General features: G+C 49.1%; 2 protein-coding genes across 14 annotated transcripts; one reads left to right on the top strand and one right to left on the bottom strand.

Moving 5' to 3' along the window:
- Nucleotides 1-22,067: 22,067 nt before the first annotated feature.
- Nucleotides 22,068-32,488, bottom strand: LOC122372518 (fibroin heavy chain-like). 10 transcript variants are annotated; one of them, XM_043349763.1, is made up of 7 exons: nucleotides 32,336-32,488; nucleotides 29,486-29,573; nucleotides 29,082-29,171; nucleotides 26,407-26,539; nucleotides 25,844-26,179; nucleotides 25,362-25,477; nucleotides 22,068-23,665 (listed from the first exon to the last, which is right to left on the bottom strand). In XM_043349763.1, exons 2-7 carry the CDS (start codon nucleotides 29,570-29,572, stop codon nucleotides 22,742-22,744), a joined length of 1,686 nt encoding a protein of 561 aa, XP_043205698.1. In that variant the 5' UTR covers nucleotide 29,573; nucleotides 32,336-32,488; the 3' UTR covers nucleotides 22,068-22,741. The 10 variants fall into 10 exon arrangements, with proteins under 10 accessions (XP_043205698.1, XP_043205694.1, XP_043205695.1 ...); XM_043349759.1 differs by having other exon boundaries at nucleotides 29,082-29,174; nucleotides 32,336-32,485; XM_043349760.1 differs by having other exon boundaries at nucleotides 29,082-29,174; nucleotides 32,399-32,485.
- Nucleotides 32,489-32,791: 303 nt separating this feature from the next.
- LOC122372517 (neuropathy target esterase sws-like) lies at nucleotides 32,792-69,337 on the top strand. 4 transcript variants are annotated; one of them, XM_043349753.1, is made up of 27 exons: nucleotides 32,792-32,936; nucleotides 36,510-36,615; nucleotides 37,504-37,598; nucleotides 37,828-37,944; nucleotides 38,895-38,992; nucleotides 39,235-39,329; nucleotides 39,688-39,833; nucleotides 40,238-40,321; nucleotides 41,795-41,920; nucleotides 42,171-42,371; nucleotides 42,617-42,781; nucleotides 47,763-48,106; nucleotides 48,462-48,585; nucleotides 48,931-49,261; nucleotides 49,452-49,570; nucleotides 49,954-50,067; nucleotides 50,401-50,583; nucleotides 50,927-51,082; nucleotides 51,386-51,505; nucleotides 51,738-51,924; nucleotides 55,647-55,763; nucleotides 60,573-60,753; nucleotides 61,040-61,163; nucleotides 61,621-61,803; nucleotides 62,240-62,398; nucleotides 66,916-67,210; nucleotides 68,569-69,337. In XM_043349753.1, exons 1-26 carry the CDS (start codon nucleotides 32,805-32,807, stop codon nucleotides 67,012-67,014), a joined length of 3,906 nt encoding a protein of 1,301 aa, XP_043205688.1. In that variant the 5' UTR covers nucleotides 32,792-32,804; the 3' UTR covers nucleotides 67,015-67,210; nucleotides 68,569-69,337. The 4 variants fall into 4 exon arrangements, with proteins under 4 accessions (XP_043205688.1, XP_043205686.1, XP_043205687.1 ...); XM_043349751.1 differs by lacking the exon at nucleotides 55,647-55,763 and adding an exon at nucleotides 59,163-59,279 and having other exon boundaries at nucleotides 32,794-32,936; XM_043349752.1 differs by lacking the exon at nucleotides 55,647-55,763 and having other exon boundaries at nucleotides 32,794-32,936.
- The last annotated feature ends 1,638 nt before the right edge of the window (nucleotides 69,338-70,975 follow it).

Genomic DNA, 70,975 nt, shown 5'->3' with positions numbered 1-70,975 from the left:
GTGCTGGGCAGTGGCCGTGAGGCGTCGGGCTCGAGCTAGTCACTGGGAAGGGTCGGTCGGGGGCGGGCAGTCCCGGTCGGGTCACGCTGTCAGCGTTCCTCCCCGTCCGCTGCCGGTCATAAATATGCACGCGTGCTGCCTATTGCTCCGTGTCGCGGGCCCGGTCGGCGAGGGTGCCAGCCGGTGGGCGGCGCGCTGCGCTGGCAGGTCGCGGACACGTGACCCGGTCAACAGTCGGTGCCAGGACCGGCTGAGCCCGCCCCTTCCGGTAACGAGCCGACGCACGAGCTTCCGGCGAGCCGCGCCGCCATGGACCCCCGCCAGAGAGATGGTGTATTGATGCTGGCCATTCACCGGTGGAGCACAAAGGCCGCCAAGCGAGACCGCGACACCATGCTCACCATGACAATGACGGCCATTTTTATTTTGGTCCTAGAGCAATGTCTCTGTCAAGACATGGCCAACCTTGGAAATAGGAAACCATATCCTGAGCCCTCGCCGGAACAGTAACAAGCTCGATCAACTCTCTCTCTCTCTCTCTCTCTCTCTCTCTCTCTCTCTCTCTCTCTCTCTCTCTCTCTCTCTCTCTCTCTCTCTCTCTTTTTTTCTTTCTCTCTCCACACACAATAACACAATAAGATGAATAGTTGAACGTATTTACAATAACCTTCTTCTGATGCAAATCAATGACAGAGGCAGAGCTATTAGTTTAGGTTTATTTAGGCCATAATACCTACCCGTTTTCACGACGGCCATCTGATACACATTTGATGCAGATTAGGTGCAGATTTTGTCAAACCAGGTTCATTGTGTTTCTTAAAAGCTGTCAGTTTTGGGTTTCACATATACTTATAGACACCATTTTCAAATTATCAGACATTATTTTCGATTAAAACACAAATAACTTCATGATATGAAGATATTTGTTATAAAAGCGATTTGGTGCAGATTTGGTCAAATTAGGTGCATTCGCCAGCAAGCTCGTCGTGAAAACGGCTAATATTGTGTCCAGTGTTCACATTTTTGTTAACGCAAGGTAGGTGTAACTTAGGTATCTGGTTTTTATTTGACGCGACTGTACACCGCACAGTCAAAGCGTATGCAAAGTGATCAAATGCTGCTGAGATAATTTTGAATACTGCTCATCATTTCTGGGAAAAATGGCAGCCCCTTCTGAAAAGCTACCATTCCGTCTCCCGCAATTCAGTGCTTTTTGAAACTCTCCGTATTTCCCCGCGCTTTGTGTGCCGGCTGGTGAAATAACCAGACCGCGAGGCGCTATTTTCTCGGCCACAAAACGAGCACATTTTGCGTGACGAGCTGTCCGTTCAGGGAGGCCGCACGGGACAGCGAGCATCATCCCGGTGAGGGGCGGTCTGTCTTGGGCTGGCCAGCGCCGCGCGCTGGCGGCTGCGCTCCAAAGTAGCGCCCTGAGAGCAGTTGAACGCCTTTAGAGTGGCAGTGATGGGAGTGGTCGGGAAAAAATCTCGCCTTCCGAGCAGATGGGCTGTTTCGAACAGGTGGTGCGCCGCGGCCGACAGCAGAGCGAACATCTCCAAGGACGGTTTGAAATTCACAGCAACGTCAGTCGTGACAGTGGCAGTCAGTCTGACGGTCAAATATGTGAAAGTGGATGGGTGATGGTGGTCGCCGTGGGCTTTGTGTCGGAGGTTATGTCTGTAAAGATAACGCGTCCATTTTTACATGTGCATTTATTAGGTAAACGTTGCTGCTGTACCAAGTAATACGTGACACTTGCTGGACTCAATTGACTTAACGAACCTGCATGTGTTTCGTTAAGTGGTAACATCGATCATTACAATTCATCATGGTTGCTTGCAATATGTCTTTAAATTTGTCACAGAGAAACTATAGGTATACCTTCGCCTCAACTCCATCGCCTCAAAGGACTGTCGGCAAAATACTGCGTCATACGTGTGCTTGGTCATACCATACGTCATACGTAATTCACATTTTGTTGTCTAGTCATTGGAGACAATTACTGCCGGCCATGCTTGGTAGATCAGTTATGGTCCTTCACCTTGTCTTTTGAAATGAATCCAGAAATCTTCGAGATGAAGCATTTGCAGATCAAAGGACGGCGATGCTTTAATGACTTAAACGAGCAAGCCACTTTTTGAGATCAATCATGCCTAGCTCCGCCGTCATCTTTTGTGTCGGAATGCTAAACAACGTTGGGATGGACGCCGAAACCTTGTCAAAAGCTGAGTCATTAGTCAAACGTTAGTTTCTACCTTCTTCTTGGGTCTTCCAGACGGTGCTTTTGAAATACAGAGTGGAAATAAAAATATGTTCTGATTGTAACAGCCCGTCACTTCAAAGCGAGTAGTAATATCTGTAAATGAATAAGTGCTAAATGACAGCGGCGCTGATTTTTTTTAGTCATTTACTGCAGATACATGGGAAATTAAAGGTGCGTTTTAAACGGAGTTTTTTTTTTTTTTAGCTATTTGTTATTTATGGTAAAAGCTACATAAATATTTTTGGGTGCCACTACGTACTATACTGCTGCATCTTCTATAATTAACAATGTCGTATGCTATTTTTTATGAATTACTAACGATTTTACAATAAAAGCGTCATTTAGATCAACCTGTTTTATTTTAGCAGCCTGTACGCAGTTTCGTGCCTGACTGGGAGGACGAGACGGCCCACAAAACTCGGCGGCTAGGTAGGCTAACCCGCGCGGCTGGGATGTGCTGCGGGCTAGTCTACCCTGCCTCGAACCGCGCAGTCGGCACCCGGCGCGGCATCAGAAAGCGACGAACCTCGCTCTGTTTCAGCTTCAGTAACTCTTCACATGGCAGAATATGCGTTAGTGAATGAATAATCTTCTTATAATCTCCTCCTAATCTCCCTATATACCAAGTTTTGCAGCCTGTTGATCCATTAGCTTCTTACAGTCTGTGCCTCTGCTGCAGGATGGTGACCCCGGATGTGCCTCCATCCGGGCCGTATGGCCGAGGTCACCGGTCTGGCAGCGGGCTCTGATGAGGTCACGGTGCCTCATACACGGCCCTCCTTAATCAGTCGATGTCGTCGGAAGGGTCGTCAGAAGTGACGGATGATGAATGATGATGGCGCTACCACAATATGCCGACATATATTACCGCAAGTAGAAAAGGCCCATTCTGGACAGCGCCATATTTTTTTTTTTGCTCGAGATTATTTCGGCATCCACTAGGCCATACGCATGCGTGCAAGGACAGGGGCATGTGATGTTTTCATGGTTGACCGTGCATGCTGCTGAAAGGCGTTTTTGCGAGTTCCAAACATCTCCACAGCTTCTATTTTACCAGCTGGTTTTTCCGTGGTTCTAAATAATTTTTTTATATTTTCATTATATTTATTGATTTCATTCCAAACATTTAAAAAAGGAAACAAGAGAAGCACAAACTGTAGATTTTAGAGGTCATTACTATCAGCCGAAAAGGTTGCGGTGGGAAGCGTTAGGGCCACACCGGGCTGCGGACCGGGCCATTAGCGTACGCACGCGGTCGATAAGCTGCGTGATAGCGCAGGGCGGCCGCCAGCTGCCCTGTCGTCCGGCCGGTCCGGTAATGTGATTCTGACGACTCGGCAGAGGATCGATGGGTCCCAAATCAAACGGCCATTCCAAAGCCATCGATACGGCCAATCAATATAATAAACAAGTTGATTTGTAAAAAAAAAAATGTAAGGAGTGGTGTTTTAGTTACAGTTTAATGATTTGCCATTGGTATGCTGACAGAAGTAACATCTGTTAGACAGAAATGGAAAGCTAAGACGTTTCTGTCAAGCAGAACAGCTTTCTTCTATTGCTTTGATGGCTAGTTTTGAATTATCCAACGATTTATCACATATAAAACTACCCAGACTTACTTATGCTCAAAAGTACATACAATGTTCCTGCTTCAGTCTTCACTGAGGTTTCTACTGACTAACATTAGCCACGCTGGTCACAATGAGTCATTGTGATGGTAATAATACCAGCCCGTGATCATGACTTGCGCTGACAAAGCCCTGAACGTGTCAGAAAGTATGATGGCACGGTGTACCAAGAAGGCCCGCTTTTGAACGCTAGTGAACCGTGAAGTGGGATCAAGTTTGCGCGGCACTGAGCTGCGCTTCGTTTACTGGGAAGGCATTAGCGCCGGGCAGCTGATTTGTTCAGGGAACCGACCGGCTGCAGTCTCGCTGACCGGTGAGGCGGTAAGCCCGGCCTGTCATGATACGCAGCTACAATACCAAGAAACAGTGTTACTAATAGCGACTCCAATTTATTTCATTTATTCTTATATCCTTATTGGTAAATGACGTATACTTTTGATATACGTATATTTTTGGTGATTTTTTTTAAAATTTCTTATGCTTTTTATGCTTTTGGCAGCACTGGCGGATCCAGAAAGGCGGTCTTATACGCTGCGGGGGCATTTAAAAAACGTTTTTTTTTTCAATTTTGAAAAACTCAATTTCGATTTCTTACGAACTACTGTGCTAATAAATAACTTTTCTAATAGAAGCTTAGTTTTTGTATGAATCTCGCAGAACCACAAGTTTTCGTCGATTTCGGGCGCTGCAGGGGAATGAGAAATTTGCCTCGAATGACTCCCTCCTCCCCCCCCCCCCCGGGATCCGCCAGTGTTTGGTAGCGTATGCATTTATCATCATTCAGACTTTGAGACAAATCAAGAAGGAAGCAATCCAACTTTATGTAATTGGTGAAGGGTGTATCTGCTGCTGCTTTGCTGTATATCTGTCTCATCATAAAGAGGCAGCTATGAGATTAAGATAGGGAGATTGGGCCGAGACGATCACCGATTTTTGCACCGGCGTGCAACATTCCATACCGTTTGAACGGCAGTATATCCCGGCGGGACAGAACACCTAGCGGCCTCAACGGTCACTCCAAGGGTTAGGCATGCTCATGTCGGGGTCCGATCTGTCCTTCACCATAGCCAGCCGTATTGAAGGGTCAGCCCGGTCAGTCTTTGACCAGGGGTAGGTATGTACTATTGGGTTGATCACAGGGAAAGGAAAGTCAACGGATGGACGTTTTTTAAGGACGAATCAGACAAATGATTGATTTGCCTTATTCTTTCAACTGCCCTCTGTTTTTTTCAGTGCACGAATATCTACCAAAAATGCAAGCAACTAGTTGAACCATTTCCTTGTCTGCTCAAACTTTGAGCGGGTATAAGGATATCAAACAAACAAGGCAATGCCGATAGAGCGACGTCCTGTTGGTTGCATAACGAGCAGCAGATGACGTCGTTGGTTTATGACCAGTCAAGGTCGTCACTGGACGTCGGACAGGAGTGGCTGAGAACTGCCACCACGCTGCCACCTACTGGGCAGGCAGTGAGGCAGCTGGGGGCCGGTGCTGCTCCCTAGCGTCCGCCAAGTGCTGGTGGTGCGCCTGCGGTGCTGCTCTCTGGCGCCCGCCAGGCGCCAGGTGCCGCCACCATTCAGCACTCTCTGACTACTCCATGGTCTCTCGGAGGTGTCAAATGTTCACTGTATTGGTACTGGGTAGTTTGCTGTTATTCATCTTAGTTAGTTGCAGCAAAACACCTATCCGTGCTTCTATCCTCAGGATACTGAAATCCTTTTCCTCCACGCCACAACCCCCATCCGGGCTGGACAGGCAACTTTATCTCATGCGGGCTGCTCCCTTGGAGCGGCACCGCTGCTCCCGAGGGAGCTGCACCCCGTAGCCGGGTGCAGAGAGTGCTTGGGGGGCTGGTCGGCCTGTCCTATGGACGGGCTCAGCCCCGGCGACTCTCTAGGGTGCCTGCCCAGACCAATGTCTCCCCCTAATTCCTATCATCCTTCCGGCTCTGCAATGGTCTTGTCGACCGAAAGGGCCTAACCCAACAAAACAAACAAAACATTGCAGCAAAAACGCGCGTGGAGCTCATTTTCTACCAAAGAGCCAACAGGATTACTGCTACCAGCGACTCGCACTCATGACAGCTGAGCAGATCCGTTCCGCACTTAGAAGTGTAGGACTAGGGATAATGCCTATCCTAGGACGTCTTAATAACATTGGAACGTTCCGTGCTTTTATCCTCAGGATATTGTAATCCTTCTCCTCCACGCCGCAACCCTCTGCGGGCTGGACAGGCAACTTTATCTAATGCGGGCTGCTCCCTTGGAGCGGCACCGCTGCTCCCGCGGGAACGCACCCCGTAGCCGGGTGCGTACGTACCTTGGGGCTGGGTGGCCTGTCCTCTGGACGGGCTCAGCCCCGGTGACTCACTAGGGTGCCTGCCCAGACCAATGTATCCCCTTATATCCTATCATCCTCCCGGCTCTGAAATGGTCTCATTGGACCGAAAGGGCCAAACCCAACAAAACAAAAAACAATTGATAACATTGGTCTTTTTCATCCTAGGGCCTAGCCCACTTTTACCCTTTACTGCGCTCTCACGTTCCAGACTCACGGTCACCTCATCCAGGCGACCGGTGACAGCGTTTTCGATAGGAACATGTTCCTCTAGGGCGACCGTTTGAGCTGCTGGGCTGCCTTTTTCACTGGGACATGCCTGGCTCAACGAGACAAGCTCAGCTACCGAAAGGGCCGAACGCTCTAACCCCTCAAATATGTCAAAAAGGCTTAGATCAACATCTAGGTCATCGAGGTCGTCTGCGCTCTACATTTACCAGGAGTCATCGCAAACAAGTCTTTGCATAAAAACCTATTAACCCTCGCCCTGGCAGGGGGGGTCGATGCGACCCCCCCTAAGGTTTATCAAAGATAGCGTAAAAACGGCGGCGCGCAGCGCCGCCAAATTTGGCACAGCCTATGGGGCAACGCTTTTACATATGACCTGAAAATTTCAGGTCCGGGTGACCTTGGGTCAGGTCACCAGGTCAGAAAAACCGGTACAAGGTCATGGTCAAATTTCAATTTTCTTTTTGCACCTGTCCAGCTCACAGTTTTTGACTGATTTCATTCAAACTTTCAGGATGTGCTAAGTTCACCGATTTGTATAACATATAGTTCGGGTTTTTTGAGGTCACTGACCTGAGGTCAGTTAGAGCCTCATGACGTCGTAATGTTAAGCCTATGGGAGAATACTAAATTCGGAAAATACTGGAGATATCCGCTTTGTTCTATCACTTTTGTGCTTTGAAACGACAGTACTTAACAGCAGGTCACTTAGTGCTTCTTTGTTTGGTGTACCTATCCATGGGTCAGGTCATATGAGGTCAACTGAGGTCAAATGACGTTTTTGCCAATAACTTGGCACACAATGACCTTAGAGCTTCAAAAATGGTGTCATTGTGTTCCTGGTGATCAGCCGAATCGAATGATATGCAATATGATGCAATTTGGTTAGTTTGAACTTAATTAATTAATTGAAGTTTACTTAAAAATTAAGCAAAAAAGTACACTTAAGCAAGCTAAAAAGTATATCATTCGACGCGCCTTGAAGTGCTGAGGTCACTGAAGCTTTTCTTTTTGCTCTAGCTTAATTAGATCAAAAGTTATAAGCGAAAAACTTTTGACCTGTTTTTAGCGAAATTTTTACATTTATACCCCCCAAACCCCCCTAAATATTGACCTAGAGCAACCAAATTTGCACAGGGGCGAGAACTCCAGGGGGCCCACCTACCTACCAAATTTGGTGTTTCTAGGTGCCAATTTGGTGTTTCTAGGAGCCAATCGCGAGGGGGGGTCGCATCGACCCCCCCCCCTGCCAGGCCGTGTTATGAAAAATGCCCTGCAAGGGCGAGGGTTAAGATAATCGTGTGCTCCGTGGGCCACTTTGCGGATAAGATGCAATTATCACGTTCCCGTTTCGGAGCCTCATTCAACTGCCGTAGTGGGGTCAAAATGGTCTGTCCTGATAATCTTAGACGAGTAGGAAAATAGACGTCGAAAAGTCGTCCGACAGCTCTTCGTGTGTATGTACAGCCCTCATCTCACTGCTTCGTAGGTAGGGGAGAGTGGGGTGGGTTGTATCAGTTTTTACTCCGAGACCCATAACCTCGTAACTATCCGTGATAAACTCATTATTTCCATACTATCCCCTTCCTTGATTCTTCTGCTTTTTTTGTGCAAAGTAACTTTTCCGCTACCTCTACCAGTTTTTCTTCTACGGTCTCCCGAATAGAACAATGTTTTTGATACAACTTGCCCCATGGCTTGGGTGAGTTGTATCACATGGTGGGGTAATTTGTATCACTATTTCACGTTTCAGGGAGTGTGCTTGCTACTGGTTTTGAACATAACAACAACATTAAATGGGGTTAATACAATGTATAGGTCTGCTCAAAGGCTTCACTTTATTAGACCAAACTTAGGTCAATGCAATCCGAACGAAACATCAACAGACTAGACGCAAAAGTGGCCCGTTAAGAGCAAAGAAGCCAACACATTGTGCCGAAATGGAACGAGCATTGACTAGCTACCTACAAACGCGAGCCAGGGCTTAGCTTTCGCGATCAAAAGCAGCATACCCATACATATGTACATACATACATACATGTTACATTGTTACAACATACCACACCCGGCTCTGATACAACATGTAGGGGAGAGCGGGGAGAGTTGTATCATGTCCAAGTTGTATCAGGGTGAATTGTGGCAAACTTATCCAATAGATGGCGCTCGTGACACGACCAGCCGATGAGGTTTTCCGGGCGCCATCTTTCCCTGTTCTGTCGTGTGGCTGGGTGGACGCATCTCGAGGTGAGAGCAGATTTTATGTTTTTTAATGTCATTCTAAAAAAATAAGTTGCAAGAAAATTTGTGTTTTGGGCATTTAGATGTGCACGAATTTGAAAGATCTCCGTAGCGGTGGTGAGGGTAGGTTCTAAGGCTGCGTGAATGAAAATGGATTTTTCCAGCTGTCCGCGCTGTTTTTGAGCACGAAGATGTTTTTTCCAAGATGGCGGCGAGGTACATGTTGTATCAGAGCCGGGTGGGGTATGTTGTAACATGTAGGGGAAGTTGGGGCAATGCCGGAGTTGGGGCAAAGCCGAAATTCGAGATATTTCGAAAACCGTAAGACATGGATGCCACCTGTCAGTGATGCTCTGAAGCTTAACCCTCGCATGTGTGCGGCGTTTGCCAGCTTCTAATGTGTAGGGGGGGTCGGTTGGACCCCCCCCCCTTGCCGTTTGGCCCCTGATCGAGCTAGAGCTTCGCGGAAAAAACGAGCGTGTTGCCCGTGACGAGAGGAAGCCGATGATACCCAATTTTAAGGTCCTAGGTCATTGGTTGACCTTCCAGGTCAGGTCAATGACCCAAAGTCGGGAAAATCGGGACCTGTTATAAAGTCGTAAAGTGTGGCTGCTAAGGGGTTTTTCGGGGTGCTGATCACGAATATCGTGTTAGTTTTGATCACAGATGATGTCTTGAAGCATTTAGACCAGGTCGGGTCAGGTCAGGTCAGGTCAACCGGTAGGCGTCGTGACGGGTATTCGTAGTACGTGTCAACCGCCTCTGACAGCTTCGTAACATGTTACGAAGTCACCAAAACTACTTCGTAAATGTTCAAATGGTTGCTAAATTCGAATTCAGCTCCAAAAACTAGCCTAGAAACATGTAAAACTCGAAAAAGTGACCCGAGGTCACCCGAGGTCACCAAAGGTCAATGACCTGACCTGACCTTCAGGTGACCTTGACACACACGGGAGTAACATCAAATCACATGTTTGAACGTTTGAAACCACGAAAAGCTTGCAAACACGCGGCTAGTGCGAGCCGACATACGCGAAATCGCGATTCCGGCCAAACATGGTCTCGGAAAAGAGGTCACAGGTCAGAGGTCATTTGGGTCAGGGTCATGAAATTTTCAGGGTAGGTGTAAAATTGATCAATGCGAGGGTACTGAAAGTTTCGTCGCGATCGGCCGCTTTTTACGCGAGTTATTCGCGAAAAACCATGGGGGGGGGGTCCATCCGACCCCCCCCTACACATGCGAGGGTTAAGTGACTACAATTATCGCATGTTTGTTACGAGTCGTCATTCGGAATACTTCGGCTGTGAGGGCGCCAAGAGCGTTTTCAAGGTACGCGTTCCTTGTACTACATGCGCCTTTGAAGCTGCATTTCTTACTCATTATGGTGTGCTGCCTATTTGAAATTTATACGGCACGTTGAAAAGTTATGGGCCTGCAAATGAAAGTATGGCTGGCTGGGGTAATGCCGAAAACGTGCAATTACGCACGTTAAAACACGCTACGTGGACTTTACTGCTGTAGAATAGCAACGCGAATTTTTAGTCACACAAATTACACTTTCAATTCCGACACAACGGCCTGTTACCTATAAGGAATTATTTACCTGGCATTTTCTTATTAGGGGAGAGTGGGGCAAAGCGGCCACCTTAACGCTTCTTACGATGCAGACGCTTGATTTTTAAACTTGGAATGATTCTTTTTATACCAATGTGATCCCTATTAAATTGCCTTTTATTTGAACTGCGTTTCATTTCCAAAGGCATTCACATATGGAAGATATTGACAAAACTTTGAACCTATGCAAATTGGCCGCTTTGCCCCATACCCTGGGGCAAAGCGGCCACCGGCAAAGTTTCTCAAGTCCCGATATGAGAAACAGAATGGTTGCCTCATGCACGACTAGGATATTTGATAGTGACAAGGTTTAAGCGAGGATGGATGCTTACTTTGCCAGCATCCCACCTGTAGGTAAACAAAGAAAGGATTTTCATAGAAAAACATTTAAGTACATTATTTGGTAACTCATGTAGCCGGAAAGTGGCCAAGATGAATGCATGACGACATATTTGAACATAAATCATGTTTTTTATCCAGATGAAAACAACTTATGGCCAATTGGGGGCTGGCCACTTTGCCCCGGCCACTTTGCCCCGCGCATACCGTCCGAGACAAAAATATTCCAGCTCAGCTATTAGTGGGGTAAAAAGCATTAAAATTGGTGGAAGGCATGTGCGATAACCACGCAATGCATGGACAAGAACGCTTATAAAAATTCCAAACGGTTATGGAATAAAATAACATTTAAAAATTGTTAACATAGTTGGTAACCTGGCAAAAAAATGCTTTTTCGTGTTTCACTAAACAATGGCGATGGGCCTGAAACCCCGGTCTGGCTCATTCGAACGACCGCGAAGAGAAGCATAATTGGAAACCATAAATTGGAACTGACGCCAGCTGTGGAGGGCTAAAACGATGGGTGGCCGCTTTGCCCCGGGTGGCCGCTTTGCCCCACTCTCCCCTACATCACACAATTATAACTTCCAGTGTGCACCAAGCGTCCTCAAGCTCTTAAAACGCGTGTCAGCTTTGATAAATTCTGGATAAAGTTTGAAATAAAGTGGCAAAACATCAATGTCGGCATTCCCCGTAGATCATTTCTCCCATTTTCGGCTTTCCCCGCAGTCCGGGGCAACGCCGAAAAAGTCACTTCTTTGATATTTTTAGTTTGTGCGCTTAACGGTATGCGAATTCATCAAATGCGCCTGGTATGTTTGAAAGGCAAAAGACTGGCCTCTCGAATGACGCCAACAAGAATAGCTTATGTTGTCTACCTTGCGTGCTACGGGCGTCAGAAAAAAAGTATTCGGCGTTCCCCCAACTTCCCCTATGTATGTATGGGTATGCTGCTTTTGATCGCGAAAGCTAAGCCCTGGATCGCGTTTGTGGGTAGCTAGTCAACGCTCGTTCCATTTCGGCACAATGTGTTGGCTTCTTTGCTCTTAACGGGTCACCTTTGCGTCTAGTCTGTTGATGTTTCGTTCGTTTTGATGCTTCGTTCGGATTGACCTAAGTTTGGTTTAATAAAAGTGAAGCCTTTGGGCATATACATTGTATTAACCCCATTTAATGTTGTTGTTATGTTCAAAACCAATAGCAAGCACACTCCCTGAAACGTGAAATAGTGATACAAATTACCCCACCATGTGATACAACTCACCCAAGCCATGGGGCGAGTTGTATCAAAAACATTGTTCTATTCGGCAGACCGTAGAATAAAAACTGGTAGAGGTAGCGGAAAAGTTACTTGGCACAAAAAAGCAGAAGAATCAAGGAAGGAGATAGTATGGAAATAATGAGTTTATCACGGATAGTTACGAGGTTATGGGTCTCGGAGTAAAAACTGATACAACCCACCCCACTCTCCCCTACCTAGCCGCCATCTTGGAAAAAACATCCTCGTGCTCAAAAAACAGCGGACAGCTGGAGAAATCCGTTTTCATTCACGCAGCCTTAGAACCTACCCTCACCACCGCTACGGAGATCTTTCAAATTCGTGCACATCTAAATGCCCAGAACACACATTTTCTTGCAACTTATTTTTTTTAGAATGACATTAAAAAAGCATAAAATCGGCTCTCACCTCGAGCCGCGTCCACTCAGCCACAAGACAGAACAGGGAAAGATGGCGCCCGGAAAACCTCGTCGGCTGGTCGTGTCGCGAGCGCCATCCATTGGATAAGTTTGGCACAATTCGCCCTGATACAACTTGGACATGATACAACTCTCCCCGCTCTCCCCTATTCTTTTTCCAACAAAGCCGATCATAACTCGAAGACCATGTTATCAGTCGAACATAACTCATTGCACAGATAACAAAATGCTAATGGAACATGCTTATAGAATCCTCTTTATTATTTGGTCTTCGAGAAAAAAAAGTTTTTTTGGAGGTTTTTTTCAGGTTTATCCAAAAAGTTGCATTTATATAAGCCAAATTAAACAATTGCGTGGGCGATCAAATAATACATCCCACTTTGTCGTTTCATGGCTCCTAGGGCGTTCGCTTTTCGCACCTCAACTCTGCGCGAAATTTCCATATGATAACGACAAGATTGGATAGACGGCTCATTTTCTTTTCTGAGAAAAACGACAGGAAGCTGCTCTGTCTCTCCTGAGTCACAATTCAACTGCTTCTCTTGTTCACTTATCTCTGGTGCGCTGATGAAATTAAACCTGGTTTAATGAAGACTGTGCTTCTGGATTCCTTTGGAAGCAGCTCTTTCGAATCTCTTCCATCCAATCTAAGATTAAAAGGCTTGTGTTTGACTTTGAGTTTAACGATAACTAGATGGAGAGAGGTCAAGACTCTGTCTCGCCGATAGCATCTGACATATGTCGCCCGTTAAATCTCGCTCAAGTTTCATTCTTTTGACTTTCATCGATGGAATGGAAAGGACTCCTGAACGTGATTTGTGGCTGAAGTTAAAGAGTATCATCATCGTCTCCGGACCGAACCGGACAGACATCAACAGTAGCCGACGGCAGTGCATAAGCGAACGACCGATCCCTGCGGCTTTGTTGAACTGGCCAGATCAGACGGACACCGGAGGGGGCAGCCCCATCAACTGATGACCGTCCGTCTGTCGGTGTCGGCACCCGCAGAAGGATGTCCGAGGCCAGAGGGCGGCGTCCATCGCCGGCCATCCGTCAGGGCTATGATCCGGGAGGGCGGGGGGCGCGACTGTCGGTCGGCCTTCGGGCCAGCGCGGCAGCCGCCGTCGGCCGGTTATGAGCGCTCCGACGAGGGGTTAGATGACGGCCCGGCGCGCCCCGGCCGGCTGAGTGGCCATCACCACTCGGCTCTGATCGGCACTGATCGCCCCTCCCTCCTCGTCCCCCTCCCATTCCTCCCACATGGTAAGACGGGGGCTGAGCTGGAGCTGATGACCCCGGGGTCGTAAGTCGTGGTCAGAAACGATGGGCTTCGTTGAAATTGGCATCTCCTGTCTTCACCGCTAGCGGAAAGCTGTATCGACAGGCCGGCGGTTTGGTGAACGTCTCTTACTATGGAAATGCCACAATCGAGTATCCTTCATCATCTGAATAGACTCGCGTCCCTAAATTCGGCCTGTTCTGTGCTGAACAATGGCGTGTGCGCCGACCGTATCCGTGGCAATGTCCCCACCCTTTACCGTTCACCGCACCGTGTCAAATGGTAGCCCGGCAACCGCCCTGACACAGACTTCGCAACGGCCTGCGGTCCGTTTGTAAGACGGCAGCTGCTGCCTCTCACAGTGGCTGTCAACTGTAGCTGGTCCCAGCTTTGGCCATTTACAATGACTGTCAACTGATAAGGAAGTAAACTGTTGTCTGTTAACTTGAATTCATTTATATTCCTTAAAATGGCCTGATAACACTGAGCCTGTGGGTCGGGAACGTGGTAATGAGGAATGCTAAGCGTATCTCCAAAGGACTAAGAAACCTAACGTCATACACGGAAATTCGGCGGCTTAAATACAACTTTTACCCTTTGTCTTTTGTGTCTGTTTAAGCGTCTATGCTTTGAGCAGTACGTCGTTATATTTATCAGATCAGACCATTGCATTGTATCAGATAGACCTTTGGTAGTAGTTAATTATCGGAAGCGAGGATGTTTTTTTTACGATTCTATGGAGACATTTGCGAAATGTCATGATATGTATAAGAGATGACTTGGATCTCCGATCAAGGCAACTACTAAGACTTGAGAGGCACGTAAATATTGACCAACAAAAGCAAAGCTCAAGTTTTTGATAATTTATGGCTAGTTAAGAGGCCAAGTCAGGTCAAATGCGTAAAAGTAAACTCTTGTGAAATATTGACACTGAAGCTATAAACGGTGATGACAACGGTAAATTGATATGCCGACATTTACATATGTGTCGTTGATGCCTTATAAGCCGTACGTTCAAACGGTGACCTACAAGGTAGCGGGTTAGTTTCAAGTGCGTAACTTGGCTGAGAAAAGTCGCATAGTCACGATTTTGGCAGCATCGTATTTGACATGTTTGGTCAGACACTTCGAATAATGGGCATTGGGCATGCTTTTTGATTTGGTGAGGTCAGCTTTGAGTGTTGACCTAAGGTCAAGGTCAGGTCAAAACCATTCATAATATAAAGTTAAGCTCTATGAATATGGAGTCTTCGGAGCAAGCGATGCTGCATATTATTTGATCTAACTGATCTTTCTGGGTCTATTCTCGACTTGCTAGCTCAATGTGATCGGAAGATATTGACAAAAAACTCCAATGGCCAAGTGTCGTCACTCGTTATCATGACGTCACGCAAGGTCGATGTTGCAAAACTTTAAACTTTACTTTAACTTTAAAACTTTACCGTATAACCTTGCAATGAGTATGAAACCACGATTCCTGTGGTTGAGATATAGTCAATTGGATTATTTCAAATGCCAAAAAATTAGTTTCCATTATTTCCAAAATTGACTTGTGATGGTGAGATCACGTGGCCGACGCAACCTCAGGCAACATTTCTTTTGGTAAAATCTGAGCTATACAAGTTATGAGGGTGGCCTTTGGCCTTTGGAGGTTACCAAGTCCTATACCTAAGTTTCTGGGTTCATTTCCCTGCGAAAAGCCATCTGGCACTAAAGTTGTTTCAAACTTACAACATTTCAGGACCGTGCTGAGGTTCTTTTATGACGTCATTTGAATGACCTGACCTGGAAGTGAGGTTGCTGTTACAATGTGAATCAAGGGTCAGGTGTGCCAACTTCCAGTTCTCTGTTGCTAGCGTGTTCCGAGCTATTGATTCTCCCCTCTCCCCCAGAAAAGAATCCATCCTCGGTCGGGGCGAGTCAAGGGATAATTACATGCCATGCTTTTTTAATTCGGATTCTTTCGCTGTTTTGTTCTTTAGAACATCGCTGTTGTTTCGCATAAAATTGATGCAGAATGTCACTTTTGGGAAATTTCGGAATTGGTGGTATCTCGGGTCAGGTCAGATCTGTCAGTGTCTTCATTCAGTTTCAAGGCGGGTAATTGCCATTGAGATTGGAATATGATAATTCTACTGATTAGCTGCTTACCGCTACTGAAAGCTACACCACAAAGAGCTGGAAAAGAAGTTAAAGGGACTATCCCACCTTCAAAAAAGTACCATTTACGATTCGGAAATGTTACTCATGATATTGTGACGAATTCTGCAAGTTTTTACGCGTTTCATTGTATACTTTTTGAGATATTGCGACTTTTATATTTCATCGTGACGTCATTTAGATCGGATCTTTGACGTACCTAATGAAGGATTTACTTCATGTCAATGTGGGGGAAATTTGGCAGCAAATATAGGTATTGGCTCTCAAATATGACGCGGCTCATACAATAACAAGTGTCTCTGATTAGCTTATACGTAAATCAAGTGAAACTTCACATGCGTGACAGGCGTTCAAAATGCAAATGACGTCATCAAAAGGCCGTTAACCCGCGAGTTGCTGGGGGGGGGGGGCGTTAAACACCCCCACTTTTTTCGCCGGGCCACCTGTAGGGAATTGATTGAAGTTTATTGTGACAAAGTTTCAAAAAAATCGGTCGGAAAATTTTTGAGATATCGAGGTTTTAGTGACGTCATGATTTCTGAGTTTTCGACAAAAAACGGCATATGTTCAAAAAAATCATATAAAATCACAGAATAGACATATAGACATGCCGTAAACGCCATTAGACTGCCAATACCATGAAGAATCAAATGGCTATCTTCGATTATTGATTATCGTTCCGCATTTTCCAAAATCGTGAACGGAATCTTGGCAATTTCTCGTGACTACTTCACGACCATGATACATGAATTTCTTAAATTGAACTTTTTTAGCCTAACACGTACACATATGATAAAATGAATGTCACCATCGTGTTCTACGCCCCAAATTACCCATAAAACATGTGTCACATGCTGCGAATATCAGTTTTTATTTTCGGGGATATGTGCCTGCCCGGTTGACCTGACCTTGACCCTGACCTATGCTTGACTGACCCCTACATGGAGCTGACACTCTTGTAGGCCTTATATGATGGATTGTGCACCGTTTTGAGTTGACAGAGTTTATGACGAGAGGCGCCCATTGCAAAGTCCTGAAGTCCATGCTACTGAAAGCCCGATTTCAGGTGTTTGACCTGATCTTGACTTGACCTGTGACCTCAAAATTCAACTTTAAAGTACTCATCTGAAGCGTCTCGTCGCGTTCTTTCGTTTGCCGCCTCGTGCGTTTCGCTGCGCCTATTGGTTCTCGAGTTAGCGGCTGGGGGCGTTTAACGCCCCCCCCCCCCCAGCAAACGGTGGGTGGCGAAATACCCCAGCAACTGCCGGGTTAATTTAAGAGATAGGGCCTTAGCTAAGGCCCACTTTTCAAATGAAGGGAACGAATTTCTTTAACACCACGAAACTGAGTATATTGCGACCAGGATTAGTGGTTTCTGAACCTGGCCGCCAACTTGGCTATCTCAACTCAGAACTAATGCAAAGGTGGGACAGTCCCTAGGAGGCCAGCTGAAGGAATTTCAAAAGCTGTTAAATTAAGGTGGGTCCAGCGAGGGCATCAAAAAGTCAGTGACTTCAACTGACGGCGAAGCGACCCTTACTCTGAACCAAGGCTATATAAACCAGGTAGAACGCTCCCGACGAAAAAGTGGTGACAAGCGATAATTAGTAGCCGCGACCTTTTTTTGTTCAAAACTGTATCCGCAAGCAGCATTTACAGGCTAGCGGAAATCGACCAATCGGCGTTCGGCAATACTCAACGCTGATTGGCCCGATGCTCGTGACGAAATTGCGGGGGACTGCAGCTATTCCCCTATGGCGTTTAATAGACTTACGGCTTTTGAAGGGGATTTATACCAGTTTTTGTTGGGTTTGAGGCCATTTTTGAGCTTGGTTATTCTTTCTGTGACTTTTGACTGTGTAATAACGGCATTTAATCATAACATTTCTATATACTACCGGTGTCACAACGGCCTAAAAGACCGTAAGTACATGGGATAGACGGACCACTGCTGATGGGGCCACACTTGCCGGCGTGTGGTCATTGGAGGCCCATGAGGGCTCGACATAGGCCCTTCATGGGTCGGTATAGGCCCGGTGGGTCCAGTGCAAGCCCATCAGGGGCCGGTGCTGACCCAACAGGGCCCAGTGGCATATAATGTAAGGCCGTCTAGGGACGTTGAGGGCTCATGGGGGCCATATAGGACCATTAGGGACCACATAAGCCAATCAGGGGCCCATTTAGGCCAATAAAGGCACTTCAGGGGACTCGAAGAGGCCATCTAAGAGCCGTGGTGGGGCCATGAGGGGACGGCATTGGTCCATCAGGTGCAGTCAGGGGATGTTGTACGGGTTTCTCAGTGGCCCATTTGGGCATATCAGTAACCAATTTAGACCCAGCAGGGGGCTTTGTAGACCTATCAGGGGCTGGTGATGGTTCATCAGGGGCCAGCGTTAGTCCATCGGGGCACGGCATATGCCCATCAGAGGTAATTGCGAGCCCACGCTGAACAATGATGGCCCTTCAACGGCCCCTAATGGATCTACATTGACCCATGGGCCATGATGTGTCATGTATGCCCCTATGACAGGCCTACTCAGACCCCTGATGGACGTTCCCGGCCTCTGATGACCTATACTGAATGCTGATGGGGCTCTAAGAGTCTCCTATAACCCTTCGTCAACCCATTATTACCATACGCTGGCACTAGGGGCCCCACATCAGCCGCAGGGCAGTCCGTGCCATGACAGCATGTCTTTTCGGCCGATATTACATCGGTAATATTTATTAAAATCATGATGTTATGGTGCCATTATATAGCTAACAATCATAAGAAATATATTTCAACTCGAAAACAGCTCGAAACAGCATATAATTTTAAAAGAAACCCCTCCGAAATCCAAAAGCCTATTCGGGTCCATAGAGAATAACTGCGGTCCCCCGCAATTTCGTCACGAGCGTCGGACCAATCAGCGTCGAGTACTGCCGAGCGCTGATTGGTGAATTTTCCGCTAGCGTGTAAGTACTGCTCGCGGAACAAGAGTTCGTCGACAATCCTCCACAAACGTCTGTCACCATTTTTCGTAATGCTAAACAGCCGGAGCGTACCCCCCTGCTCTGAACCCAGAATAATCCATGGGAAAGAGATAGTTTGATTTATTTGCGAAGATGTGGAACATCGAGGGATGAGGAGCCTTTATTCAACTCTCTACTTGGGCAAACTGTCTGGGTGACATTTCCTGGTAAAATTACCTGACCTGCTGGACGCTCGATAAGTTTAGTGAGCCAGCTGCAATAATCTAGGTACACGACAAATAATTATTTCAATACTGCCCTAATGTGGACGTGGTCCGGGTAATTGTGAAAGGAAATCGGAAAGATACGATTTGAAAAAGTCGAACATTAAGAATGAAAGATTAAGCGTTGAGATTAGAGCGTGCAGCTCGCTTTTCTTCTCCACCTCCACATTGCAAACATGTGCCGTTTGCACCCCGCCCCTGTGCGGTTCCTAACGGTGTGTACCCTCGCGCGAGTTCATTCACCCCTCGGTGCGGGGAGGGGCAGGGACGGCCTCAGGTGATCGCCTTGGTCGATAGTCGATAGCGTTCCTTCCGCAGGAACTTGGCCGTGATTGCAGGCAATGCACAGCAGCAATCAGTAGCTAGACATCACACCGCAAGCAATAAAAAAAGAAAGTCTAACATGTCATGGTTTATCACGTCAGGTTTAGGAACAACTGTCTATTTCTGACACCATCTAACGTTGCAAGCCCTATGCCATAGTTCTTAGCTAGCAGCCCTCGGTGCCCGCGTCTCCCACCCAGCGCCCCGGTAACGCCTGACAGTGCCGCGCTGTGCACTGTGCAGACGGAGGGGGCGGCAGGGCGGCTGCTCGCCGGCTCGGTGGCACTCACCTGTCAGCGGGCTGCGGTCCGTGGCTCACCTGCCCTGCGCCGCGCGAGTGGCGTGCCGCGCCGCGCCCCCTGGCGGCCCACAGCGCGCTCCAGCCGCGCGGCCGCCTCCCCGATCAATAGGCGCAGCGCACCGCTCAACAGGTGGTCGGCCACGCCAGATCAATGCTCGCGCGGCCGCGGCGCGCATCCGAGCGCGTGTGACCGCGCCGCAGTCAGAGGCCGGAGGCGCGGCTGCCCTGGAGGCGGTCCCGGCAGCCTCAGAGCCGAGCTGGAGCCGCAGCGGCCGGGAGGACGGCCGGCACCGCCCGCAGGCGCCGCCGTGTCCTCCCAGCTCACCGCCCGCCGCGGCGGCCGGCCGGCAGCGACGACTGCGCGCAGCGGCTCTGCAGTGGTCAGCTGGCGCCCCGCCCTCCCTCTCGAGTGCGACCCCCTCCCCCACCCCTCCCCGGCAGCCACCCGTCTCCAGAGACCATTGATTGCAGTCCAGTCACGGACGCGTCGGAGTGGATGGGCGCAGCGGCCACGGGGTGAACAATGCCTCGCCTCGGGTGACGCCAGCTGAGCCAGTAACACAGCGAGTCCGAGGCTACTGGTTCTACTATAAACCACACAAAGTCCTATCTTAATTCTTAGTCATATGTCCATTTATCTTTCCGGACCGGAGCCACAATCACAGCAGCAGATGATTTGTCTGAACCGTCTCGATGACAGATACTGATAGCGCAGATCTGACCGAATCAATCGATAGCGAGACACTCGGAAATCATATTTGTCCTCCCGTCGGACAGACCTACTCGTACTTTTTGCACGATCTCTGCTGGGGCGCTAGCAGCACATCGAGTGGACCAGGATATTGCCACTCTGTCCCACTTCCGTTCACCTTGGGGGCCTAATCTCGTTCGCCTTGCCGGCTCTATATTTTCTTACACAACAGACGTTCCACCCAATAATCTTATTGACCAGCTGATAACAGGAGTACCGGAATTACGAGGCGAGCAAAAACAGACTCGGCCGTCGGAACTTTGGTGCCCAAGCATCAGCGATGAGCTTATTTATGTTCGGCGCTGTATTTGGTAAATGACCACACAAACTGCTGGGTAGTACGGGATACGGACGCTATCGCGAGAAAAATAAATGCAATCTTATTTAACGAAACACGGTGTTTAATAGAATGATGCAACAAACTGGCGTCCTCTCAGGCCCATTTGGCACAATAATTCTTGCACGTCTGTTTTACATGTGTGAACTTTTCCAAATTAATTGGGCACGTATGGCCGCCAGCATGCAATTTTATTCGGAAATTAAAAATTGATTGATTTATTGGGGAATTATGGTCATGTCTTATCGAATGAGCGGACTCAAATTAAAATGGCAACAATTTCTACGGTGCCGTTTCGGCGGCGATCAAAATGACCAAAATCGCGGCCGAAACGTTAAACACCCCCCTAGAGAGGTAGCTCAGGTTGGGATTTTCAATAGAAAATCACAATTCTAAAGAATAGTGATTGTCTCTACTGAAAAGTCCCAACCTTCGGATACTTTGAAGTCCCTAAAGGTGAAGTTTTACCTTGGCCATGATCTTCATATTTCCCGCGAAAGACGCCCTCGTCGGTGAAGGTACTAAGCCACAACCAAAGGACTTCAAAATGATTACTTTTGAAATCATGTCAAAAATATAATTTGATTGGTTTTGAAGTACATCCTGTTCCCGAGACTGAATTAAGAACGACTTGATAAATTGCATGTTTTAATCTCATCATATAGACCCCAAAGGCATGCACACTTTATATGGAAACTCTCAATTCCATGTCACTCCTGGCATAACCTATAGGCTATAAGCCAGATGGACTGGTGAATGAAGTCAAGCGTTGCTGCCGTCCCGCCGGATCGCGCCGCGACGCGGCGGCTTAGCGGGCGGCTAACGTGCTAAGCGGCACAGTCTACCTTTAGGCGCCGTCGCTAGTGCCATCTAGGGACAAACGGATTTACTACTGCTGGGGCGCGCCGCTGCGGAACTGACCGCGGCGGGAAAGCGCAGTCACGAAGCAACTAAAACTAAACCACCTATCCGGACCCGTGTACTTGATTTTTATGTAAAGTTACGGCCCAGTCCTCCTGCCCGTGCTAACCCACCCGGCGCATGGCGACTTTTTGGGGCTGTCTGTGCCAAATGCGGCCCGCGATAATGAACCATAGGCCAATGTGGTGCCTACGGGACCGAGCTGTCTCCTCAGAATACGCGACCGGGTAACACGCGAGAGTGACCGTCGGATCCAGTCAGCAACGCTATCCGGGTGTCCCCTCAGTCCGCACTCAGCCTGCTTCCCCCGTTGACCGGCTGCATGTTTCATGGTTTTGTTTCTCCCCGTTACAGTTTCTTTCGCAATACATCCTCGAAGCATCAGCCCCACGCAGGTAAAACAGACACTTAGCTCCGATTCTGTATTGAACCAGAGGATGACAGTGAAAATGACAATGGGGCTGGCTGAACATAATGCCATTAACCTACGCTGTACATCCTGCTCGGCGGTTGCGACTGCTATCATACTCGTACTTGTCACGCACCACCAGATGGAACATCCGCGCGGCATTGGAACAGACCTGCTTCCGGGTCGGAAAACACAGGTTGGCGGGACTTCCGATTGTACCCTGATGGACTAATCACCTCGGCTCGGAACGACAAGTCAGGATAGCTCGGCGACCGGACTGTATGGCAGATGGTAGATCACACGACATCGCGACAACTTCACACATCAGTCGCTATCTTGGGATGCAAGTTTTGATGTCCTCGTGACGACATACAATGCTCAACGGGTTACCCATTGTGTTCTGAACCAACAAATGAGATGGAAATCTGCATTTGAAACAAACTGAAGCAAATAATACCCATCTTATCCGCCGGTCGGCATCTGTCGCTCAGAAATCTTACCGTCACACAGATATCTCACCCGTGTGACAAAATCTGACATTGCCACACCCACAGAGCCAATGTGACAATATCAGGGACGATGTTGGCAGCATAACACCACTGTGGGTACACTGCAAGACGACAGCGGCCCGCCCTGCCGTCCGCTACCCGTCCGGCCCGCGGCGCCTCTCCATTCACTGGAAGACAGGCGGGGGAGGGGGCGGCTGCTGCGGCGGCGGCTGCGTTGGCAGCGGCGGCGGCGGCCGGCTGTAGGGCAGAGCCGCGTGCGCCTGGCCGCCGCGCCCCCGGAACACGGGGCCGACCGGAGAGGAATAGTCACCCCCTCCTCCACCGCTGGCGTTGTGATAGGTCGCGTTACTGAACTGGCCGGCCTCTGGCATGTTAAAGTCTCCCTGGTCGCCCATTTCGAGACCGGCGCTGGCGCTGTAGCCGGCCGCCGCGCCGCTGTAGCCGGCCGCCGCGCCGCTGTAGTTGCCGGCGCTAGCGCTGTAGCCGGCCGCCGCGCTGGCGCTGTGGCCGGCCGCCGCGCCGCTGTAGCCGCCGGAGCTGCCGAGCGCCGCACCGCTGTAGCCGGGGTCGACGCCGCTGGCCGGCGTGTAGCCGCCTCCGTTACCGATCCAGTCGGTCCCCCCGCCCTTACCGAGCCAGCTGGCCCGGCCGCGGCCGATGCCCCGCGCCAGGCCGCCGCCGGAGAGGCCACCGGTGGTGAAGCCGCTGTTGCTGGTGCTCAGATCGCTGCTCAAGCTGACGCTGTTGAGACTGCCGCCGGTCAAGCCGCTGTTCGTGTAGCCGCCGCCTAGTTTGAGGCTGCTGGCACCGAAACTGGCACTGGCGGTACCGGCGCCACCGCTGGTGTACCCACCGCTGTTGTACCCACCGCTGTTGTACCCACCACTGGTGTACCCAGCACTCTTGAGCAGACCGCCGCTGGTAAAGCCGCCGCCGGGTCCGCCACTAGTGCCCCTGCCGCGGCCGCGGCCGCCCCTGTCACGTGTGGAGTACGGCGTGCCCCGGCCGCGAAACCCTTCCCCGAAGCCGCGACTGTGGGACACTTTGTTGCCGGCAATCTTGTTGGCGTGCTTCTTCGAGTTCATGTGCTGAAACAAATGGAGCGTCAGAGTTTTGTCATTCCTGGCGAGTCACGTCCTTTCCCATGAGTAACATTTCTATTTCATAGAAAAACTTTGCTGTTCTGCTTTGAGAAGTTCTCGAAGGATTTGGCACGGATTCGACGATCAAGTTTACCTACACTCATCGTGTATAAACTGAATACACATATCGCTAACGCTCCATCAAACATAACTTGAGGCTAAGCTCCGCATTAGTTCCAGTGAGCGTTCACTCATCGCCTGCTAAGGAAGGGCTGTTCAACCCTTTTTATATCCACGACAAAAACATTTTTGCGCATTCGTTTTTATGTGTGTCCACTTCATATGCACGCATTGATGACATGGGAAATATGAAAATAGACACACTGTTTGAGCTACTCGGGTTACAAAGAAACATTTGTATGTATTTCTCCGAAAGTTCTATAGAAAATGCTGATCATTGAGCGAGCAACAGAATTGTTCTCCACGACTAAGATATTACAAACAAATTGTGAGTCCTCCTGTCACATGCCGGTCCCGTAGCTCAGTCGGTAGAGCGTTAAACTCCGCGTGGTGAGAGCACGCGTTCCCGGTTATAACAGTCCGGGTTCGAAGCGCGAAGGGCGTTTGACGTTTGAGCCTCCTGACAGGTATGGTTGCGGTTGGTTGCAGGCCGCAGCCAGGCGAAGTCAGTGAGGGGACCGGTCGTGCGCGGCTATGTGCGCACGTTGAACTTTGGACTCCAAATTCTGCCATAGAACCGGAATTGCGTGATCGGAGGGTAGAGGACAGGGCCAACGCAACAAGCTTCGCTTAGCGGGGGCTCTGTCCTTGTGAATCCTTCCATTCAAAGGTTCGAACTAAATTTAATGCGGGAGTTCACACAACGTTTTGGTTGAGACAATGTGCATAATCAAAATTGATCTAATGCGCTTACACTAAGGATGATAATGTACTTTTGTTTTCATATTTTACCGATGAGCAGCATATCGAGTAAATTATTTATGAATTTTCAAAGTTTAAAGAACATATAATTTTAATGTAAAAGGGGCGCCGTTGTCGTAAAAACTAAACGCAATCTTAATTCTTAAAAAAAGCACCTATATTCAATACTTAATAATAATAAATAAAACTCCTGGAATATATTTCATGCCAATGAACTTACAGCTAATTCAGACAGAACTGATAAAACTTCGGTGCCGACTGACGCAATACCAGCCTTGAGCATCAACGAACTTTTAGGTTCGCTTGAACTTTCGAAACCCGTCCAGGCGAACACATCACGAAACCAACCGTGTGATGTTTTCATCAAAACTTTTCCAAACCAGGCCTAAATTATCCTGTTTTGATAGCTACGCCTATTCGTTTTTTGAAAGGTCTGATATTATAACAATCTATCCCATGTTTGGATATGAATGATTTGCTTAAATGAAATGATACCGTGACTCGGACACACCTGCAAATCCGTTACCTAAGTTATTGAGACCTACGTTCAGCAGTCTCAATGTTTCACCATAAACGCCCTTTAACGTTTCACATAATACATAATGACTCAAGGCAAAACAATACGAGTATGCGACACAGTACCTACCAAAGATGTAAGGTGCACATAAGCCCACAGCACGTTACTGGTTACTTATCAGCGCCCGCCATAGACGGAGCCAATGTAACCGGCCCAACATTAGTAGCGAGTCGATGGATTTACCTGGTCGCGCTGGCTCTCCGAGTTGAGGTCCACATTGCACGCGACGCACTTGAAGGTCTGCACCGGCGGCTTGGCGGGCTTGCTGTCGGCGGCGGTTTTCGGTTTTGCTGCAGCGCCTGTAAAAAGGCACGTTGAGATACAGGGGTTACGATAGTGTTGAAAAATGAGATGAGGGGGTCACAAGCGGACTAGCCCCACAACCGGTTTTCTATAGATGATGATGATGATGATTTGGTGTTTGAGGGCGCACCAGCAACGAGGCGCGCCCATTTCATGGGCGCGATGAGACCAGAAGTCTGCAAGAAGACTAAGCAACATTACAATCGAAGACTAAACATAACATTACATTACATTACAATTAAACATTTACTCAATCCGTCAATATTATCGCGTGATAGCGAGCAAGCATCACTGTCTCGCCGGTCGTGTATACAATTACAGAGCCCGTAGCCACCCTACTTTCCACACTGTGTCCATCGCACCTGTACCAGCTGTCCCAGCGGCGGGGGTGGTCCTAGAGACGGCCGTGGCTCCAGAGGCGGGGGTTGTAGCTCTAGCGGCGGGGGCTGTGGCTCCAGCGGCGGGGGCTGAGGCTGAGGGAGCGGGGGTTGTGGCTCCAGCGGCGCGGGTGGCTCCAATAGCAGAGGCTGAGGCTGAGGGAGCGGCGGCAGCGGCTTTGGCAGAAGTGGCCACGATCGGGCCCGCGGCAGCGGACGGCTGGCTGCCCGCGCCGACACCAACTGCTACCGGCTGCCGGTCAGCCAGCACGATGGCACTGCCGCACCGCTTGGTCTTCTCGTTCATCTTGTGTCGGCTTCCTGCCAGGGCACAGGCAGATGAGTGATCAGATTCAACACACTTCATACATGACGGTCAAACAGACAGTCAGACCAGGCGTATAAGACATCTATACGGGTCCCTCGTGCTCCGAAATCCCTCGAAACTGGTGTGAAACATCACAGAGAGTGGGGGGTCGCACCCGTGCCGTACGCTCGGACAGTGTTTTCCGATTTCTCACAGATTTCCCCTGGGTGTGAAAACATACCGCTGAGATGCATGGCCAGCTGTTGTGAAGAATTGAGCGTGATGTCGCACGGGGCGCAGCGGAACATGCTGTTGATTCCGGTAGCCGCCGGGATCTTCTCTTTCAGATCAGATAGGATCTGTCGCGATTTCACCTGAAAGTGCATTGATGACATTAGGCATATACAACTGCGAGAAGTTTTTGATAACCAATATATGAGAACATGATCATTCATAAAAATGTACGAGGTTAAAGGTAATCTGTAAACTTAGATACAAGCTTAAATGCTACTAGCTTCAGATCTTATTTCGGGTAGACCAAAAATGTCCGTCCCGTGGCTCAGTTAGTAGAGCGTTTGTATTTGTATATTGTATTAGCGAAGCATTCCAATGATGGATTAGTGTCAGCTTCTAGTCGATGACAATAGTAAAAACATATAAAACACAAACACACACACGCATACACATTGTACTAAAATACCAAAACGCTAGTCACATGTCGAGTTTAAAAGTCGTAAAAACTCCGCTCTAGTTCGAGAGCCGGTGGTGGCAGGCGGCAGGCGATTCCAGGACGAGGCCGCTCGGTACGACAAGGCCCGGCGCGACATAGACAGCCGGTAAGCCGGCAGCTCCAGTACACCGGCACACGTTGCCCGCGTTGAGCGCTGCGACACAGCGGCTCGCCGAGTGAATAGGGAGCGGATCGCCTCCGGAGCGCAAGGGTCACTCAGCGCCCTGAACACAGTGGAGCAGTCACGGTGGACGACAAGATCAGCAATGTCATGCCAGCCGAGGGCTCTCAACACCGGTGAAATATGTTCAGAAACCCGCGCTCCGGAGACGACCCTAGCACCAAAATTCAGGATCTTCTGCACCTTATGTAAATGACAGCGAGCGGCCCCGCCCCAGACGGAGAGGCAGTAAAGGATGTGGGGGAAAACATGGCACTGGATAAGGAGCTTACGGGTCTCGGGGGTAAGATGATGACGAATTTTATACAAACATAGAAGGATGGAATTGCACTTTTTGACAACATTTGAAATGTGCTTTTCCCAGGATAGGGTTGAGTCGACCGTCACTCCCAGCATCTTCACAAAAGGGGATGGTTGTAGTGTGTGACCGGATATGGTAAGGGAAAAGGATGAGGTTTTCTTGAGGTTCTGGCCAGTACCCACAAGAAGCAGGGTGGTCTTACTAGGATTCATTTTCAAGGAATTGGATGTGTAATAGGACTGGACAGCGAGCAAGGTGTCTTCCTGTTGTTTTTTAAGGACAGGTAAGTCAGTGGGAAGAGCGGAATCGAGGAGTTGGGTATCGTCTGCATAGGAAATGAGCCGTCCATGAGGAAGGTAGGAAGGTAGGTCATTTGTGAAGATGCTGAAGAGGATTGGGCCGACCAGGGAGCCCTGCGGAACGCCATGGGACATAGGAAGGGATAGGGAGCCGCCTCTCACCACCTGCCGCCGGCCACCGAGGTAACTCGCGAACCACCCGGGGTCAACACCGTACCAGCTCAACTTGGACAATAAAATACCATGGTCAACACTATCAAAGGCGCGACTGAGGTCCACCGACGTGAATCATGGCAACAATGTGACCCTTGTCGACGCGGCGCGTCACCCACTCGACAGCGTCGGTGAGAGCATCCTCCGTTGAGTGATATCGGCGGTACGCATACTGAGATGGTGATAAAATAGAGGACGTATCAAGATAAGAAGCGAGCTGATTGCAAACCACCTTTTCACATACTTTCGATAACACTGGTAAAATTGATATAGGTCTAAAATTAACAGCGCTGTCACGGGAACCAGACTTATGAAGCGGCACGACAGAAGCAAGCTTCCAAGATGAGGGAAACGTACGTAAAGAAAATGAGGCATTGACTAGATGGAGAATGTGGGGTCCAATCACAGGAAAACACTGGCGAATAGCAAACAGTGGTACACCGTCATGTCCCACCGCACGGGAGGACGACAACTGCCGCAGGGCCACAGACAACTCCGGGAGTGTCGCCGGCCGCAGACACATGCTGGCCGTGGTGACACAGGGCGGCCTCGGCGGGAGTGGCGGGGGGTTGCCGGCTGCCAGTTCAGCGGCAATACGCGGACCGACTGTCGCGAAGTGCCGGTTGAACTCATCCGCCCGGGCCGGCGACAGTCCCTCGCGGGAGTTACCACCCCCGCCCCTCCCCGGACGCAAGGCGGGGGTGGTAACTCCCGCGTTGGACTCCCAGCGGCGAAATCCCGGGTTCGAGTCGCTCCGTCGCCTGACGGGGTTAGCCTGCGGTTGGTGGGAGCAACCGCAGTAAATGGAAGTCAGTTGAGTGGGACAGACTGTGTTCGGCTTCGATGGGTACGTTTTATCCACATTCTACCGTTGCCTGGAATTGCGCGATCAGACGGAAAGGGTCGAGGTCTACGCAACAAGCTCTGCTTACCGTGGGCTAAAGCTCTGTAGATCCGTCCATTGAAACATTCGAGAAAAAAGCTTGCATTGATTGCACAACAAAAGTAAGAAGTAGGAAAGTAGTGTGCTAGAGCACTTTGTTATATCTATAACAATATACAACTATGGCCTCCCAAAATTTCCTTTCAGTTGAAGACCAATCCTGGAAGTTCAATGCTTCAAATGTGCTGGGTATGCAATGAATGGAACGGAACAGAAGGAGCATTGTAAGCTTTGCAGTAGTACACTTACTGCCTTGGCATGTTTGGCTCCAGCCAAGTGAGAATTCAGTTCGATGGTCCTATTGAAGTCCTTGGCGCACACCTCACAGTGCAGATTTGCCTGCTTGAACAGAAACAGAACAGTGGATAGGTACAGCTGCAGTCATAAACAAAAACACATGTATTCCAGATTTACAGCATTTGGTAAAAAGATCGAAAGTCGGTACAATGATCATTGATCATGGTTCAGATGCTTGACCAACTAACATAAACACAATAAGGAAAGCTTTTAGTACTTCAATGTATAGGCACATTAAAATGTATACCAGCTATGGATATAATTTTTATAAAACATCTCTCTGACACGAATCATATCATCTAGTAATAATAATTAGAAACGCATCTGCTTATTATCATCATCAAACTTCAGCAAACCTTTTGATTGGAAGCAGTCTGTTGACTTCCATTGTTGGGTGTAGTTCCTTGGCCCTGATGAGCTTGAGATGAAGGCTTTGAATCCATCCTGGAATGAACACAAAGAAATATGAACGATCAGTAGGTACCTATGACATTAAATTACACTCGGTGCGGACGGCGGATATATAGGTATGGAAGACCTCGCTGAGCATTGCTGAGCGTTGTGAAGTACTTAATCCTGCAAAGGGTTCCTGCCCACTGCGGGATTGACGGGAATGAGAGCGCGGAAGACCTGGCGAAACAAGCGGCCGCACTGCCGGAAAGGTCATCTTATGATTTTGCATTAACAATAACTTGAGGCGTCGGACGTGATGCGTGTTGATGAAAAGAGCCCATGAAAGGAGTCGGTGAAATCGTTCTCAATTTTGGGTACGCCGTTCCCATAATAAGGAACGCTGGCAGCGCCAGTTCTACCGTTACCTGAAATTGCGCGATCAGACGGAAAGGGTCGGACGGACAGTGCACCAAAGTGTTCCCAAATTTGGGCACGCTGCCCGGGCGGCGGACTGCTTTAGTAATAATGGAACGATTTGAAACTATGTTGGGCTTTACAATATCAAACTTTTTCCCAACAATATTAATACAAATATCAGGAGGTTCACGATCATTTGATATTTGTATGGACGTCATTTAACGGTTCTTCTTCTTGTTTTAAATAACGCCTACATAGCGTTTTCATATTTGGGTTTTTCGTTCCCAAAAATGAGCACGCTTGACCATAGTTCCGCCTACTGAGAAGTGGAGTGTGAAATCTGCTGTACAACTAGGCACCTACCCCACAACCAGTTTGCAAAGTATGACAATCTCGACGAGATCTCGTCGGTGCGGGCTTGATCGGCTGGTGCGGATTTGCCTTGGTGCTGTGCGGATTTGCCTTGGTGCTGTGCGGATAAAGTGAAGTGCGGTGCGGAATGAACTTATTGACGGACTTGACAGGCCAGATGAGATGGATGAGGGAAATCGAAAAAAATAACATTGTTGTAGCTTCGACACCACGTAATTCAGTGTCCTCTCGGGTCCGAATGAGTGTGCAGTGGTCAGAACGGACTGCCAGTGCTGGTGGTCCCATCAATCACGTGGGTCGCCCGCAAGTTCGCACTTTTTGCACTGTTAAACACGAAACGCACCGCTCGGCTCTGCGAGGCGCCGGCGGTAGAGTAAGAGAGATGAGCACGGCCGATGAGAGGGATTCAAGATTTATACGGCCGATGGGAGCCGAGGGCCAGAAATTCACTGCTCCGCCACTACAAGCTGTCAAATGCGAACAGTTTATCGGGTACCTACCTACGTTCGACGCAGTTAATAGGTTGCATTGAAAAAATCTGAGTTTGTTTCTTTCCTCACTCTGCAGCATTCGTGAACGAGATGCGCTCGGCTCATGTTAGAGTTTAGCGTTGTCGCGGTGGCAGGTAGGGCGAGATGCGCATGGCTGATGGCAGGCCTTGGGGACCACCACTTTGCCACGGCTAAGTAGTAAAATCCGCTGGGAATGACTTGCCTATCAGATTTGTTGTTCGATACAGCTAATGACCTCAAGAAATGCCAAAAATGCATGCATGCGATGGGCCCAATTTTTGCCGTTTATATTTTTAGTTCTATAACTGGGGCCTTCACAAGTTGTCAAGCTGTTCAGCTAAATGACAGTGTCAACACCACTAGGGTAACCATGGGACGTACATCGCACAATTATCACCCTGGATGAATCGCCGGGGGCAGGTGCTACTGCCATATGGGATTCTTGTATTGGCATGACATGCTTTTTATTCTAGTTTTGATCGGCTCATTTCATTTCCATACTGCTGAGAGGTCAGGCTTGTGACTCATGTCAATAATTGAGGTCAATGCGGCTTTCAGCTGGTCACTTGTGCGGGTTCGGTGCATGTTTTATTTTATACTCTCAGCTGGCTTTGCGGCAGATCTTCCTGCTCTGTCTGAAGGATTGGTGCGGATTTAGAGCTTGGACCGGTGAGCATCGTCAACCTGCGAGCCATACCTACTGGTCCTGATCCCACAAAACTACAGCGCTTTATGCTATATGGCTTTATCATTTCCCTTGCCCACATCCTTTCTGATTGCTGAGTGGACGAAACCCATTGAGGTGAGTGAAAATAGGTTGCACCGCACGTTTTAAAATGTGGATCCATTTTGATCAACTTCAGAATTAGTAGGTACCTACCTGTCTACCTATAATTTTTGTTACCTTACCTTACCTTACCTTACCTTAGTTGGTCATCGGGTTATAAGGCCACTCGGCCTATGGGTCCCGCTCGTATCGAGTGAAAGGCATAATCGGAGAGGCTATGGTCCTTAGTACAGGGTAGGGATGTCGAACATCACGCTCGACCAGTGCCGGTCCAGCCGCGCCTTGAAAGACGACAGCGACTCAGCAGCGACAACGTCTGTTGGCAGGGCGTTCCAATCGTTGATGATTCTGACGCTGAACGCGTTCCTGCGAGAAAGATGCTTGGCGTTTGGCTTCCTCAGCTTCCACTGGTGGCCTCGCGTGTTTTGCGCTTCGTGTCTCGTCAGCAGTGACTCAAGCGGCACATCCAGAAGTCCGTGGAAGAGCTGGTACACGGTCACCATATCTCCACGACGACGGCGGTAGTGCAGCGATGGGAGGCCGAGGCGGCGAAGCCTGTCAGGGTACGGCAGGTCTCTGAGGTCCGTGATCAGGCGGGTCGCGCGTCGCTGCACCCTCTCCAGTCTCTTCTGGTCTTCTTTGGAGAATGGACCCCAGATGGCGTTCCCAAACTACCTATATTACTTTATTATAAATTATACGTATTTATTATAAATTATACGTACACCGTATCGTTATGAGCTGATTGTATGACTTCTGACAGCTAAATGGCTGATTTATTCGCGTACCTATTTTGGCTTCGAAGCCCTCAATTCATAGTAAATTATGTCTGCTCCTGCGCGCACGCCGCGCCAGCGACACACGAGACCTTTTGCGCTGTTTGTATTTTCTGCGTCAGAAATGTAAAAATGTGAATGAAGTTGAAGGAAAAACTATGTGATGAATAATTTTAAAGCGCTGATTGCCTTTCAAGTTGAATCATGAATGATGCAGTTTTTATTTTGATCTCCAGCATGTATATTTTTTGGAAGTGTTGTGGTGAATTTTAATCTTATTTTTCGCTTTGAGTCTTTCAAACAAATCAAGCTATTTTCAATAAAAATACTTATTTTTCCTTCCCCATTTTCCTTCATTGTTTTGCTGAGAGCTCTTACTTGTTTTGATTTGGCAGCTTTTGTCGCACTTCGCTGAAAGATGGAGGAGGGTGATGGCGCACATTCTTTGAGTTATGGAACAAAAATGACTGAGTTTTTAAGTTATATCGGCATAATTGCCGGGGAAGAACCACACACAAATGAAGTGGTTGTCTTCCTGTCAAAGAATCAAGTGAGTATCGCTTCAAATGATGCATGTTTTCAATTTGTGTTTCACCTGGCCCTGCTTACCTGGTCATTTTCTGTTCTGTTCTACCTGAGCTCTTGTGCTTATTAAATGTCGTTTTTATTTAAAAATGTGGTTCTTAGCTCTTTTGTTATATTGTTCCTATGTTAGGGATCAATTGTGTGTCAATGTGCTCCTCGGTCACTTATTAATCAGCAGGCTGTCAGCTACGCTACCTGGCATTTTTGGCTTCTCATTGACTGAATATTGAATTCACATGGTATGTGGGGTTCACCAACAAGAGGCCAAGAAATGCGAGCAAGCGGCTGCACTTTGAACAATTAGCAGCATCAAGCACGCTGATTAAAATTCAACACCACACCGATCTGGTCCAGACTGTAAAGCGTGGCAGCAGGGTCAGTTGGGGGAGGTTTGGTCAATGGTTGTCATTTTTAGCACATGCCATTTTTGGCAACCATGTGCTAAAAATGACAACGCTATCAGCTATTTTTAGCAACGATGAAGCCGATTTCACTCCTCAGCGAGGAAATCACGATTTTGGAAATACAAGCACTGATTTTGGAAAAGAAGTGCTGCCACCTGGTGCAAGAAGAAGAAACCAGCTTTAATATGGCCGTTGTTTGTATGGTAGTCCAACGTTGAAGTATACCCTTTTTTGTGGCCCGAAGTTGGAACTTTAAATTGAAGCATCCGAATATGATCGATATTGATCGAAATCATGATGTTGATGAAAAAAATAATATGTTAAGTTGAGAGAGGAGGCCATTTTATCCAGATGCGGTGGTTTACTTCTTGAAATTATTTTTGCTTACGACGACTGCCATGTAATGAGGGATAATTAGCAGCCGTCATTAGCAAAAATAATTTCAAGAAGTAAACTACTGCATCTGGATAAAATGGCCTCCTCTCTCAACTTAAAATATTATTTTTTTCATCAACATCATGTTTTCGATCAATATCGATCATTTTCGGATGCTTCAATTTTAAGTTCCAACTTCAGGCCACAAAACAAACTACCATACAAATAACAGGCATATTAAAGCTGGATTCTTCGTCTTGCACCAGGTGGCAGCACTTCTTTTCCAAAATCAGTGTTTATCTTTCCAAAATCTTCATTTCCTCGCTGAGGAGTGAAATCGGCCTCATCGTTGTCAAAAATAGCAGAATCGTTGTCATTTTTAGCACGTGTGACAAAAATAGCACGTGCTAAAAATGACAACGATTGACCAAACCTCCCCCGACTGGGGTTGGGAAGTTGCATCAGCTGGGGTGACAAAGCTGGACCAGCCTGCACCAACCAGGCTGGAAAGCTGCACCGGCTTACACCAGAACATGACCTAGAACTTCTGCTACAGAATTTATAAATTTGCACTTATGATAGGCTAATGCTGCAATAACTTGGATTACCCCATTATCTCCTAACTACCTACCTCTTTTGTGTCTCCTGTGCATCCTTTTTTAGGCCATGGTGTGACAGTACAGCAGCTCACTACAGCCATGGTGAATCTGCACTGCACAGCACAGCAGCAGTGCCTCAGCACTGACAAGATCTCATTAAGTTAACCATGCCTCACAGTCTGGGCTCTGGCTGTGCTAAAGGAAAAATGTTAATGTTGCCTTAAACAAGCAGGCACACATACAATAGTCATACCACATATAAATTGGCAAGTGTTTAGGCATGGCAGTACAGGCCAAAAAGAGCTAGAATACTTCTCTCATCATCTCTCTGTGTGTAGCAGTTCAAGGACATTGCACTTGATAAGCACTAGAGTGACATCATTTTTTTTTCATGACACCTAACTACAAACATTCCAGTTTCATTCAGCCTCCATCTGTTCTGTAGGCTTGGGAAACATTAGCTAAAGTGGGGTTCAAAAGTTCCATGTATGGTAAATTGAGGTAATATTACAGTGACAACAGTCAGTCAGTGGACTAAAGACTGGACTGCAAGGCACAGACTCTGTGGACCAGACTCTGTGGCCATGCTGCAAAGACTAGCAGCTGTAAAAGAGCTTCATGGCAGCTCTGCATGATGACAAATATGTGCCAGCCCACACCAGCTGGCAACCAGGCTGGAAGTTCACACCAATCCACATGAAAAATGGCTTAATTTTCTATGACAATAATATTTTTTGCTTATTATGAGCTACTGCAATGTAAAATTGATTATTCCCCATCTGATCCATTGATTCATGTGGGTATTTTTCGCCTCAAGATGAGGGTTTCAGCAATCAGTAGTATGGGTGTGGCCTTAACAGTTCTGGGTCTCACTGTTCCAGTGAGCCCACTCACCCAGGATGAGTACAGGAACTAGGGGAGCAGGGGGCTGCACATCCAAAATATCAGTTCGTGAAGTTCACGAAACCCTTTATCTTGAGACCTACAGTACGTTCTTTTATTGAATGACTCTGTGCCAGCACCCTCTATTCAGTGCAGTGCTCAGCTTGAACCTGTGCCGCTCGGCGCAAAATCTGCGCTATGCAACGGTAAATCGGCACCACACCGCGCACCCGCAGAGTGGCCTCGCAGTCCGCGCCGACGAGATCTCGTCGACACTGCCATCTTTACAGTTTGGCTGTGTGGTATGACCTCAGTGGCATAGTTACGGTGACGTGGATCCGCGGGCTGCCTCCCGGCGGGCGTTTGGCCCACGCCCGAGGCGCCGGGTTTCATCACTTGTCTCACACTCTGCCGTTGACGAATGGAGAACTGCGCCCTCGGCAAACCGCTGCTACAACAAAAATGCCACACCACTATTGTCACTTCTGTCGAATTGCTTGTGTGGATCAATATAGGCGGACCGTTTCGCCCTCCTCTCCCACCGATGTGCGGGGTGCTAGTTAGTACTCCTCATTACTGTATGCCTGGCCTATTCAAATACATTAGCCTGAGGGGTGTGGTAATAACTGGTGTAAGCAAAGTGACCACGGTCAAAAATGCATTACCAAGTCAACATTTTGGGATTGCCTCGTTCAAAAAACGGCTAAGAGCTTCGGTCTTATTTAATACTGAACGAGGCCGGTGTAAATAAATTTTCAAGACCGAGGTCCTTACTGGATTTTTGAACGAGGCCGAAGGCCGAGTTCAAAAATCAGTAAGGACTGAGGTCTTGAAAATTTATCACCGGCCGAGTTTGGTATGTATTTTACTGTATGCCAACGATAAATTTATTTTCTGGACCGAAGCTCTTAGCCGACTTAGGAACGAGACCATCCCAAAATGTTGGCTTAAGTGCATTCTGGTAATGCATTTTTGACCGTGGTCAATTTGCTTACACCAGTTATTACCACACCCCTCTGGCTAATGTATTTGAATAGGCCAGGCATACAGTAAAGGCAATTATTTTATCGTTGGCATACAGTAAAATACATACCAAACTCGGCCGGTGATAAATTTTCAAGACCTCAGTCCTTACTGATTTTTGAACTCGGCCTTCGGCCTCGTTCAAAAATTCAGTAAGGACCTCGGTCTTGAAAATTTATTTACACCGGCCTCGTTCAGTATTATATATAACTGTTGTTTATATGAATGTTGCAAAATGCTCTCTTTCAATTGCAGGTGGTGGTTGGGAGCATTGCTCTGCTTCTCTTGTTGGTTACCATCATTCTCTACTGCATCAGAACCGGGTCGACCAGTGAAATCAAGAAGAATCTGCAAACCAAAGGTGAGTACTGAGTATGCAGGTAACTCGTTGACCAACTGTCTCAGCCCTGGGGAAAACTGTGGATCACCAGCCCAATGCTCCGGAAGCTGGAAGGGCAGCTGTTTCCTATGGAGACAGCTACCTATGTTCTGTTTTATGTGTCATCCTAGCTGTTATCATTTCCATCGTGTTTGGGTTGATATGCGCCTCGATAAGACCGGCTGAGTTGGCGGTGAGCGAATCGACAGCCGTTTTTATGTCCGCCGCCGACTGACAGAGCGGACTTTGACCACTGGACGACGGTCACCAGTCGCTACTTATGTGACTCATAAGTAGAACCCGAGATGAATCTCGGGGTGCTACGCACTATGATTGGTAAAAAACTCAAAACTTCTTTTTGTCGAAGTGCGTGACTAGAAAGTTTTTGAGGAAAAGGAATAGTGCCGAATGAAAGACATGTCGAAAATCGAATTCATAGGTAATATGACCAAATTAAGAAGAGTAGTATACCAAACTGTTATTATGCTATAGTGAAAAAAACTCACACACACAATGACAAATTGATCGCTCGCTTACCTGTTGGTGGAATTATATCGAAAAAAGGAAAGGAATTTATCGCTTCAGGGAACGCATACCAGTGAGATGGCGACATTCCCTTGAAAGCAGGGCGGACGAAAGCCAGATTGATCAGATGCACGAACGATGAAGTTCAGTTTCGCTGCGGTTTTCTCAGTCCAGACATCACGTCATCCAAAGGCTCCCAGTCAGCTGGTGTATATTGGTTATTGACAGGACTACTTTTCTCAGCGAAACCAAATCATAAGCTTACTTATGCCTTATGATTCAATTGCCTTATGATTCAATTTATTTATCAAATCATTATGCAACATTTTCTTATTATTTTTACAGTGGAAGACATGAAGGACTTCGTTGGCGTCGGTACTCGACCTCGGTTTAGAAAACGAGACAAGATCGTGTTCTATGGACGGAAAATGCTCAGAAAGGTAAGATTTCACTCATTCCGTGATGCGGATTGCAGAGCTGAAGTCGGCACCTTTTGCCCGGAGTCGAAGCCAGAACCGATGTGAACTAGTAACACAAAATGTTGACTTCCTACAACTTAAAATGACATCGCATGGGAGCTCCAAACATCGAAATATTCATGGGATACTTCGATATTGCTCCGTCACTTGTCAATCAGTGCTCTTCTTACACAGATCGCCCTTTCCCCAGGTTAAATCAGTGGGCCAGTACGTCAAGTCGAGCAAGAACGTGAAGAAGCGCCAGCTGGTGATGAAGTTTGCCAGGAACCTGTTGCAGATGCGCAAGGACGACCAGACGCAGCTGGCGGTAAGCGGCCGGACAGCGCTCGCAGTGGTCGGCGAGGTTTTGTTGGCCTCTCAGTGGTCAACAAAATACCGTATATATCCATCCGAATACCGATAAAAATTCAATCTTATGAATTTATAATTCATAAGATTTAATTAAAAATTCAATCTTATGAATCTCAATCTTAGAGATTCATAAGATTGCCGTGACAATCTTATGAATCTCTATTCATCAACTGATGTCTCTCGCAGTGGTCGGTTAGGTGATGCTGACTACTCGCAGCGTTCGGAGCGCTACCCTGGCATCGGTCGATCGCCACGGATGTGGGAGGAGAGCCGAGCGCCGTATGCGTGGGCTCTCGTTAATTATTTCCGAGTGGATTGCCGGTGAGCCGCGCTGTTCAGAGATCGAGCCGAGCCGAGCCGGGTCGATAGAGAGTAGAGACGGCCCCCCCGGATATTGATAGCGCCTTCCAGAGAGTCAGAGCCGGTGTGTCTTATTGCGCTTCTATCCAGATTTTCGAGTTTATTCTCACAGCCCTGTAAACCAGTTCTGTGGAACTGACTGATCAGCTCTGTTGACGCCTCACTGGGATGGAAACACCCCCGTAACGTTCCCCCAAATGTTTAGGAATATTTTTTGAACAACTCTGTCCTCGCATGTGTTTTTATCTGCGACATTTACAATTACATCCATCACCTTTTCACTAGTTCTAATCACCCATCACCCTTCTGAAAAAAAACACCATTGTAACTTAGCTTGATATTAAGTGGGAAAATAATCTTAGCCGACGTCTCACCCGAAAATATAACAAGCATAACTTTATGGTGGTCTGGGCGACAATATTATTGAACTTGGACCATCAATGGATACCACCCATCATCCCTAGCATAATCAGCTCGACCACCCGTTTGTGAGTCGATCACGGGCTCTCCGTTACCGCTGACGTCATTGTCTCGGTGTGACGTCAGGTGCTGGAGCCCCCCAGCGAGTACCTGCAGGAGGATCTGCGCGACGACAGCGACTCCTCGCTGCCGCGGGAGGTCATGTACATGCTGCGCAGCGTCAGGTCAGTCGCGCACGCTGGTCCGAGGAATGGGCGAGGGAAATGTCAAAAGTTATCATTGGTCACTCATCTTATATTGAGGACGTTGTTGCAGTATCGCTTATTCGTGCTTTGCAGTTGGTTGTACGAGCATTAACAGAACATGATATATTGCTTTACAGTGTTTATATGAATATATACTTGCAATGATTATAATTGTTCTTGCTTTCGGTTTATGAGCCACTACTAACATCGTTTCTTTTCAGAGTGTTTGGTCATTTTGAGAAGCCGATATTTCTAGAACTTTGTAAGCAGTGTGAGACAATACGACTACGTCCTGGGCAGTTCCTGTTCAAAATAGGTGAGTCTCGGTCATGAATCATTCGATTAAATTCACAAACGCGAAGTAATAACCGGATATCCAGCTTATGTCAGCCGTCAGTCGAGTAAAAAGGGACGTAGAATTAGTTTCACATCAAATGTTCTAAGCACGCAGCGATTTAGACTTAAACCCTATTTGGTTCAACTCTTGCAATCAATATCTGAGTCACTTAATAATGTGTTCAATCCCGTCCCGCATAATAACACGAGACATGCGCTCGGTTCATTTCGTGTCTGTTGACTGTTGCACGTGGTGTTACCGCCATGTCATAACAATGCACACGCTTCGGCTGTCGTTTTCGTGTCTGGCGTACGGTAACCGCCGTGACTATCCTCAGGTGACAGTGACGAGAACGTGTTCGTGGTGCAGTCGGGTCTGCTGGACGTATTCATCACTGAGGCTGACGGCAGCGCCAGCACGCTCAAGTACGTCGGCGCCGGCGACTCGGTCACATCGCTGCTCAGCTTCTGCGACGTGCTCACGGTACGGGGGGGGGGGCGTGATTACGGTACGGGGGGGCGTCCTCACGGTACGGTGGGGGGGGGGGCGTGATCACGGTACGTGGAGGTGTGCTTACGGCACGGGGTCGTTCTTACGTGTCGGGGAAGGGAGGGAGCCTTGCTCACGGTACGGGAAGGCTCACTCGGGGGGAGGGGGGGGGGGGGAGTCGAGAGACGTGGCAGAGTGGTTTAGTAAGCTACGGAAGGCTATCAGGTTAGTAGCTGGATACTAGAGACGTTCTTTACCATTTTACTTCGGGCTTTGTTTCTTCCTTCGTGATCTGACATTTAATAAAAAGTTTTTCTATCTGCTCCACTTGAATTCGTGTAGAACGATGCGGCATAGGTGCCAATATTTTGACAATTGGTGCATTTTCTGTGTCACAGGGTCACCCGCAGCCTTATAAGACGGTGTCGGCAAAAGCAACCGAAGATACCATAGTGATCAAACTACCCTTCATGGCTTTCTTGGTACGAACTCATCAACATTTTAGCGTGCTTGTGTTGTTTTATGCATGTGCATGTTTTCCTGATATCTTAATGGTTAACCCGCGACCTGGTGGGGGGGGGGGCTATTTTTTGCCCCCCCCCCCCCATCCAGACTTTTCGATATATCTCCAGAACCGTTGCGCCGATCGTCACCAAACTTTCAGTACCCTCCCGGACATCAATTTTACACATTATGACCAAAAAATTTTCCAAAGCCTACGATAGGTTGGCCGGAAGTGACGTCAGAGTGACGTCATGTTCTGCCGTTTTCGACCCAAAAAAGGGTTTCGCGGGAAGAGCTGTCAGGCCTATAGCTTTGCAAATACAGAAAAATGATAAAAACATAAAAGCTGTAGATTGGACAGGGCTACAAAACTGCTATCTCGGATTTTTGAAATTTTTGGATTTTGACTCCCAAAAATCAAAAAATAGTTTTTTTGGATATAATAATCGAAAAATCCAAAAAGTTTTTTGAATTTCGTAAAAACCGGAATATATGTGATAGTCCTTACCGCCTTCCATTCACATACCAAATTTGAGATTGATACCTCTTTTTTTGGCGAAGTTATAGCGAAAAAACTGTTCAAAATTGATGACGTCAAATTTTCAAACTCAATTTTTAGCAATTCTAGACCCCGTAGCGCAAAACAAAGACCACCATTAGACTCTCCGTGACGAGCTGCATCGATTCAATACCCATTTTATGCAAAACTATCAACTTTAAAATTTGACCTTTTTTGGCCTGACCTTGACCTGACCTTGACCTGAACTTCACCAGAAAGTGACCTAAGCCGTACCTGATAGTCTTATAACCAACACCATTGAGTTGGAAATGAAAAATTGGCCATAAAACATGTATCACACAACCTTAGTTAAGTTGGGCTCATGTGACCTGACCTGTGACCCTTGGTGACCTGACCTGTGACCTGACCTGGTATTGCCAGTGACCTCTAATAGCAGCATATCTACTAGGCAACTGACGTCCTACCGCTGATTCTCGACAAAATGCGTTTTCCTCGGTGTTATAGCGTATTCCCTAGAAGACCCGTGAACGGTGAAACATTTCATCTTTGACCTGACCTGTGACGTCATCGGTGACCCCGAGGTCAATGAAATTTGGTTTCGTTCGACAAATTTGACAGGCCTTTCGAACGCCGTTTGAATTTTGCGGATCCGTCCAGTAGTTTCGGAGATACGAGGGGGGGGGGGCAAAAAATAGCCCCCCCCCCCACCAGGTCGCGTTATAAACAGACCCCACCAGGGCGCGGGTTAAGTGCGAATGTTTGCATCACTATCGTGCTATGTGTTTGGCAGTAACTGACGGACGCTTCCTGTTTATGATTGTGACTTATGCTTTGTGTCTGACGTATTGGGCAGAAATTGACCAACAGTTTATATATAACCGTCGTGTGAATCACGCTAGGTGTTTTACATTTTCCTTTATTTCCCCCTCAGAAACTGACGGACAGCTACCCGGAGACGGTGGTGCGTATGGTGCAGATCATCATGATACGACTGATGAGGGTCACCTTCACCGCTCTGCATCACTATCTGGGGCTCAGCTCCGAGCTGATGACACAGGTGAGGTCAATGTAAGAAGGTCACTGGTCACAGGTCACTACCTGGGGCTCAGCTCCGAGCTGATGACTCAGGTGAGATTGATATAGGGGTCACAGGTCACATGTCACTACCTGGGGCTCAGCTCGGAGCTGATGGCACAGACGAGGTCAGCACTCCGCTCGCATTATTAAATTGCTGTGCGCTGTTCTGCTTCCCTCCCCAGTGTGCCATATTACCGACTCCCCCTCCCCCTTTTCCCTCCACCCCTCAGCACGCCCGCCAGCGGACAGATACGTCGCTCAAGTCGCAGCAGCAGTCTCCGCGCAAACAGCGCCGGCCGGCGCCGGACGCCGAGGTACCGGGCGGCGGCTGGCGGCCCGGCGTGGTTCAGAGCGAGCCCGTGCCGACAGCCGCCTCGGGAGACGCAGACACGGAGGAGGTGCTGGTCGGGTCGGCCCAGTCGACTGGCAGGGTGAGTGAGACAGAGTCTGGATTTAAGGGGTCTGTTCCCCTGAATGAAGGGACGAGGACCGGAATCTAGAGGGACCGACGGCAATGAATAGGGGATCGAGATGCTTTGAGTTGCTAGTGCGGAGTGGGAGCAGAAAGAGACGAGATTGCTCAGACGATTGGAGTGGGACATCGTATTCAGGGTTGTGCTTGTCCGGCATCGCATTAACTGCTTTTTGTAACCACCCCCTCTCGGCCCCCGTACAGGAGCGGCGCCGGTTCATGGATATGGACGAGGCGGCGCTATCTGCCGACGCGCTGGAGCGGTTCCGCGCCATCCTGCAGCTGCCCAACCTGTCGCTGCTGGAGGGTCACGTGCTGCTGCGTCACCTGACCCCCGGCCAGGTCATCATGACGGAGGGCGTGCAGGAGGTGAGCCACTACACACACCCCTCCCCCTCGTCCCGAACAGGTCATCATGACAGAGGGCGTACAGGAGGTCAGTTACTGCCCTCGGCCGAGTAGTAACTGATGGAATAACTGAAAACTGGGCAGTAACTGATGACAAAGGGTGTACAGGTCATCATGATAGAGGGCGTACAGTAGGTCTACAAAAAAAGTCCCCCGCTCCAGAGGCGGCCGGCCGGCCGAACCCCCGGATTCCAGCCCCGACTCTATTGCGCAGGCCGCGGCAGCGACACGGGTCAGGTCGCGGCGCCCGGCGAGTGGGTCAGTTGGCGCCGGCCGGCCGTGGAGTGAGGATGCCGTGTGTGGGGCGCAGAGATGCCGCAGTGCAGAGGAGGGGAAGATAATGACTCTGCACGATGCCGGAAATGATGCCTTTGTGATCTAAATTAAACACCTGCAGTGCATATCCTCCCTTGCCCCATTCCTATTTTATCATAATCCTTCAATAATCTGTAATGGCCATTCAGCGCAAGCAAACAAAACAACCCGTTTAGCGGCGACAGCATCTCGGATAAAAAGGCGACAGTGATGATTAGAATAGACTTAGCGCGAGGGTAAATCGAGGGGTATAACTATATGTATCACATGCCGAGTATTTTATTCCCATCTAGCGAATTAAGATTGGGGATCTTGTCCAACAAGTCAGCGGCCGTTCTAGACACAGAATAATGCTTTGTTTTTCGGTCACATCATTATCTGCAATAATTCGAAGCGAGGTTTAACCCTCGCCGGCCGAGAAGAAGGGGCGGATGCCGCCACCATGCATTCTTTTTGCGGTAGCTCAAAGCACACTGATGATAGTAGGCTGATATTTCATAGGCCTTACATTTCATTCAAGCCGGATCACTTGACATCAACCACGTTTTCAGGTCAGGTCACTTAACTATGACGTCTTAGGTAAACCTCTGCACGGTTGCCGGTTATAAAATGATGCTATCCGCAATGCACTTAGTGTCGTATAAGCATAATGGGGAATTATGAAAACTGTTAATTTGGCGTCGGAAATGATCTGAAACTATGCCTCAAGCACATGAAATCGTGACTTCATACATTCTTGGCAAGGTCTAATGCTTCACTTTTGCATTGTTCACCTTGCGTGACGTCATTTATGACGTCACTAGGGTCATAGGAGTTTTTTGTCAATAATTCCCGATCAAAATGGGCTGGCCAGTCGGGACAGCCATCAATGGACTTTGCAAGACTTGCCGAATCAAATGTTATGCAACATGTCCTCCTTTCAACAGCTTCGTGACCTGCGTTGCCCTAACATGACATTGACCTGAGGTAAACATCCTAAATTGCTTCACCTAAACAAAAAAACATATAAATCGACGCGTCTGAGAACAGAAAACACGATTGTATCGAAATGACGACAATGCGTTTAGTTACTTACCAAGAACCGATCAAATGCCTTGGGGCCCTTGACCTGCCCTAAGAGGTCACTGATATTTTAAAATGGGGTGCCAGTCGCTGCGTCACGTAACGACGCAAGCGCTCGTTTTTTCCGCGAGGCTCTAGCAGCTAGCTCAATTATAGGAGCTAAACATCGGGTCGGGGAATCGCTCCCTTCTCACTCACTATTTGGCCGGGATAGTGCTTGCAATGTTTGTTAATATCTAACATTTTAAGATTTCAAATGACCCATTTTTTCCCGCCCAAGTCTTTCAATTCAAGGTCATAACATCAGGTTACGTCAAGTGACCTTACCTCAAGGAAAGTTCCTGTGCTCATCATATCTAAATACACCGACTAACCGATCGCTTCAGAACTATCAGCGATTTTAATGGGCAACAGTATACGAGCATGTATTTGAAACGTTTTCTTTGCAAGTTTGACATTGTTGACAGAAAGGCCGGGTCAATTTTGAGATCGTTCACGGCTCAAGTCAATGGGAGAAAATTGAACTGCGCTTTTTGGACGGAACGCATAATAAACACTCTGAAAACATGTGGTGCTTGATGAGATACAATACTGAATGAGAAAATTGTTTGTTTTGTTGTGGGCCATCTTTTTCGGTCTGAAAAGGCCCTTGCAGAGCTATGACATAACTATGCTGTAGTAATTGGGTTGTGCTAGCCAGCGACAGTGATCTGCGGAAGCGAGACTGTTCCCGTGTGACGATTGCCCTGTCAGGACGGTCCAGCCGTCTTCCAAACGGTCACCCGAAGAGGATGATGTGTCCTGGAATGGATCCGACATCAACTACAGGTTGGCTGGTGGGGTTGACCTCCAGTCCAGAGAGGGAAGCATGAAGACTAGGGGCGATGCGGATTGGTTTTTCCTGAGGATAGCGAGGACGGAAGGAATCTAGCTCCCTTGAACCTTCCTTATACTGAATGTATCTCAGGCTGTTAAATCTCCGAAGTGTTTTTTTTTTCTCTCGACATCGTCAAGGTGTCATTAACAAAAATATGAAATTCGGGAGGATAAATTAAATATAGAAATTGTGGCCAACAGAACATTATCAGTTGCGTTCAACACACTCGCAAGCATGTTCACACACCCAGCTTACATATGAGCCATGTAATAATTATTTTTGGTAGACATGCTTAAGTTATGAAATCATCTGAAGTGTTTGTGAAGTTCCACGATACGGATCTAATATCCTGCTATGCATTATGACCATTTCTGGTCAGGTCATGTCTTTGAACATAGGCCAAATTTTTCAAATGACCTTTAAAGATCAACTTTTGATTCATTCGTAGCGTTTTGATAAGAGGAACACGAGGCTGGTAAAATTAATTTCATGCAAGTTTTAAGCTAAAAACTTGTTTGTGGAAAAGCAATTGTTTTTCTCATAATACCGATGGTGGCAGTTGTTGTTATTTACATGCTAAGCCGTTGACCCTAATTAAATCTGACAATATTATTCAGATTTCAGACATAGCGGTAAACGAGCTGATTGTTGTGTTAGGTTAGGCTCTTTCGGTCGATTTCAGAGTGGGAAGGATGATAGGAATTAGGGGGAGACAGGGGGCCTGGGCGGGAGTCCTGGACCTCATGCTCCGCTGGGGCCGAGCCCATCACGTGGGTTGGATTGCCCTGACCAGGGTTGGCAGGGGGTGGCAAAAACTGGTTTTTGCCAGTGGTTTTAACCGGTTTAAACCGGCTGGCAGAAACCCTGGTGGCAAAAACTGGCAAAAACTGGATAAAACTCAGGTGGCTTAAACCACAACTGTTCTAGTTAGGAATGGATCTGAAATGTACAAATGCATTTCTGGATGTTATAGAGATGCACCAAACATTCTGAAGTTTGCCTCATTACTTATCCCTGCTTAAAATGTCTATGCATGTCGGTAGACATCCACCACAGAATGTATTTCCATGTAGGGGAGAGTGGGGCAAAGCTGCCACGGTAGGGTGCAGTGCCATATCAGTGGCAGATACCCCTTCGCACTTCTGATTGTGCAGGACTCGCTCTTGCACTGGCTCATTTGTCAACCTCAAAAGGCGTCTTAGTGGTTCCTTATGGAAAGCCCATGGAAGTGTTTTTGAGTTATAGAACACTTCAACGGTCAATGTCACTTCTGTTTGAAAGCATAAAGCTTTCACCGAATTCTCCTTAAAATGTTTCATGTTCAAATCCATGTCCAGGCATATCATTGTGATGGTTTTTAGTTTTTGCCAGTTTTTGCCACTTTTTGCCGGTTAAAACCGGTTTAAACCGGCAAATGGCATAATCTAGTTTTTGCCGGCAAAAATGCCAACCCTGGCCCTGACACATGGATAGCCCTGGACGGTGTTTCACGGCCCCGTGCTGCAGCACGCTGCGCTGCGCTGCTGCATTGTTGCGGCGGTTGCTATGAATTCGGCTCCACGCTAGCGTTGCGAGCCATAGGCGCGGGAGCCGGGGGGGGGGGGGCAGAAGGGGCAGCTTGCCCCCCCCCCAACTCTGGGGCCGTGGGGGCGGTGCCCCCACAGCTTTGAGACGGAATACCACACTTTTTTGCAAATGTTTTCTTTTTTGTTGAAAAAGCCGAGGGATGAAAAATAAGTGGCCTAAAACCGGTGAGAAAACTAGATTTGGGGGGACCCTAGGTTGATCTCTCTTATGGTGTGCCCCCAGTCGGAAAGTAGTTCCCGCGCCCCTGTTGCGAGCTTCCGAGTCTGTTGATGTTTCCATGGAAATTGGAAACCCAATGCACCGGTGCGCGCAACGCACCCTGTCTAAGCAAAATTTTACCATCGATGACCTCTAGTGACATGACCTCTGGTTATGACCCGATCCAAAATTGGCTGAAGTATTTTTCTTCTTTTTGCTTCTTTTGACGCTACTTCGAATATCACTTAAATGCCCAAAGCTGAGTTATAAGAATGATGCTCAATCCCCATTTCCCCTCCAACAGGGCGTGAGAGTCTAGGCATTCCTGTGGGGCACGGGCTAACAATGACTATATCATAATCATTGTGGCCATGAACATCTACTGCCATTCTTTAACACCGGTTTCGCTGCGCTGAGCGGTGGCCGTCCCGTTTGTTGGATTCTATAGCTGGCTGGTGGAAAGCGTTACCGGCCGCCCGTCCACCGCCCGCGGGCCGGACCGAGCGGTCCCGCTGACCCTACCTGACCTGAGCCCGGCGCGATATGGGACAGGCAGACGGGGGTTCGGCTCAGCGAAGGCAGCGCCCACTGGTGCTGGGGACTTTTTTAATAGACCTACTGTACAGTCGCTGGCTGCTGGAGAGGACATGAGATAACGCTGTAAGGGGTGATTTAACTGTAACCGCTTCTTGCAGCATACACCCACCACAGACATCTTGGCATAATCATTCATTATGCTCTGTTTCATCTGCAGATATCCTTGAGTTCGCTCGTTTGATGCATGTCGTGTCATCTAGCTTACTCAACCGTTCGACCGTTCTCTTGCTGTCAGGAAGAGAACAGCCTGGCGCTGACGCTACATAGTACGCCCCATCCACTGACTGCCCTCTCCCTCCTCGTTAGGAAGAGAACGGCCTGGCGCTGGTGCTTCACGGCACGCTCCAGGTCAGCCAGCGGCGGCCGGACAAACCCTCAGAGGAAGTGCTCATGTACCTGGCACACAGCGGCCAGATGGTCGGCGCACTGGCCGTCCTCTCCGGCGAGGCCAGCTTCTTCTCGGTCCGCGCCAAGTCGGCGGCGCTGGTGGCCCAGATGAGCCAGCAGACGTTCTACAACATCATGCTGGAGGTGCCGCAGGTGGTGCTGCACGTGGCCAACACGGTCATCCGCCGGCTGTCGCCGCTGGTGCGACAGATCGACTTCTCGCTGGACTGGACGCACATCGAGGCCGGAAAGGCCATCTATCGGTGAGCGGGATGCCAGAGTCGGAGAGAGTTGAGAGAGCTAGCAGGGAGGGAGAGGATATTTCATGGATATACCTAATAGATATTTGTGCAGCTGGGCCCTCCCTCGGAATTCTAACGGAATCGAAAATCAGTTCCGCCTCATAGACCACCTGGATCAACCAGATGGTCAGTGTGACTGAAGTTACTTTGGATATCTGCCGTAGGAAAAAGGTTAACAGGCCGATATTTGTGTGTCCTCTTCCATAATGTTTCTGAAAGTGGGATCAACAGCTGACGCGTCGAGTGACTCGTTTGTCTGCTGTTCTCACCGTCGTCCCTGCTCGCTCCGTCTGACGGCACCACCCGCCGTTCCCAGTCAGGGCGAGCCGAGTGACAGCACGTACATCGTGCTGAGCGGCCGGCTTCGGTCGGTCATCAGCCACCGCGACGGACGGAGGGAGCTGCTCGGAGAGTACGCGCGAGGGGACCTGGTCGGCATCGTGAGTACCTGACCGGTTCGACCGGGAACCGTGGGGGACAGGGAGTGGACGTGGGGCGGGGTAGGGCAGCGGTAAGGGTCTGGGCGAGCCGGTTATAATAGGCCCGGCTGGTGTGGTGTAAATGTCAGCTATGACCTTGCCCGCCCGTCCTCTTAGGTGCGGATTATCGTTTCCAATTGTCTGTCCGTCCGGGCGGCCAGGCAGAACCTCTACCCGTGTCTTTCATCCCTTGCCAAGTGAATACTGACATCAGTTCAATGCCCTCATGCATGAATGATCTGATATTCGTCCGTCCCTCAAAGACAGAGTCACTGACCGGCATGTATCCCTCCTCCTCCCCGTCAGGTGGAGACTCTGACGCAGACGGAGCGCAGTACCACCGTGATGGCTATCCGAGACACAGAGGTGGCCAAACTCTCCGACGGACTCATCAACTTCATCAAGCTCAAGTACCCGATCGTTGTGACGCGCCTGATCGAGCTGCTGGGCCACCGGATCCTGGGCTCGTGGAAGCGCTCGGCGTCTCCGCTGGCGGCTGGCAGCTCGCTCAGTGCTGCAGTGGTCGAGCAGCGGCCCAGTCAGACCAACTTCAACACGGTGGCGCTGCTGCCCGTCTCTGAGGACGTGCCGCTCGTGTCGTTCTCGTTCGAGCTTCTGCACAGTCTGCTGGCTATCGGTGAGTGGAGAGGGTGGTGGTCGGTGGCTGGTAGAGTGTAGAGTGGCTGCTAGAGTGTCTTGTTGTAGACGATGGTGGTTGGTCGTTAGTGGCGGCTGTGTCAACTGGTTTGTGTGTTGATGAGTATGTTGGTGAGTTTGTTTTGGGAGGGTTTTCGCTCATATGTGTGACTTATTTGTGTCTGTCACAGGACGGGCGACTCTGTTGACGTCCGAGCTGATAAGGAAGACGCTGGGAACGAGTATCTTGGAGCCGAGCAACGACCACCGACTGATCGCGTGGCTGGCGCAGCAGGAGGACCAGCATCAGGTGAGTAAGACGCTGACTCGTTGGCAGACTGATTCATATCCTCCCCATAGTGACTGCAGCTGCCCGATCCATCGATTTGCTGTTCTTCCCGCTCCCGCTGAACACCGGCCCAGTTATCTGTCTCAGCCGACGGGTGGGTGGGTGGGGAGTTTCAAAATGATTGACAGCCATTTACGTCTTTTCTCTGAGTTGTGTGTTCTTCCCTGTCACTTACATCAGGTTAGTCTAGTTTTGGGAATTATAATTTGTATTGTTCTGTGCCGGGCCTCACCGGCTTCCGCCGTGACCGCCAGGTGACCCCGTACCGGACCCCGTACCCCCGTACCCCGGGGACCGGTCAGAGTACCTGTGGCCTCTGACCGGTCCCCTTCTGTAACCTCCAGGTGACGCTGTACCTGTGCGACAACGAGCTGACGCCGTGGACCCAGCGGTGTATCCGCCAGGCCGACTGTATCCTGATCGTGGCCCTGGCAGAGCGCGGACCCTCCGTCGGAAAGGTGCGCCAAATTCCGTCACAGACCCTAGGTGTCTGGCCGCACTTACAGCCATTCCTTCTGACAGACCATGTAAAACTGATACTTCATGCGCCAGTGGCTACTCAATGAGATAAAAGTGTTGGAAATACCCGCTTTCGTTAACCTTACATGAGCTCAGTTTGTGGTGTTGAATTGTATTTCAGCGCTCATTCGCTCATGCTACTACTTTCAGCTGCCATTAGGATTGGTCGTTTCTCTGTTTCCCAAATTAAGGAACCGGCGTCAAAATTTCGACCCGTTGAGGGCTGACAAATGAGTAATGACGAATAATTGTTCCTCGTCCGTCTCTACCAGATCGAGAAGCAGCTGGAGACGCTGGCGGTGCGCACGCAGAAGGAGCTGATCCTGCTCCACCGCGAGGGGGCTCCGCTGCCGCGGCACACGGTCCGCTGGCTCAACATGCGCTCCTGGTGCTCCTCACACCACCACATCCAGGCGCCCAAGAGGCTGTTCGCCAAGAAGAGCCTCACAAAGATCGTGAGTGGAAGATAGTTTGTCGGATGGATGGTAAAAGGACGGGTGAGAGGATTGTATCAACAATACACTATCACGTGGTGGCAGTTACCTCGTCGAGCCAATATCAGGTGATGTCTGATGTTTGTATTTCTAACTAGCTCATATATAGCTCATATATGATGTGCATGTGTAAGGTGTGCGACTCCTTTTCTTTAACCACATGCATTTTGACTGTGCTAATTAGTCATTCCAGCATCATTCATCATGCCTTCATAATTTCGGTACCTACAGCCTGTCTGCCCACCATGTCTTGTCACTGCCTTCACATCCGACTGACCCCCCCCCCCCCCCCTGCTCCACGCAGCGTGAGTCGTACCGTAAGATTCTGGAGACGGAGCCGAACCGTTTCTCTGATGTCTCTCGGCTGGCGCGCCTTCTGACGGGCACCTCTGTGGGCCTGGTGCTGGGGGGAGGCGGGGCGCGCGGCGCTGCGCACATCGGCATGCTCAAAGCCATCCAGGTGAGGCACACAGTGTATTTTCGCATATGACTAATGAGATGCCGCTCTGCGAACGTGTTGTTGGTTGATGTTGAACTTAAATTGAACATGCCGTATAGTATATATGAATGGACAGGACACGTATACATAGCTAGCGTTATTAGTTCCTGTTCCAGTTGAACAGGTCTTTGAACACTATCCGTTGTGTTCCCGCCCACATGAGGCCAGTCTCCCCTTGCACTGTTTTCCGCCAATAGGCCAGTATCTAGTGTTTCTGGACATGTTTTCATTTCATTTGTATCTGGACCCGTTTTCCACCCACAGGAGGCCGGTATTCCCATAGATATCGTGGGCGGAGTGAGCATCGGCGCCTTCATGGGCGCGCTGTACTGCAAGGAGAAGGACCTGGTGATCTGCACGCAGAAGGCCCGCAGCTGGTCCATGGTGAGGACGGACGGGAATGTTACAGAGCCTGCTGTAGTGTATAAAGGCTGAGGTCGGTGGACTGGAGGTCTCAGTAGGTCACGGTCATCCTGTGTTTGAGCTTCGCAAGCTTTGTCAGATTTTCACCTTCAACATGTCCCGTCAGGCCGCTATCTCCTTTTCTTCAGCTGAAATGGCAGAGTGGCGTCCGATCTGAGAGCTAACCCTTCTCTCCCTCTCATCTCTCCCACAGAAAATGACGCAGCTGTGGCGTCAGATCTGGGACCTGACCTACCCGGTGACGTCGTGGTTCTCGGGCCGCGGCTTTAACGCCCTGATCCAGGAGGCGCTGGGCGATGCGCAGATCGAGGACCTGTGGCTCCCGTACTTCACGCTGACCACAGACATCACGGATAGCGCCATGCGCGTCCACACTCACGGTCGGTGCCGGGGGGGAGGGAGCGGGGGGGAGTGAGGGTCCGTGCACACGCGCCGGTGACGTGCCGGCTGGCAGGGAAGGGACTCGGGAAGGGAGGTCCAGGGGTCCACGATCGTTGGTGGGTGAATGGGAGGGACCGGGTGTACTGTGGAGAAAAGGCATCGGGAGAAAAGGGAAGTTCGGGAAATACAGTGCCGAACATTAGGGAGGGAGCGTGGGGTCTGTGGGATAACACCATGGGCTTTCGCGGGCGGGGGGCACAGCTTGGGGCCCTTGAATATTTCCCGTTTTTATGTGATTTTTTTTTGTGTGTGTGTTATTTTAGCGGTAGTGGCTTGTCTAACATGTGTGTGGTGAGCTTGTTAGGTGTCGTTGCTTCAGAATCTCTGTCATGCTTTTTTAGCAGTTTTTGCTGGAGTTTTAGCTAGGTTTCCCCTGTTTGGTGCACATACCTAACATGTTTCTTTATTTGCTAGTTTGATTTGGACATAGCTTTTATTTACCTCTTCTAGTACGTCTATCACGCATATTATGATGAAGCATTAACACATTTTGTACGTGTCAGCCTAGGGACTCTGTTACATTTCTTAATAAACACTAAAATGTTTACTTTTTTTACCTCAACCTGTTATTATGGCTGCGTCGTTTACGATAATTGATCTGTTTGTTTTGTTTTGTTGTCACGTTTTTGCAACACTTGACATTTTTGTAGTATGTTTAATTTAAGTTTGTTGTGTATTGAATCATTTTCATTGCCTTTCTTTCTCTATTCTGTTAGCTTTCGTGATTTGTTTACTGTCATTACCTCATACCTATCGTTTTCATGCTCAAATTACGACTTGTTTCTCGCTCTCAGCGTAAAGTCGCCGGCGTTCGTGTGTGTGTTTGTGTGCGTGTGTGTGGTGGCGAGAGGGGCATTCCACGTCAAATCGAACAAAAATCGGCTGTTTTGCACCTTACCATCAGCGATTTCATTATAAATTTGTGAGCGAGTTCCTGTGTGGCCCCGGACATTACATTGATGTTTTTTTGCACATTCTGACCACAGGTCTTCTAAATATAGGACATCAAGTTTTTACAAAATGTTGCATCCTTATATTTTTAAACGACCATAACTTTGGTTGTACTTGTTTGATTTGAATGAAATAAACCTTACTGTTTAGGTAATTTCTTCAGGATTTGTTTAGAATTGCACCTACTTAAATATATGACCTTGAAATTTGCTTAAATCTGTTCTTAAGCACAAATATTGAAATAACAAAAAACACGTCACCTTCGATTTGGCTCATTTTCATATATTTTATTGCCTACCATATTCTTAACAACCTGTGAAAAAATTAGAGTGGGCCATTCATAAGTTTTGAAGAAAATTGCACATATGCAAACGTATGTTAGCACGCGCAGTGGAGGGGGAAGAGCGAATTTCGCCCACCCCTCCTGTTTTTCGCTAATATCTCATAAGATTAATGCGAAATTAATTATGGCTACCTGTCAAGAATTGAATTGGACATCTCATCGTGCAAGCAATAAGAAAATCGGTTCACAACTGTTCTAGTAATAGCGGTGTAAAGTGAACATCCTGTCGCCGCAGCGACGCGGCGACTCGGCAGCCGGCGCCGACCGCTACGCGCCGCCTGAATTGTAGACTGTGCCGGGACGGAACGGAACGGTTCCGTCTTTACATCGCGCTCCCTACCGCTGATTACGTTCGATTCGCGTCAAATTTTGTGAGAAGACCAAGAAATGTACAGGCAATCTTATGGTGAAAGAATTTTGAAAATCGGTTGGTAAACAATTGAAATATGAACGTGTAAACACAAAATTGTGATTGCTGCGTTTCCCGCACCGGCCGAGCCCGCCTCAGCCGGCGACATGTTACTCTTAGCAGGCCTCTAACTGCCATATTTATTATTGGATTAACTAGAAATTCCCCATACATACTAAAAAATGTATGTTCTTTCGTATAGTGAAGTTCAAAAGACGTGAAGATATCGTTGCGTGATAATGTTTTCGTTGAATTTACTTCATGATGTATTTCCACACGGCTCAAAATTCACGGCAAAATACCGTTTGCCTGAGACACTTTTACTATGGAACGTGAATGCTTAACTACGATGACTATGCATTTCCATTCTCGCAGAGTTTGGGATATCACTAATCAGCAATCATTCGTTTCAGAAAGTGTACACAAGCAAGCATGTCTTGACTCTGTCTTTCAAGGTCACGCGCGGTTGCGTGATGTTGATGCATGAAAACGGCGTTTGCCGCGATTGTTATGAATGGCCCACTCCAATTTTTTCACAGATGGTTAGGAACATTGTGACGGACATAATATGTAAAAATTACCCAAATCGAAGGTGACGTGTTTTTTGTTATTTAAATTTTTCTGTTTTAATTCAAGGTCAAATGCATTTCAAGGTCACTTCAATTTAATTTTGTAATTAAAAATCCAACCCTTATCAATTGCCTATAAGACCCTGTTAATATCATTTCGATACCAGAAAAGGAACCAGAGTTATAGCCATTTAAAAAATTGATGTGTGGCATTTTTCGCTATATTCGATGACCTATATCTCAGCGATACGTTATCAAATTTCGAAAATATTTTACGTAACTCAGTTTTGAACCATGCCCAGTCTGCCTACAAATTTTGAGAAAAATCGAAGGGGATGACTGATTTCGGTGTTTGATTTGACGTGGAATGCCCCGAGAGTAACCACGGCACCGCTGCGCTGCTGTCCTCCGCTCCTCTCTCTTCCCGCTCTCGCGGTGCTACTCGGCCCCTCTGTCCCATGTCCACGCCTATCATTACCAGTAAATCCAACATGCCGCCACCTCGGTCCTCCAGCTGCGTCCTTTGATCCCTTAGAGATGCAAGGCTGCTCATGGGTCCCCGTCGGCCTCTTGGCGTGCATGCCTCCTTGGGTGCTTTTTAGAGTTGGATGGTTTCTGATTGAGTTGGGGAGACGTCTGTGAGATTTTTGATTAGTTTTGTTTGCCAGAATCTCAGAATGGGTGACATAGCCTGCAGCTGGGAGTGGCAGACTCAGAAACTTCGGTATCTTTGTCTCAAATGACTAACAGCTATTACCGACTTTGTAGTGTGCTGTAACCCTTTAGGTGCTTTTAGTCTCTAGTGCTCGGTCGCTGGATTAGATACATAATCGGAAATAATTATTTTCGTTGCACATACTGCGCGAATTAAGTGTCTTCGCTTTCCGTCACCGATAGTTCAGGGATGGCTCTCAAAGCCCACTTCGTTTAGGCATACTGACCTCGAAGCAACACAATGTAAATGGAAGTTTGATATTTTGGTGGCAAAAAAAAAAAATAGGCAGTAACTATTACGGATTTAACATTATGGATAAGAACGAAATTGCTGAGTCAGTACATACAGTAGCACACTAACCACCAGCGAAATTGCCTGCTTACGCTTTTATTCATACATGTGAATGATGTGTGGTACTGTGGTGGACAGCGGATGCCCTTGTGTGGAAGGTGTGCGAATGGTATTTGGTCTAACATCTACAGTACCCTGAATTTGCCTTATTGCTTTATATTCATTCATTGACATGCCTAGTTGTGGGATGTATCAATTACACCTGAAGCCACTACATAAGAACATGCATTTGTACTGGTTGCGGCGGATGCCGTGCCGCCGGGTCCCCCGCCGCCCGCCGTATGCTGAGCTGCCCGTCCGCCGTACCCGGGTGCGCGCCGCAGGCTCCCTGTGGCGCTACGTGCGCGGCTCCATGTCGCTATCGGGCTTCATGCCGCCGCTGTGCGACCCGCGCGACGGCCACCTGCTGCTGGATGGTGGATACGTCAACAACCTGCCAGGTAACGCCGCCAGAGACACTGACATTGATACTGACACACTGACACCGACACGCTGACACCGACACACTGACACCAGAGACAGAGAAGACACCAGACACAGATAGACAGACACCAAACAGAGACCGATACGAGACACAGACACCGACACCAGACATAGACCGACACCAAAAACAGACCGACACCAGACACAGACACCGACACCGGACACAGACACCATAGACACAAACACATACACCAACACCAGACACAGACACAGACCGGCACCACACAGATACCGACATCAGACATGACATTAACTTTGACCCGACACCGACACGGGCACTAAGACGGGTGCAGATAAACAAACAATACCAGTGCGGGCGTCGCATTATGTTGTTGGTGATGAGCAAAGACCGAGTCGACCAGGATGACCAAACTGTGCGCTAAGAACGGTGATTTTTTACTGAAAACGGCGCACTTTGGGAAGAGGGACTGTTGTCTATACCTATACCTTGGAGGGACGTGCCTTTTGTATGCTTGGATTGGGGGACGGAGGTTGCCATAGCTGCTCACAAGTGTCTAGTTGGGATGCTTGGTCAGGATTATTTTCCCATTGGGTAACGCAAGATCAAGCTCAACGCGACTTTGTTGCATGAGTGTACGGCTAATTGGGCTGTCTTGTCCTTAACCTTCTGCTAGTGTTTGGTGGTGCTCTCAAAGTTGTGTGACATTTCTGGTGTGTTGTGTCGTGTGTGCCTGCGTGCTGGTTGACGGTCGCTGGACATTTGTGTACCGCCTTGCATTGGCAGCCGCCAGCCGGGTTTCGCTAGGGCTCGGTATGGGGCTGATTTTAGCGAAGTATATATAGCGGGGGTGGATTTGTGATTATCAATGGTTTAAAATTTGCAGACGCGAATTTTTGTGATGATATGTTCATGGTATAACAATGTACATTTTTACACGCATAAACGTGTCTTTGCATCTGCTTCTGTGAAAGTGGCAGTGACGTCGGGAGAAAATGTTCTCTTCCCGCTCCGTTTTCTCAGTTTGGGCTGCCAGGCCGGCCAACACTCGCACCGCATGCTCCGCCCTCTCTTCTCCATGCACCAAACTAAACGCACGGTCCGTGGTGGTCGTCCTCTTCAGCGTTCTCTTTTTGTTTTCGATATTTTATCCTGTCTGTCGTACTGGGAATATCCTTTTCCTTTTTCAAACTGTTTTTATTGTAACTCTTAAAATATTATTTCAGTTTTTCATCAGTTCCTTCACTTCATTTCCTGTTGTCTTCGTGAATATTTGATAGCTAAACTTGCTTTCCTATTCGCAATTCCAGAAAGTTTCTTTTTCATAGCAATCTTCTATAAATTCAGTTTTTAGGTAAACGTTATGTTGTGGCATCGAATCGGGTAAAAGTTTGATCTCGGTGGGTTGAGCTGTATTTTCTGCCCTGCAGTCGGTTGATTGTTCATTAACACGCCATTCGCTTGTACGTTACGGTGACTCTTCCTTTACGAGTAGGTAAAGTTTAAAGAATGATAATAGAAAATGGTAAGCTAATGTGTAGACTTTTCTACCTGGGCACATTACTCCAAATTGACGCATGAAACACCACCAGCTGGCCTACAGGGTGTCTCAAAAGTTCGTTGACAGGTACCAGCCATGCTTTTTTGTCAATAATTCTAAATCAACCATAAATTAAGTCGAAATTTTGCATAGGCATTGGTAGCAACCTTCCTCAAGCAGTCTCATTGTTTTCAAGCGCATTCGACCCTTCATGAGCCCACAAAAAGGGTTCATCTCTGACCATGGGTCAAGCATGAAAATGGAGGTCGCAAAATCGGCTGAGAAACTCTCTGTTTCAGGAGTAATGGGAATGGTTAAGTCGGAAATGACACATGGCAAAGTGTCGGCGAGGATGAGTACAACATGATGATCATCTAATAAAAACGGTTGCTAAAATTTTTGAAGGACAAAACCATGCGAGACTAACAGCGTTTTGAACGACCCTCGTACGGCAGCAGACTCGTGCTCCGGAAAGCAGCTGAAAATGAAGGCATAACTATTGAAAACTGACAAGAAGCTCACAGACATAGTTTACCCAGTTTCAAAAATTGCAGTTCATCGTAAAATAAAGACAAAGTATCATTTGAAATTGTTTATAATATCTATAACGCTAAATTTTTGGGGAAAATAACACGAAAATAATCAATACCAAGGACAACTGACCCTCCAAAAGTGTCAATTAATGTAAAGTTTTATCTTACGAAGTTTCAAGAGGCAGATCTGGAGCGGATAGCTTTCTTTTAGACACAAAATCCCGACAAAACCACACGATGGACAAGTTTTGGCCGTTTACTAAGCAGAACCTCTCCTGAGGAAAACACTCCGCAACCCAGCGAAGGTCTTGGCATGGGGAATGACGAGCGTTTGGGATTTGCAAAATTTGCACGATGTGTCTAAGAAACAGATGGCCGACACAATATGCTTCTACGATATGCTGCGAAAATTTTCCCCTGGCACTTCCCATTTGTTCAGGAATGGGGTTGTTTTGAAAAGGAAAATGGTGCTTGGGAGGTCGGCGCCAGTCATTCATGAAGGAGTTAGCGCCAGAGAAGACCTACAAAATACTCACGGATGGTGTCGATGCAAGCTGTCGGCTTTCAGGGAGAAGCGGGTGTTGCCGGGGAGCTCGTCAAACCTAAATCCGACGCAGAAACTGCAGGGGATTCCCTTACAAGAGCTTGAAAGCTGGTAACCTTTTATCAGCCTCCGGCAGCTGACGGAGCGACGAAAATCGGTATGGGCAAATATTTTTGGAGATACAGCAAAGGGTTTGATTTCCAACCTCCCGAATCATTTGTCAAAGCATGCATATTTGTCTAGTGTGCACACAGACACCAAAACCTTAGATTTTTGGCCGGTTCTTATATGCTTTATGGGCATGGGAAATGTGTCAACGAACTTTTGAGACACCCTGTAGTGCACCCTGAACTATGCCCTTGCCCATTCATAATTAAACTCCTCTTTCCTATATTACCCAACAGCGGCTCGTCCCGAAGTATCTGGCCAGCTTCAGTCCATGGACTTTTTTGGTCATTTTAACTCCATGATAGTGCTAGTGATCCATGATGCAGCCCATGTCTCACCCAAACCTTTAAATGTTAATGATTGTCATCGGTTCCATGGCTGGTGACTTCCGGGCACGATTCTCATGGCTAGGTCTCTCGTCATCGCGCAACTCATTCAACAGGCTTCAGTCTTCACCTAACCCGCATTGGGTCCTCGCCCTAGCCCTGTCCACGGGTCATCAACCTCGACCTAGCCCGGTCCCCTGAACTCCCTTCCGGCGGCGGCAGCCCGGCGGTGCCGTCGGTGACCCGTCCGGTGACCTGTCCGGTGACCCTGCGTGACCCGTCGTAGGCACCCTGTGGCGGTACGTGCGCTCCAGTATGAGCATAGCCGGCGTGCTGCCGCCCGTGCCGGACCCGGCCGATGGCCATCTGCTGGTGGACGGCTGCTATGTGAATAATGTGCCAGGTAGGACGCTAGTGCGGGGAATTACCTGCCAGGTAGGACGCTAGGAGGGGGATTACGTGCCAGGTAGGAGTGGGTCCAGTCGCCCAAGTCCCGCCGCACCAAGACGTCATTGGCTTGCCGCTGAAACACAGCGTGACTGAGGATGTCCCAACTCCCAACATGCTTAGTTTGGCTCTGTTATGAAATTAACATCGAAGGCTCGATTTGACGGGAGCTATGCTTGACTTGCTCGTCTCGCAATAATGTTTGTTTCAGCAGCAAGCCACTGTCCGTCAATATATATAGCGCGCACCCACACAGCATGACTGTCACATGCCGTCCGCGAGCGCGTCCTCTCGCTTCTGGCTGTCGGGCTGGGCATTTGTCAGCCTGAATGACGCCGTTCGTGTTACACGCTTGCCAAGCTTATGTCACTCACATCGCTTACAGCTTACTCTCACGGCACAGGATACATTGGGGAGTTGAGACGGTGGCAATTCGTAACACAGAGAAACAACTTTCACTCGTTGCTTTATGCTTGTATGTTTGGAGAAATGAAAGGTCGCGGTAGAAATTTTGAAAGACGAAACTTGTCTTATTGGTTGACTTCATTCCCGGCTTGATACACGTCGGAACAATTTTCAGATGTGAGGATCCCGCCTGCGGATTTCCATCCGTTAAATATTTAATTAAATTGATGTAGAAGAATGGGGTAGTGATTTACCTACTCGAGCTTCCTCTGCCCATTCTTATGTATAAAGAGCCTGGGCCAAAGTGATACTCTTTGCTAGCTCGTTATTCTAAATCCACGACTTGTATCAAAACACTGTTCAATGAACGGGCTTTCTGCCGGGTTTGTGGCAGCCCGTGTCCGTTCCCCAAAGTGCGCCGTTTGATTCGTTCCAGTGGGTTCCTTCGGTTGGTCAGGCGGCTCGGTCTTTGCTCATTCGATGCTATATTTTATGTGTAGTGTAAGTTCTAAAATTACAATGAATCGGTCATGGTAAAACATTTTATCCACATAATTTGACAGTTTCCAACGTGCGTTGTGTTTAGTGACTAGTGATCAATGCAAATGTATGTTTAGGATAAGAGGCATGTGTTCTGAAGTAACGGTCGCACTGAAGTATGTTATCCACAGCGATATTTTTGCAGCATTGCAGCATTCGATTGGCTTTTGATTGATTTTACCTAGAGTCTAGACCACATGCATCGATCCCACGGACACCTCTCAGTGTTTACCCACACCTCCCACCCCGCCCCACCGCTCTGTCTAACCCCTGCCCCCCCCCCCCCGTCCCCCGCGCGGCGCAGCGGACGTGATGCGCTCGCAGATGGGCGCCCACATGGTGCTGGCCGTCGACGTCGGCTCGCAGGACGACGTCAGCCTGACCAACTACGGCGACTCACTCTCGGGATGGTGGCTGCTCTGGAAGCGCTGGAACCCGTTCGCCGAACCCGTCAAGGTGCCCAGCCTGCCCGACATCCAGTCACGGTGGGTGCCGTTGGGGAGGGGGGGGGGAGGGTGGGCAGGGGACGAGGCTGATAGAGTGGTATCCTAATCTGACTATGGGTGTTTGGTCTAGTTTTACATTGAGTTCAATAAAAAACTGGTCATGTGCGCGAAATGTCTTCTAGATCTCGTTTGTCAAAAGTATTATGCTTGACAGATGTTATTTATCTAAGTGACTTATTTCGTTTACCTTTTGTTCTGCTTTACCGTCACTTTCTGGTGCGTTCTCCGCAGCTCACAGCTGACTCTTATCCCCGCTCTGTTTCAGGCTGGCGTACGTGTCGTGCGTGCGCCAGCTGGAGGAGGTGAAAGGCTCCGACTACTGTGAGTACATCCGCCCGCCGATCGACCGCTACCGCACACTACAGTTCGGCAGCTTTGACGAGATCAAGGTAAATTAGCGCTTTGACCGCTACCGCACAATCCAGACGAGATCAAGGCAAACTAGCCCTTTGACCGCTACCGCACACTACAGTTCGGCAGCTTTGACGAGATCAAGGTAGTGCCAACTCGACGTGTTTGTGGGCGTTAGTGGGGGGGGGGGGGGGTATTGTTCGGAATACTTCAGATTCTTCGAATTCTTCGGGGGTATCTGACTCGGCTTTCCTAAGGGCTTGGGTATGTGATGCTGAAGCGGAGGACTATTGATTGACTGTCCCGCCCCTAGCAAGTGTTCATAGCAAGTTATTTTTACCCACGATCCGGGGATCGTGGGTATAATTTGCGGTTGTAAGTGCATTCAAGACGTTTCGCGATCGCCTGGCCGATTTCATCATTGTACCCGTCTGTTGCTCGGCAGATCGTCTGTTACGTATCCTTGCGTTTATGTATACATGTGTCTCTCAACAGGATGTCGGCTTCGCGCACGGCAGCGCCTACTTCAGCGGTATGCGTAAGGCTGGCACCCTGCAGGCGTTGTACGACCCCAAGAGCTCTGCGGCCGTCGCCCTGGAGACGGCCTCTGGTCAGCCGAGGAAGCTCTCGCAGGAGACGCCGCACGCGCCGCACAAGTTCACCGACCTCGCTCAGATGGTGAGTGGCGGGGGATCGAGCGGGGAGATGTGTGAACACATGGAGTTTTGGGAATGCATTCAACTTCTTTCATAGTTAGTAGTTTTGTAACGATCGTAGAAAGATAGTGGTTTTGTGACATTGGAGAGATTGTAAAATCAAATTTCGGGGAGAGATCCCTGAATCATCCGTCTAGTGCGGTGCTGCTATTTGAAGACTGGGCTAGCCGCACCATCTCACTGTTGTATCCGACGGTGCGGGTATGCCGGGTCCGGGTCCTTTACAGCTCCCTGCACGGCAGTCTAGACTGGTTATATGAGTCGGGAACTGACCTATACCGATTCACTGCTGTGCTATTACAGCTGTTTCGAGTCCGGATACCGCAGAGTTCCCTGTTGTGCGACAGTCCGGACTGGTTATGCGAACTGTAATTGACCTGTTCCGTTCCCTGCCTCAGGTGTGCCGAGTGCGTGTACCGCGCACGTCCATGTACGACAGTCTGGACTCTGACGAGGAGGAGGACAAGCCTGACTGGACGGGCGGCAGGGCCGGGCGAGCGACCGTTACCGAACAGGGCTACCACTCGGAGCCAGCCGTCCAGCGGGGGCTCTCCAAGGTCAGTGGTACTAACGGGGCTCTACTGTATGTGCTACCACTCGGAGCCGGCCGTCCAGCGGGGGCTCTCCAAGGTCAGTGGTACTAACGGGGCTCTACTGTATGTGCTACCACTCGGAGCCGGCCGTCCAGCGGGGGCTCTCCAAGGTCAGTGGTACTAACGGGGCTCTACTGTATGTACTACCACTCGGAGCCGGCCGTCCAGCGGGGGCTCTCCAAGGTCAGTGGTACTAACGGGGCTCCACTGTATGTACTACCACTCGGAGCCGGCCGTCCAGCGGGGGCTCTCCAAGGTCGGTGGTACTAACGGGGCTCCACTGTATGTACTACCACTCGGAGCCGGCCGTCCAGCGGGGGCTCTCCAAGGTCAGTGGTACTAACGGGGCTCCACTGTATGTACTACCACTCGGAGCCGGTCGTCCAGCGGGGGCTCTCCAAGGTCGGTGGTACTAACGGGGCTCCACTGTATGTACTACCACTCGGAGCCGGCCGTCCAGCGGGGGCTCTCCAAGGTCAGTGGTACTAACGGGGCTCTACTGTATGTGCTACCACTCGGAGCCGGCCGTCCAGCGGGGGCTCTCCAAGGTCAGTGGTACTAACGGGGCTCTACTGTATGTGCTACCACTCGGAGCCGGCCGTCCAGCGGGGGCTCTCCCAGGTCAGTGGTACTAACGGGGCTCCACTGTATGTACTACCACTCGGAGCCGGCCGTCCAGCGGGGGCTCTCCAAGGTCATGGTACTAACGGGGCTCTACTGTATGTGCTACCACTCGGAGCCGGCCGTCCAGCGGGGGCTCTCCAAGGTCAGTGGTACTAACGGGGCTCTACTGTATGTGCTACCACTCGGAGCCGGCCGTCCAGCGGGGGCTCTCCCAGGTCAGTGGTACTAACGGGGCTCCACTGTATGTACTACCACTCGGAGCCGGCCGTCCAGCGGGGGCTCTCCAAGGTCGGTGGTACTAACGGGGCTCCACTGTATGTGCTACCACTCGGAGCCGGCCGTCCAGCGGGGACTCTCCAAGGTCAGTGGTACTAACGGGGCTCCACTGTATGTATTGTACTACCACTCGGAGCCGGCCGTCCAGCGGGGGCTCTCCAAGGTCAGTGGTACTAACGGGGCTCTACTGTAGGTACTACCACTCGGAGCCGGCCGTCCAGCGGGGACTCTCCAAGGTCAGTGGTACTAACGGGGCTCTACTGTATGTACTACCACTCGGACCCGGCCGTCCAGCGGGGGCTCTCCAAGGTCGGTGGTACTAACGGGGCTCCACTGTATGTACTACCACTCGGACCCGGCCGTCCAGCGGGGGCTCTCCAAGGTCGGTGGTACTAACGGGGCTCCACTGTATGTACTACCACTCGGAGCCGGCCGTCCAGCGGGGGCTCTCCCAGGTCAGTGGTACTAACGGGGCTCTACTGTATGTACTACCACTCGGAGCCGGCCGTCCAGCGGGGGCTCTCCAAGGTCAGTGGTACTAACGGGGCTCCACTGTATGTACTACCACTCGGAGCCGGCCGTCCAGCGGGGGCTCTCCAATGTCAGTGGTACTAACGGGGCTCCACTGTATGTACTACCACTCGGAGCCGGCCGTCCAGCGGGGGCTCTCCAAGGTCAGTGGTACTAACGGGGCTCTACTGTATGTACTACCACTCGGAGCCGGCCGTCCAGCGGGGGCTCTCCAAGGTCGTTGGTACTAACGGGGCTCCACTGTATGTACTACCACTCGGACCCGGCCGTCCAGCGGGGGCTCTCCAAGGTCGGTGGTACTAACGGGGCTCCACTGTATGTACTACCACTCGGAGCCGGCCGTCCAGCGGGGGCTCTCCAAGGTCAGTGGTACTAACGGGGCTCTACTGTATGTACTACCACTCGGAGCCGGTCGTCCAGCGGGGGCTCTCCAAGGTCAGTGGTACTAACGGGGCTCTACTGTATGTACTACCACTCGGAGCCGGCCGTCCAGCGGGGACTCTCCAAGGTTAGTGGTACTAACGGGGCTCTACTGTATGTACTACCACTCAGAGCCGGCCGTCCAGCGGGGGCTCTCTAAGGTCAGTGGTACTAACGGGGCTCCACTGTATGTACTACCACTCGGAGCCGGCCGCCCAGCGCGTAATTCTTTTTTCCACCCAAAGGAAGGCGCTATACGGAGAATATCCCATTGCGTCATTGAAAAGTGACTTACACCTCTCACCGGCCATCTGGCTGCGTGGTGTAGAGGTGAGCACACTCGCCTCGTGATCTATTAACTAGGGTTCGATCCCCGCCGCCGGCCGAACTTTTTGGCGCGTTGTAGGTTAGGTTGTAGGTTTGTAGGTTGTAGGTTGTAGGTCTGTAGGTTAGGTTGTAGGTTAGGTTGTAGGTTGTAGGTTTGTAGGTTGTAGGTTAGGTCAGGTGAGGTTAGGTTATGTTTGTTTTTGTTTGGTTTGTTTACCAAGAAGCATCTTCGGGTATAGCGCCTTCCTTTGGTTGGAAAAAAGAAACACGCCCGTCCAGCGGGGGCTCTCCAAGGTCAGTGGTACTAACGGGGCTCTACTGTATGTGCTACCACTCGGAGCCGGCCGTCCAGCGGGGGCTCTCCAAGGTCAGTGGTACTAACGGGGCTCTACTGTATGTACTACCACTCGGAGCCGGCCGTCCAGCGGGGGCTCTCCAAGGTCAGTGGTACTAACGGGGCTCTACTGTATGTACTACCACTCGGAGCCGGCCGTCCAGCGGGGACTCTCCAAGGTTAGTTCAGTGGTACTAACGGGGCTCTACTGTATGTGCTACCACTCGGAGCCGGCCGTCCAGCGGGGGCTCTCCAAGGTCAGTGGTACTAACGGGGCTCTACTGTATGTACTACCACTCGGAGCCGGCCGTCCAGCGGGGGCTCTCCAAGGTCGGTGGTACTAACGGGGCTCTACTGTATGTACTACCACTCGGAGCCGGCCGTCCAGCGGGGGCTCTCCCAGGTCAGTGGTACTAACGGGGCTCCACTGTATGTACTACCACTCGGAGCCGGCCGTCCAGCGGGGGCTCTCCAAGGTCAGTGGTACTAACGGGGCTCTACTGTATGTACTACCACTCGGAGCCGGCCGTCCAGCGGGGGCTCTCCAAGGTCGGTGGTACTAACGGGGCTCCACTGTATGTGCTACCACTCGGAGCCGGCCGTCCAGCGGGGGCTCTCCAAGGTCGGTGGTACTAACGGGGCTCTACTGTATGTACTACCACTCGGAGCCGGCCGTCCAGCGGGGGCTCTCCAAGGTCGGTGGTACTAACGGGGCTCTACTGTATGTACTACCACTCGGAGCCGGCCGTCCAGCGGGGGCTCTCCAAGGTCAGTGGTCCTAACGGGGCTCTACTGTACTGGGGACTCTCCAAGGGCAGTAGTTCTACTTCTAACAGGGCCCCGCTGACCGCTCCACTGTATGGAGACTATTCAAGGTCAATGATTCCTGACCAGGCTTCCTGTTACATTTCCGGGCTAAAATGGTGCTAATCGCTGCTTCGAATATGTTGTATCACCCTTACATAATCTGGTTCCGGTATACGTCAGAATATTATTTCATGAAAAAATGCGAGTTGTTCATTGCAACAGTCACTAAATATCAGTTTCGAGTTTCGAACACGTAGCAGGTGACCTTCGCCCGACTTGGCTCGTCAAACTCGGCGTCTAGTCGAATTTCGGTGGCATAAACCCGGCCCACTTCCCGTCGTCGGAGCGTCTGTTGGTAGCAAGCCAGCCCGGTTATTTCTGTGTCCGGTCACATGTTCCCTGGCGACAACTGGTCGCGCTGCGTCGGACTGATGGCTGGGCGGTGTTCTCAATCAAATTTGTCGATTGGTGGATGATATAATGATGTTTTTTTTTCGCTATGCAGGACAATTTCGTTAGATTCAGTGCTTTAAGTTTTTATGTTGTCGTTTAACGGTTACTGACGTTTGGTGCCACCAGTTGAAGTTGTTCGTTTCGTGCATCAATCCAATGCCATTTCAGAATATTAAGCACCGCAGTAAGACTTGATGCTCGACATTTGATCGATAACCACCCGCCCCAAATGCGTGTGCCAGTGTTGATATCTCACCAGCCGCCATCAGACCTTTGTTTGTTTGTTTTGTTCGGTTATGCTCTTTTGGTCTGTCGAGACTATTTCAGAGTCGGAAGGATGATATGAATTAGGATGAGACATTGGTCTTGGCGAGCACCCTAGTGAGTCGTCGGGGCTGAGCCCATTCAGTGGACACTGGACAGGCCACCCAGTCCCCGTAACACTCACTGCACCCGACTACAGGCGTGCTCCTATGGAAGCTTCCCGCATGGGATAAAGTTGCCCGTCCAGCCCGGAGCAGGGGGTTGAGGCGTAGGGAGCAGGATTTGACTATCCTGAGGATGGAAAAGACGGAAGGGTGTGCCGTCAGACCCGAGAATGGTGACCCTACACCAACGATTGACGTGAGTCTGCCGCGAGTGACGTTTGCCGTCAGTGGGTGACGAGTGCCGTCAGTGAACTGACGTGTCTCCTCCCTCTGCTCCCCAGGTGGAGGGCGCCTCCAAGGGCTACTTCTCCGAGGTTTCCGACGTGGACGTCTCGGAAGGGGCCGACACCGCTGACCTGTCCGACGAGCTTACGCCATAGTGTCCCGGGCTTCCGTAGACGTCGGTAGGGGCGGCCGGTGCCGCCAGCGCCGCCTGTGGGCTGAAACAGGTACTAGCAATGCAATGACTAGCCGGTAGGGGTGAGCTGCGGCGCGTCGTATAGCAAGGCGGGCTCAGTGTTAGGAGGGCAACTAGGCGACTACTTTGGCTGGTACTTAGGGACGAGCTACCCAGTCATTTATCGGGGTTACATGAGCACAGTAAATACGTATTTAGCCGCTAATTCGAATTAGGAACGCATTACCGACTCATGTAACCACCTGCTAGTACGAATCGGCGATCCGATCCGCGGTTACATGAGCAAAGCAAATACGTATCACGATCGGATTCACCGCTAATGCGAATCAGGAGCGTACTACCGACTCATGTATCCACCTGCTAATACGAATCGGCGGTCCGAACAAAATCCGCTGAGAAAGAGGCTTAGAAGCGAATAGGACCAAGATACGTATTACAGGAACTATTTCTTCGCAAAAAGAAACATTAAAATGCAAAATAATAGGTATTTTTTCATTTTCTTCTTTTGAAATAATATTTAAAAAAAATATGTCGGTATTTTGCCAAGTTTTTAACAATAAATATAGTGAAAACCAAATAGTAAATATCCACATAATTTCAGTTGAAACATTTTTCTGACAGCACTACAGACGAATCAAGAGAGGCAATTGCCCAATGAGTCAAAGCAAGACAACTTTATGTTCAACTTTTTTTTGTTAAGTTAATTGAGAATGTTTTGAGCAGATTAAATGCAAAAAAGACATAAGATAATAAATTTTTAATTTAGTCACCTCTATTGCTACGGAAGTGCGCCACATTTGTATGCTATTCCGTTTGTAATGCGCATCGGGCCGAGAGCCAAACTAGATCCGTTTGACGTCACTGATACGAATTTGCTCATGTAGTCGGTGCACTGAATGCGTTCTTGGGGAGCGTAGTGCGTATTTGGAACGGATCGCTCATGTAACCGAAACGTCCGAGGCACACGATTCGGGCCGTATTTCACAAGAACTATTCTTTGCTGACTGGAAGCGTCAAAATTCAAAATACTTAACAATTTTTTTATTGGCTGCCTCGTAGAAAATAGTAAAAAAATGTTGGTATTTTGGTTTAGTCTTTGCATGTGAAATAAAATGAATGAAATATTTTGATAGATAATTTTTTCTGACCACCCTGCTGTCGCTGCATGGCGAATCAGTGCCCACTGACTTAAAACAAGAAAACTTTGTTTTCATTTTTTGATTTCATGTTAATTTTAAATGTTTTTGAGCCTATCAAATGATATAAGTATTTAAAATTTAGCTCAGTCGTCCCGGTAAATGCCGCAACTGCGCCATGACTGTACGCTAATCCTATTCCGTTTGTGATGCGAATTACCGGCCGTCGAGGAGTCAGCCCGGGTGAGCCAAACAAGATCCGTTTGACGTAGATAAAACGAATTAGTCTCATGTAACCGGTGCCGTAGATCCGTTTGTGGGGAGCTGATGCGCATTAGCGTAGTGCGTATTTGGAACGGATCGCTCATGTAACCCCGGTAATTGGTTGCTTTGTTTTCAATGAGTAGCGGGTACAAGGAGGCTAATTTATTCATCGTTGAAGCATGGCGTGCAACTCAGTAGCTGGTTAGCGCTGCCGCTGCAAGCTTGCCATGCTGGGCGTCATTGTAGTCATTTTGGGTGTGCTATCTTGCCGGATATGCAATATATGCAGAGATTGTTCGCGGTGTAGTGGTCTCCAGTGCCTTATGTGTGCCGTCGGGCTCAGAGCTGTTGTGGAAGGCGCACCCGGAACGACTCCGTAGCACTGAAGCTGGGTGGTTGTGCCGTGTCGTAGATTTAGGCTGAGATGTGTTATGTGAAAATGCCAACTTGTGTAAGATGCTCCAAAGCACATGCTTTCAAATTAATGTTATATAATAAGCAATTGTATTTTCGCTGACATGCGTTTCAGGTTGTAACAGCCGATATTAAATCCTCTCGTCACTGCGTTCGTGGTTCGACGAAAAATATGTGAACACTACTTTTTTTGTCGCCACAGCAAATGTTGGTCATTTTTCACCGTGGCTAGTGGATATCCTGCCAAAGGTGCTGCGCGCCGTCCCGGGAGTGGGGTGTGCGGGCGCTAAAGTCAGTCACCAGGACGGACTGTGCTTTGTCTTTCTGTGCGGTTTGTGTGCGAACGCTGCTATAGTGAACCGCGCCATGTTGGAATGGCCGAGCTTCGCAGTCACTGTCCAACTAGCAGGGAGTCCGATTATACCGTACGCTCGTATATACTCGCCTGAATATATGTCTGTGTGAAAGAAATGCTGTCTCAGTTTCTGCGCGATGAACTCGAGTTCTGCTACTGGTACCTATATACGGTAGGTATTGCAGAAACAAATGTAGGTTTTGTCATATACAACGTACGCTACGCGGAAGTTTTTCAAATTTCAACGGACTAGCAACATGCGTAGCGAGGTGCGTATGGAAGCTCGAGACTTCTCAAAAGTCTGATGTGAAGCTGACTGGTATCTTGGTTTTGACATTTCACCACTTAACCCGCGCACCGACGGGGGCGGGGCGGTTGACCGCCCCCCCCCCCCCCCTAAGGCTTTTCGCGGATAGCGGAAAAATCGCGGCGCAAATTTGGCATGACCTTTCCCTCATAAATTTTACTCATGGTGTGCAAGTTTGAACCTCTTGCCTCTCAAGATCAGGTCACCTGGTGACCTGGTCACTTCGAATGACCCAACCTCAAATCACTTATTTTGCAACTTTTTGTCACCGTGTCAGAGCTACAGTAGATGACGGAGGCTTTTGAAAGTCGGAGGATGTAATGAGGTCATGGATGGCTACAATTTATACCTCGGAATTTTGATATCGATGACCAGGTCAATTTCTTATTTCTTGACCTCCCCATTTTAAGTCAATGGGGGAAAATCAACCTCTTGCCTCTAAAACGAGTCGGAATGGCCCGATATACCAAGAATTACTTCATATACGATCAATCTGACTACCTTGAGTCCTTTTTTGCTCTTGGGCAGCAGCAGCTGTAAGGTCATGTGACGTCATCAATGGTCACCAACCCCGCGTTCGATGTCTCTCGGACGACGAAGATTCTACGCGGCGTCCGGCCAATCCCGTCAGCGGAGGCTCGGCTGCGGTTATGGAACGTGATTGGTCGGACGACGTAGAATCTTCGTCGTCCGAGAGACATCGAACGCGGGGCAAATGTTTTTTGCTAAACAGGAACCAGGCCCATGTCGTCCCCTATCTCTCTGCGTGTCCACTAACACGAATGACGTCACGCATGTGGGCGGAGCTATGGGCGGAGCCTAACGCACGCGGCAGTCCAAGCCGCCATATTTGAATTTATATTTTAATAGAATCTTGCCGATATTTTGGGTGAAGTCAATTTATATGGATAGCTTGGTGACAGTTTAGCTATACGAATAATAATTTATTATGGATGTGCGTATATTCAGCTTGGAATTGCAATTAAAGTTCCGCACCGCATAGATTCGAACTCGGGACCTTTGGAATACTGCGCGGGCACGCTAGCCACTACACTACCGCGACCGCGCGGCGGCCGGCGGCAGGGAGGCTGCGGAGACATGGGGGGACATTTTACGCTTTTATGAAAAAAGCAAATGATTTAGCGAAAAACACGTAATAGATAACTTGCAGAAAATTGTCTGCTCTTTCAGATAAGATACTTAGGTTTGATATATCTTGTGCAGACTTCATTCTACAGTGCTTCGAAAATCGCTCATTTACATGGGGATTGAACGGGGCTTCGAGACTTGACTCCAAATGACGTCACGAGCTGACGTCACGAAAAGGTAGAATCGCCGGACGACCCTACCTGGTATATAGGGCCTTGAACAGGAACAAGATACAGCCGCGCGGATTGTCTCATTGTTGCTCGTCAAGGCCACTGGCGGATCCAGGGGGGGGCATTAG

Source organism: Amphibalanus amphitrite, unplaced genomic scaffold (genome assembly GCF_019059575.1).
Source record: "Amphibalanus amphitrite isolate SeventyFive unplaced genomic scaffold, NRLGWU_Aamphi_draft 001368F_arrow, whole genome shotgun sequence".
NCBI lineage: Eukaryota > Metazoa > Arthropoda > Thecostraca > Balanomorpha > Balanidae > Amphibalanus > Amphibalanus amphitrite.
Note: the sequence above shows the minus strand (reverse complement) of the source record. Positions and strands in the feature narration are given on the sequence as shown.

Excerpts from the sequence above, each read along its gene's own strand:
- LOC122372517 (XM_043349753.1), top strand. The coding sequence starts at position 32,805 with ATGGAGGAGGGTGATGGCGCACATTCTTTGAGTTATGGAACAAAAATG. Across the intron at positions 42,782-47,762 it reads TGACGGAGGGCGTGCAGGAG|GAAGAGAACGGCCTGGCGCT; the intron begins GTGAGCCACTAC and ends CCTCCTCGTTAG. Across the intron at positions 50,068-50,400 it reads GCGGACCCTCCGTCGGAAAG|ATCGAGAAGCAGCTGGAGAC; the intron begins GTGCGCCAAATT and ends CGTCTCTACCAG.
- LOC122372518 (XM_043349759.1), bottom strand. The coding sequence starts at position 29,572 with ATGGATTCAAAGCCTTCATCTCAAGCTCATCAGGGCCAAGGAACTACA. Across the intron at positions 29,175-29,485 it reads AGACTGCTTCCAATCAAAAG|CAGGCAAATCTGCACTGTGA; the intron begins GTTTGCTGAAGT and ends TTTCTGTTCAAG. Across the intron at positions 26,180-26,406 it reads GCTGGCCATGCATCTCAGCG|GAAGCCGACACAAGATGAAC; the intron begins GTATGTTTTCAC and ends GTGCCCTGGCAG.